The sequence below is a fragment of the Malania oleifera genome, chromosome 10 (genome assembly GCF_029873635.1).
Source record: "Malania oleifera isolate guangnan ecotype guangnan chromosome 10, ASM2987363v1, whole genome shotgun sequence".
Taxonomy (NCBI): domain Eukaryota; kingdom Viridiplantae; phylum Streptophyta; class Magnoliopsida; order Santalales; family Ximeniaceae; genus Malania; species Malania oleifera.
Genome location: NC_080426.1, coordinates 42921649 through 42993737, shown reverse-complemented (window position 1 = coordinate 42993737; position 72089 = coordinate 42921649). Strand labels below are relative to the sequence as shown.

The 72089-nt window shown below is 35.4% G+C and overlaps 1 pseudogene; it reads right to left on the bottom strand.

Moving 5' to 3' along the window:
• Positions 1–53287: 53287 nt before the first annotated feature.
• LOC131166647 (uncharacterized) lies at positions 53288–54855 on the bottom strand (annotated as a pseudogene).
• Between the last annotated feature and the right edge of the window lie 17234 nt (positions 54856–72089).

The window sequence follows — 72089 nt, the reverse complement described above, 5'->3', positions numbered from 1 at the left end:
GATTCCAAGCTAATACCATATCAGGAGTACATTCAAGAGATGATAAAGGAATTTGATAGTATCAGTTTTTCCCATTTACCAAGAGAAAATAATCTAGTCCCTGATGCATTGGCAACATCAGCAGCTTTGTTCAAAGTTGAACCCGAGGTAGAGATTGAACCCATTTGAATAAGGTTACAAACGGAGCCAGCTTACTGTGTAATGATGGAAGAAGCTGACGGGAAGCCATGGTTTCATGATATCAAGACATACATTCAATGGAAGGAGTACCCCGTAGGAGACTCCAATAACAATCGAAAGACAATTAGGAGGCCAGCTTTGAGATTCTTCTTAGACATAGAAGTGTTGTTGTTGACCTTATGGGTCACACCCAGTTTTGATAATGACAAATACTCAGGCATTTGATGGCTTTCAAGTGTATGTGCAGGTTCATTGTAGCAGATCAAGTAATGGCACATGAAAGTAAAGCATGAAGACCCAGAAGATTATTTCTTGTTGTAATTTATATTATATGGGTTTGTAATAGTAATATAGGAATGGCTTGTAATAATTAATGTATGGCATGCATGTAGGAACTAAAGCTCAAAGACCGTAGAGACCTTAGGGAACACCCTTCGGTCGACTGACGCCAGGCTTTTGGCGTACTATAAAAGGCCTTAGAAAAGACCCTAGGTCTCAGCACTTGCACATAAGAAAGTCCCCAACATCACTTACTAGACAAAGGGAATCAAGTCAGGCTAAAAATGAACTTAATAGAAAACATTGAGAGGGTTCGGGCGATTGAACCTATGCCGTGTAAAACGGCTCGAGCGATTGAACCAGTTAACATGTTGACTTGGTGTTTAGGCACCCGAACCTATTTTCAACGTATCTTCCTCGGGCACCCGAAGCTATGTTAGAGCACTTTTCAACTACTCGAGCGACCGAATGATTACGTTCAAAAATGGGCTCGGGTGATCGAATTAAGCAATTCGGTTAACCGAACTATGAACCGGGCACATGAACCGCGCGACAAAGGCTACTGTCTTTTAATCAGCCACCTGAGCATAATTTCAGGTGACCGAACTGTTTTAAAATGAATATTTAACTGTGTTTATCCGGGCACCCGAACCTCTGGTCAGGCACCCGAACCTCGCAAGTTAAAATATTTTTACGGATTATTTTAAAGAGGTAAATGGGGTTAATTTTTGTAAACCAGTTTTAAACTTTTTTAATTACACCCATTATGTCCCCAACGGTCAAAAAATCCTCCTTACCTATATATACCCATTCATTTGTCATAATTAGGGGGGATTAGCAAATTTGATTAGGGCAAAACTCTCTCAAAATCCAAAACCCTATTTTAGCCTATACTACTCAAAAGCACCCATACACTTCATTTTCTTAGATCTTTCAAGTGTTATGAGTATTTCTAAAGTTCTTGTGTCCAATCTAGCCTACTCATACTCTCATTATATTATATTGTTTGTTTGATTTTACTGAGAGTAGAAGCATCAAGTTCTTCAACTGATTTAACTTGATAAATCTTGAGTGGGAAGACTTGGAAGGTTGTGGTTCCTGCATTGTCATTGCAAGTAACCTAAGCCTATACTTTTGTGTGCAAAAATCATTTTCAAAGCTTGTTTTCAAACAACTCTTGTGCTTGCTACATTGAAGAAAATATCTTTGAGTTTGTTTGAATATTATTGCTAACGTCTTTGAAACCCTAATCTGACATTGAGATTTAGTTTATCTGGTTTTCAAAGAATAGCTTGTTTGATATACACTCTTGTGCTTGATTAGATAAAGTCAATATTCTGAGTGTAGATTGCACATGTAGAGCACCGAGCTTATAGTTCATACATCATTGAGGTGCATTGATTATATTGCGTGCATTTGGGTACATATCTACTTTACATGAAAGCATAATCACTGTACCGATTACTTTGTGAAAAAATACTGTTGTATTTCAAAGCACAAGCCTGAAGAGGGAGACTAGCCCTGTGAAATAGTCCCGGATTGGCTTAGACCTGGTTAGGAAAGGTAGGTGCGCCATCCTGTTAAGGCGTGTTGGTTGAGGTGAGCCCCTTAAATTGATCTGGTTGTAATCGGTGCCGCTCCATCCATTTAGTGAGCATTAGTGTAATCCTCGGGCTTGCGAGTTAGAGGCGGAGACGTAAGCACAGTTGGCCGAACCCCGATAACATATCGTGTGTCTGTTTATATTTCTGCACTTTATATTTACCGCATGTGTATGTTATTGTGTGAATGACGCACATGATTTAAATTCTGAATATTATACTTATCTGCGCATTTAGGTAGATAAACCTAGGTTGTGAATGTACTGTTGATAAAACTAGTTAACCTAGGAGAAAAAGTTTTAAATTCCAATTCACCCCCCCTCTTAGGAATACACCAAAGCTAACAGTTCTATAAAAGGAACCAAGATATGACCCTTCTACGATATGTAGAGTTGCAAGAGGCAAGACAAATCATGCAGGAAGTACACGAAGGTGTTTGTGGTACACACGTAGAAGGTTATTCGCTGGCCCAAAAAATCTTAAAAAGTGGATACTATTGGATAACCATGGAACGTGATTGCATAGAATATGCTCGAAAATGCCATAAGTGTCAAATTTATGAAGATCATACACAGGTTCCACCAACCCAACTCCAAGTTTTATCCATGCCTTGGCCTTTCTCAACCTGAGGCATGGATGTGATTGGGCCAATAACCCCAAAGGCTAGTAATGGGCATCGATTCATTTTCGTGGCCATTAACTACTTCACTAAATGGGTAGAAGCTGCATCATACTCCAGTGTCACTCAAAATGTGATCAACCTCTTCATCAGAAGAGAGATAATCTGTAGGTATGGGATCCTGAAGAGGATAATCTCGAATAATGCCAAAAACTTGAACAACGAGGTCATGGCGAAGTTGAGTAGTCAGTTCAAGATCAAACATCATAATTTAGCCCCTTATAGACCGTAAATGAATGAAGCCATGGAGGCGGCTAACAAAAATATCAAGAGCATCCTGGAAAAGATGATAGAGACCTACTGAGACTGGCATGACAAGTTACCCTTCACTTTGTTAACTTACAGGACCACTGTTCGGACTTCTATAAGAGCCACCCCTTTCTTTTTGGTGTACGGGATGGAGGCTATAGTTTTGATAGAAGTTGAGATCCCATCATTACGAGTCCTAAAAGAGGCAGAGTTGACTGAGGCAGAATGGCTGCAATCTCAGTATGACCAGTTGAATCTAATTGAAGAGGAAAGAATGACAGCTATAGTTCACGGACAGTTATACCAAAGGAGAATGATGAGGGTTTTTAATAAAAAAGTGTGTCCTCAATAGTTCTAAGAAGGAGACTTAGTGTTGAAAAAGATCTTACCAATTCATAGCGACCCTCAAGGAAAGTGGACCTCAAACTATGAAGGACCTTATGTGGTAAAGAAAGTATTTTCAGGAGGAGCTTTGTTACTAGCTGATATGGATGGAACAGATTTGCTACACCCTATAAATTCGAATGCTGTGAAGAAATATTTTTCTTAAGGATATTGTATTGATTAATGGAATTCAATAAAATCATTTTATTCTTCATTTACAGATTGTGATTTATCTTTGTGCTCATGTTTTGATTGAATGATAAATGGCCCTTCTTGGCCGATCAGTTTTTCCAAAATGAACCAAGTAGTGATTTATCATTTGTTAACTTGTTTGAGCCTAAACTCTTAAACCAAATTCTTCTCTAATGTCAGTTTACTAAAATTTAACCTGGGGGGTTTGACAAGTCATTTAAGGCAATAATAACTAACAAAAGAATGGTAGACCATTTTTCTGCTACCCAAAAGAAAGTCAAAAGAAGAAATCCCTTGCTACCCTTTTTGAGCCTAAAAATGCAATCCTTGTATAACTCGTCAAAGGATCACACCCCATACTAGGGCAGTTTTAAAAGGATCAATCCCGAAATGGAGTTCAAATGAAAATGAAGTTAAGATTCCTTCATAAAAGGAAAAGCAAAAGTTGTCATAAAAAGAATAAGAAAAAATATAAAGAAAAAGAAGGAAGAAGAAAGAAAGAAATAAGGGACGTACTTCATATGTGATCTTTGACTAATAATTACCCTTGATAAGATCGACGATTTTGAGCCTTATTTAACCGTTTTCTTCTTTAACCTATATCCCCCAACCTACATAATGGTCCAAAGAAAAGTCCTAACCAGATTGGTGCACATTATTGTCTTAAATGAATTGTCAGACTGAAAATTGAACTATGTAATGACCTGATCCTAAAAAGGGTACGTAGGCATCTTGTTTAAATGACAAGTTCGGTCAATATCTTACAAAAGACGTTACAATAACTAGGGTAGAGAGTATCATTTGGGAAGGGATTTTTAAGCCCAAGTTTCCTTATTCTTAATAACACCCAAACCTAAGGCTTACGTTTCGTCCCGAGTCTTAGAGACCATCTTGAAATAGAACATGAGAATGACCTTTAACACAACTCTGGAAAAGGAATTGAGGGCAACATTTGAGAAAAAAGGAATTTCATTGAACTTGTAGCAGAGTAGGATAGAAAAAGTGAGAGTTCTTCCATAAAAACGTGGGCAGACATCACACAAGTGGAGGTTATTCACTTTGGGGAGTTAGTTTAACAAGTTAACATCAACACCATACAACATCATAATATTGGTACAAAATTTTCCTTTGAAATAGCATGTAGACCTAGTAAAACATCTGTTGAGTGCATTTGATTCCAAGTTTTAGCAAGTGTATATCTTGAATATGTGATCATTCTTAAAAAAAAAAAAAAAAACTTACTCTACAAAACTTCAAAAGAGGATGGATAGTGGAAGGGTTTTAGAATCACTAGTATGCTTCCTGAAAAGAAGGTCCCCATTGGAAGATACAGATAGAATCAATCACAGAATAATCTAATCGGGGCAAATATCATGTCGAGTCTCAGGAAAAGCTAATTCATAGATTTGCTTATTCAAGGGGAAATTAACTATATGGAAGTAAGCGGTTACGGATGCATTTAACTGGGGTAGATTCCATGTTCAGGTACCCTTATATCAGTAAAAATTGAAAACATGACAGATAAAAGTAACTGGGGGAGATGTCAGGCCAAGTTTGAAGAGAGCCAATTCAGGGGCATTCATATTGGATTTGGAATTCAAAAACCGGGTCAAGATTAGAGATTGGGTTGTTGATTACAGGCATTTTAGATAAAAAAAATCAAAATGTCTGAGATAGTGTTCGGAATAATGGAAAGGTAAAAATAAGGCAGGAGTCCAAGCAAGACAGGAAGATCAGTAGGCACGCATCCTATGCTGCATTTTCTAGAGTCCTAAATAGTCACGTGCATGCACATCATGCCACATGCATGCATTTTCTAGAGTCATAAATAATTACATGCATATACATCATGCCACATGCATGCATTTTCAGGTCACATACATACCGTTTCTAGAGTAATGAACATAACACATCATGGTATCATACCTTTGGCCACCCTAAGACTGGGGCACCTACCCCTAAGTCCAAATCATGTTGTCAACTCTGACACTAGGGCATCAGCCTTCCATCTCAAAATCAAGATACATCTCTTTGTCAATGCTAACCCTTCGCGAGTCTTTTCAATGTCAACCCTTTGCGGGTCTTGTCAATGGTAACCTTCGCAGGTCTTTGCAATGGTAACCCTTCACGGGTCTCTTCAATGGTAACCCTTCGCGGGTCTTTTCAATGGTAACCCTTTGCGGATCTTTTCAGTGGTAACCCTTTGAGGGTCTCTTTTCAATGGTAACCCTTTGCGGGTCTCTTCAATGGTAACCCTTTGCGGGTCTTTTCAATGGTAACCCTTTGTGGGCCTCTTCAATAGTAACCTTTCGTGGGTCTTTTCAATGGTAATCCTTTATGGGTCTCTTCAATGGTAACCCTTCGCAGGTATTTTCAATGATAACACTTTGCGGGTCTTTTTAACCGTAATTCTTTGCGGGTCTTGTCAATGGTAACCCTTCGCGGGTCTATTTTCAATGGTAACCCTTTGGGGGTCTCTTCAATGGTAACCCTTCACGGGTCATTTTGTGGGGTCACACTTTGGTCTCTTTTGATTGCTTTTAGCCCAGTCCAAAATCGGCATTTTTATAAATTTGTTGTTGAAAGATGACTCTTTTATAATCTTAAGCAACAAACCTATAAAGAGGGACAGCTGTAGACACCCTATTTTGTCCAGAGCAAATATGACACAAAAGTTATTATTATTATTATTATTATTATTTTATACATATATATATATATATATATATATATATATATATATATATATATATATATAAGGTTAAAAAGAAGAAGGAAAGAAAGAAAGAAAAAAGCCCATGAGCCATGCAAGAAGGGAGGCGGCTAATCCACACTCCTTTAGGGTTTTCAAAACTTTTATAAAAAGGGGAGGGGGCCATCTCTTGGGGGCATCCACAGCGGCTACACACATCCATGGCCGCGAAGAACACAACCCTAGCCATCATTCCTCACGCACACACAACCCCTCATACCAGCAGCTCCCTCTTGACCCTTTCCTTCTCACAACTTTTCTCTCACCATCTTCCATCTCCTTCATTCTCTCCATCCCACTCGCCCAACTTCCATCCTTACAGAGCTCTACACAGCAACCGCAACTAGCCCCGGCCACCACGCACTCTTTTCTGATAGAGGGGTTGTTGCACTGCCCTAGTTGTGGGGTAAGTATAGCTTTATGTTTTTCGTTGCATAACTATGCAAAATGAACAGGGTTCCTTCAGTACTCATTTGGGGTCTGAGATGTTATAGTAGATAATTCAAGGGTATCAGAGTAAATTATGCTTCAGTATATACTTACCCTGAAATTGGGATGGTGGCCAAATTGCTCAAACCAACAATCTACTTTGACAAACTTGTAGAGAATCTCCCTAGGATCATCATGGAAGCTTCTAATTGTCGAAACGGGAAGAAATGGAGCGAAAATTTTGGAGAAAAGGGGAGGGAACTGAACTAGAGAGAGAAAGAAAACAAAAAAATTAATTTCTCTCACTGAAAATGAATTTTTGGCTATATATGGGTGGCTGACCACGTGGCCTCGTTGATGAACCACGACACCTCGTCAACGAGTCCAAGAAAGAGGTTTGTCGACAAACACATAACCCTCGTCGACGAATCTCAGGCCTTGAAATTTACCCTTTCGGTAAGTTCTCGTCGACGAGACACGTGTCCTTGTTGACGTGCCCAAGAAGATTACTCATCGACGAACGCTCTGCGCTCATTGACGAGACCCTACTGAGCCCCCCTTTGAAAATTTCCTTTTCTCTTCTTCCTTTTGTTGTTTAATTGAAATAATTCTTTGGGTCTCTATAGTTCTAACCACACTAAAAGGTTAGTGGTGACTCCATTCTTATTTTTCCTGAAAAATAAAATTATAATTTTTATTTCGCTGCCCCGAGGCACCTGTATTCCGTGACGTCGGGACAAGGTTACTTCTAGTTTGTCCCAAATGTCCTTTGAAGTCTTACATCCCATTATTATGTTAAACTCATTTGCATTTAATGTACAATATAAGACATTCATAACACTAGAGTTTATTTGCAATTGTTTCATATCAATCTCACTTAATTCGTTTTCTTTTTGGGAACTTCCTTGTTCTCTATAGTCTCGGAGGGAACATAGTCACCTTGGGTTATTAATCTCCAGACTCTCCTGTCCATGATTTAAAAAAATATTCTCATTTTTTATTTCTAGAAGGTGTAATTTAACTGCAGAAAATAGCGGGTCTAGATGAGGATTGCCCTTCACCTAATGGGGATACACCTACGTTAGCCTTTAAGATCCTTGTGTAACTACCTATTAGGATCTTATGTGGCCTATGCTCAGTCGATTGAACAACTATTGACTTGTGTATTTTTAAAGTCCAGGCACTTTAGGCTACTAAACCACCATCATCAGTTGATTGAACAATTACTGGCTTGTGCTTTTTAAAAGCCTAGGTAGTTTAGGTTAGGCGTCTGAATCGCGCAGATATATATACTTACGGTTTGCAAAAACCCTAGATTTTTGCACCCTTAGTCACCTAAACCTTGTTCCTTTCTCCTCTGTAACTTCGTATTTCACTCTTTGGAGCTCTCCTACTAAGCTTTAGCTCCTAAACCTCCATCTAAGCTCCAAATCTTGCTTTATTCTCTTGGTTTTGTAGATTTATCTAAACCATTTCTTCCAAATCATGCCTAGGAAGAAAGTTAGGGCAAAATGAAGCCAAACCTTAGGAAAGGATGATTCTGAGGCTATTCAATGGTGGCTTATCTCTCCTGCGGCCAAGAGAATGTACAACGAGCGTATTCGATCTATCGAACCGATTCTTGGTAAGATCGTGGATATTCCTTTTATATAAGAGAGTTTCCCAAACATTCTTCGTATGTTCATTGTCTTAGGATGGAATAGATTTATTTCTTATCAATGAAGAGGCATTTACCCAAACTTGGTTCCATTATTTTATGCAAACTTGGAAAGGGCCGAAAACATGTATACCACCACAGTCATGGACAAAGAATTTGCACTCAGCCCACAGACCATTGCAACTAGACTTAGAATTCAGGTTGGTGAGTTTGAATGTCCTAATTTGGGACAATCATGGATAATGGACCATGACTTTACCCCACAAGAGTTCTTACCACTTATCATGACTGAGCAACCTATATATTTTGGTCACCCACCTTTATATAGGCAACTGACCCTTGAGGCAAAAAGAATTCATTTGCTCATCACTTACAATATTCTACTTAGGGTTGGGTCTCGTGACCATCTGTCCTACTTAGATTGTTTTGTAATGTGGTGTTTATACAAATGCAAATGCCTTGATCTTCCCTCCTTGATCCTAAGATGGATGATTTCAAAAGAGGATATGAAGTGAGTTATTCTTCCATATGGAGGAATCCTAAACCTCATTTTTTATCATCTTAGGGTTGCAAACTCATCCACCTTATTCATAAAATGCACATCCTATGATCACTTTATCATCCATTACTGTGAAACTCATGGGATACGACTTGGGCTAAGCATATGGATGGGTACCGAAGCCAAATAGAGCTCAGCAAGGCAATGTAGGCTTATAGGAAGATTGGCCTTGTGGTCAAGATCTAAATCATGATGCACCACTTGCTCCAGCTAGTTCAGACACTGATGCTTCTTCATGGTTCATGGATTATCGTCGACACATGGACTCACGATTGAGTGCTTTTCATGGCAACATGGATACAAAATATAATGCACTCCAGTCCAGTTTTAGCTCGTTCGATCAAAGACTCGCACGCATTGAGAGCCATATGGGCAGTGCTTCCTCTTCAAAAGGAAAAGCTCCTGTGGAGACAAGTTCAAGTGATGAGGATGACGATGATGGTGAGGAGGAAGAGACTTTATCTGGTGGTGATGACGTTAAGGAGGATTAGATATTTGTTTGAATTTACTTGATGAAAACAATTTGTGTTGAATATGGTTGTAATATTGTGATACTTTATCTTTTATTTGCTCTTTAAACTCTTACTCATTTTCTTGTCAGGAATGCTAAATACTAATGATATTCTCTCCTGATTAACATATTTTGAACATTATGAAATGCATGCTGGAAAAGGTTCTTAATTATAGTTTGCATGCTAGTTGATGGCCATACTGCTGGATATATTGTTTGAGAATTGCATGTTGACTATTGGACCTATTGTTTGTGAACTAAATGATGGTTAGCAGTCCTATTGAGAATTGCATGCTGGATTTTCTGTTTTATTCCTTTTTGTTGATGTCAAAAGAGGGAGAAGATAAAGCAAAATGATAAGTCAAAAATGATAAGTTATGCTGAATGTTGTTTATGTTGAATGTTGCTTATGGAAAATGATAAGTCATGCTGAATGTTGCTTATGCTGAATGTTGCTTATGGAAATAAGATATTCAGGGGGAGAGATACACGTGATTTGCTGAAGCTATATTGATATATGTTAAAAGTTTGAATACATGCATAATGGGGATTAAGATTGTGATTGAAATTGTTATAATGGTTTAAAAAAAGTCAAGATTTAGCATAATAAATTTTAAATACCCAATTCACCCCCCTCTTGTTATTATACTGTACTTTCACTTTTAACACCCTTTCTTTCTTTAGCCAATACATCCATCCTACATTACAGTCCAAAGGTGAAGTCCTGACCTAATTGGCATGAGACTTCTAACCTCAAATGAATTACAATGCTCCATCTGAGCTTGAACTTTGATATGACCTGATCCTAAAAAGGTATGTTGTGAAAACCTAAATAAAAGTGGAATTTAAATAATAAAGAAGAAAGGAAATACCCAGATGACTCGTCGACGAAGAAATACCGAGAGATTTTCAAGCCGACTGAATTTCGTCGACGAGGACTGAATTTCGTCGACGAAATTATTGAAAGATTCGTCGATGAATGACGTGGCTCATTGACGAATCCAGTTCTATATATATAAATCCGAATTTTACTTCACAGTTAAGCAAACTTTCATTTCCTCTCTCCTCCCTTCGATTTTCTCTCTCTCTCTCTCTCTCTCTCTCTCTCTCATCGATTTTGGGCTGGATTTACCCCAGATCGACAATCCGAAGTCACCACGACGCTCCTGGGGAAGTTCTCTCCAAATCTGCTGGAGCGGATCGTTGGTGAAAGCAAGTTAGAAATCATCCCTGAGTTGAGGTAAGACTTTTTAAGCCAAATTTGGTCATGTGGTAGTTATAGGAAATGATGAACACATAGAAATACTGAAGTTTAGTACTGTGAGTTTTCATTTTTAGGGTCTTGATCAGGAAATCCTACGTGTGTTAGGCTAGGATATTATAGGGGCTTTCTCAGTAGTCAGATAAGGGAATAAACTAAAGCAGTTACTTTCACTCAAATTACTATTATTTATGAGCAAACTGATTTCTTGAAAATATGTATGATATTTGAATATTATGGGATTAATTCATGTTTGGGAAAAATACTGTTATTACATTGAAACGTGTATATATGTATGAGATGCCAGAAACCATGATTTTCAGAGTATAATGTATAGTTTTATACAGCAAATGTGTGACATGAATATTATTTTATGTGGAGAAATATTATGATATGATAATGATGTAAATGCAGTATGATTTGAGAAGTTATGAAAGTATACAGTACAATATGATTTTTGATAAATGCATGATAAAATGATTATTTTTAGAATGATGTATATGTGTATGATATGTTCGGCACGAGGCTATAATTATGATATATTCGACACGAGGCCGTAATTATGATATGTTCGGCACGAGGTCGTAATTATGATATATTCGGCACAAGGCCGTGATTATGATATGTTTGCCACAAGGCTGTAATTATAATATGTTCGGAACAAGGCCGTAATTATGAAAATGCTATATAATCATGTACTATATGTTATCAGAACCCGGATGTTAGTTTAGTTTAGTTCAGGAGCTCGGTACCGTAGCTATATAGATAAGATATCTATGTTCAGATTAGTGCTAACCACCCCACGAGGGGGTGGGAGATGGATAGTCGATGTGGCTTTTAGTAGAGTGTGGACGTCTACTTGGAAGTTCAGACCAGGGTGTAGTGGGCCCATCGTATTTACAGACATATTTGACTCGGCAGTGGTCAGCTAGCCATTGTCGGGTCCCGCCTTCGGGCTGCACAACCCGTCATGGGGGGTAATACATGACATTAGCTAGCTATTCATCCTGGGTATGTTTTCAGTATTATCAGTTATAACAGATGTTTTATGAACGACATGATTTATTAGTAAATATGAAAGTATATGATGATTCAGTATATTATGATGAATATTTACTAAAATATGAAATGTACTATATATGTATAATTGCATTAAATGTTCATGTTACCACACAGCTGTATTTAGTTTATTTTTCCTGATTGAGAAGTGTCTCACCCCCAAACTAAATATATTTTTTAGGAGACCCTGAGTGAGCGGCGGGTCGTAGTCGCCATGGAGTCAGTGGTATTACCCCGCTAGGAGGGTGAGAATTTGTACTAGGATCAGAATTATTTTGTGTTTGATCCTAGAGTTATTTTGACTTTTATGAGGATGTATATAAAATACAATATTATGATATTGTAGTTAACTCTGGTATTATGTTTTATAGATGTATGATTTTGATTTTATGCTTACTGTTGCTTAAGTTTCCGCTGTGATTGATAGGTGTCCCCGTTACGCACGGGTTCGGGTTGACCATTTTATTTATTATGTTTCATTTTATATTAAGATTTTGAGGTCGTTACATAAGCCAGCTTGTTCATTTTGATTAGTTCGGTCAACCCAAAACATTAGGGGCAAAATATCATATTTGAGAAGGGAATTTTGAGCCGTAGTTTTGACTTTTTAAGTCCAATCCCTATTTTGATGCTAACAAAACACTAGGAACTTATGTGTGTACTTAGTGCATAAGCAGGTTTGGTTGACCTTATAGGTCAGATGCCGTTTTGATTATGAAAAATACCTTGGTACTTAATGTTTGATGAGTTTGTGTGCAAGATCAATTGGATGTTTCTATATGATGCACATGGACTTGAAGAAAATAAAGACCCAGAATATTTATCTATTGTATTTTTATTTTAATTGGGTCTGTAATATTTAAGGCATTATGGTCTGTAATAATAAATACATATCATGCATGATAGGGTTTAAGCTCAAAAAGACCTAGACTGACCCTAGGTCCCCCATGCATGCATAAAAGAGTGCCCTACTAAAATTAAGTTAATCATCATATGAATAGGAACAACTTTTTAAAGAGAAAATGATCAAAAATGCACAAATTGGCATGTTCGATCGACTGAACTGAGTTACACTGAGATCTTCGGTCAACCGAACCCCCACCGGGTCAACATGTTGACCGCTCAGTTGACCAACCAGAAGTATATAGGTAAGCCTTGGTTGACCGAATATCCCTAGGTAAACATGTTGACCGCTCGGTCAACTAACCAGAAATATATAGGCAATGCCCTAGTCAACTGAACCCCTATGTGGGAATTTCCAACCGCTCGGTCGACCAAACCTCCTAGTTCAAAATGACACAGTCGACCAAACCGTGCAGATTTATATAATAGCCTCTGAAAACCTCAAAATGGTCAACCGTCTACTCAGTTCAATTTTTACCTAGTCGACCGAACTGAACACTACGGTCAACCGAACCTCAAGTACGGTCGACTGAGCCTCTCGAGTTGATGAATTTTTACCAAGGTTTAAACTGGGTTAACTTTAATTAAACTTACTTAATCTTTTTTAAAAATACCCAGTGTGTCCTCAACGACTATATTTTCTCCAAATTCTATATATAACCCTTCATTTGCAAAAATTAAGGATGGATTAGGATTTGAGATTAGGAAAAATTCTCTAAAAATATCTTTGTCCAAAATCTCTATATCGTCATATCTCTTCAATCCTATTGCAAAAACCTACCTCCTATACTCATCTAGTCATTAATCTTGAGAGAAGGTAGTGTTCTTCATACTCTTTGTATATGCTAAACTCTCCCTTGTTTATATTTGATTATGTGTTGATTTTTGGAGAGTTACTTAAGGTTTTTCCCATAATATTTCATTCATAAATATTTGATTGGGAAAAACCCTTACGTGGCTTAAGATCTTGCATCCTTATTGCAAGTTTTCATAAACTTGATTTGTGTTTTGATGAAAATATTTTTAGAAAGATTGAAAACCCTATTATCTACTGTGCATGATATTTGAGAAATACTATTTGAGATATCTATTAGGGTTATAGAAAACTTATGATTAATCACATTACAAGCATATTGACTTGACATCAAAAGTCTCACTCTCACATACACACATTGATTTACATCTTGTTTGAGAGTTACCACATTGGTTAAAAAAATCTCACTTGAGCTTGATATCCTATCATATGTGAGTGCATTATTTGGTTGAGTGTATTGGTACACATTTGCTTACTTTAAGAAGCATATTTGGTTGTACACAAAAATTTATATTTCATTATTGTATTCCAGGTAAGGGCTTGAAGAGGGAGACTAGCTCTATCAAATAGTTCCGGATTGACTTTGACCCGGTTAGGAAAGTTTGTTGCACCATCCTATTAAAGCGTGTTTAGGTTGAGGTCAGCCTCGCTAATTGACCTAATTGTAAGCGGTTCTGCTCTACGCGTTAAGTGAGCAATAGTGGCAATCCTTGTACTTGTGAGCCAAGGTAGGGATATACATAGTATTGGCCGAACCCCGATAATATATCGTGTGTGCATTTTATTTTTTTTGCAAATTTATTTATTGCACGTGTATGTTATATTGTGAATGCTAAGCAGGATTTACTTTCGGCATATTAATCTTGTTTGCGCATTTGGGATTCCTTAGGAAGACCCTAGGTTGCGAAATAATATTGATATCTTACTTGACCTAGGAGAAAAGGTTTAAAATTCCAATTCACCCCCCTATTAAGAATACACCAATTCTAACAATTGGTATCAGAGTTTTGTTGCACTATGCTTAACAACTTTTGTAAAAGATCATAATGGCTTTTATTGGTGTATTCCCATTCAGAGAGGGACGATCACCTTTCAGTCCTCCATTATTTGCAGTGTAAATTACACCTAGTGGAAAATTCAAATGAGCATATCTATTAAATTCGTGAACTAGAGGGTCTAGCAGGTGATTGATAAAGGAATTTGTATACCTGCAGTTGAAAATGATAATAATTTTATGCATGCAAATTCATATGCCATGGACTTATTATATTGCTCTTTAGATTTTGATATCTTGCTTAAGTTTGTGGCCTGTAAAAGTGCATAGGAAATTTAGGTTGAGCTCGAAAGGAAGTATGGAGTGACCCAGGAAATGGAGACTGCCACTCCAAATGTTACGAGCCACAATCATGATCAAATTGCATTAGTAGACGATGAGGTATATGTTTCTGACTCTACCTCATTCATTGATTTGTGCAATAATGCATGTGATGTTTCTTATGCTGAAGCTTGTGATATATCATATGTTGAATCAGCAGTTGCCTCTAATGATTGCTTTGATGGTAATGCATATACTGATGATTCTTGTGTTGAATTTCGTATTGTATCATGTGTTGAATCATTTGTTGAATCTTGTGATGATACTGTAAATGCCACATGCAATGATTCATGTAACGATTGTGTTAAATTTTGTAACGAATCATGTGTTGAATTTGATGATAGAAGCATGCTTTTGAATGATAAACTAGAAAATGTTTTATGTAAAATGCATAAGCTTCTAGCTAAGGTATCTAAATAGAAATATCTTTGAAAAATGAAAATAGAAGGTTGGCAAAACAATTAAAAGATCTAAGAAAATATCATGCTACCTTAGAAAAGAAAAAGATCAAGAAAATATTGAAAATTATCTGTTTAAAGGAAGAAATAGAGAATGATAAACCCTTAGCGATCAAAAGAAATAAATCTTTGAAAAAGAGTTCATATTCCAAATCTCACAGTTATAAAAACTTAAACGTCTCTCCTGAACAAAATAGAACAAATAAGCAAATACATTTGTATGCACATAATTGGTACCTAGGACACATTGGCTCTGCTTATTTGTGTAAAAGTGCAAGAGACTTAAATAAGGAAATGATGTGGGTAATGTATCTAGTTCCTTAGAGCGAGAGGGAGGAGGAAATCAAACTGAACCACAGGATAAAACTTAGTGGGGTAGATGTAACCGACAGCCTGGGAGGTAGTTAAACATAGAAGACCTCAAAATTGATCCCCCCCCCCCCTAAGTGGAAAAGTCATGTGTTACCCTTAAAGAAGAGTCTAGGTCAAAATTTGGTGAAAATTGAAAGAGTTGACTGCGTTCGATCGACCATCCACAAATGAACTAGCCTCTTCGATTGATTGTACAACTGACTTTGACTCTTTGGTCAACTGACCACTTTTGAACTGATGAACTTCGGTCAACCAAACCCACTTCGGTCTACCCCTTGGTCAACCGGACTCGAAACCGAACTCCTTTTCAGTCGACCATCCATTTTAGGTCAAAATTCTCCTAGTCAACTGAACATAAGCGTTTTGTGAAGAATATGAAATTTCCGTTGACCGAAATTTTCCCTAGTCTTTTGAACCTCGTGGGTCTATATATATTTCCCACGTGAAAAGGTTCATTTTCACCGAAAAAAATTTAGAGTTCCTCCGTTACTTCTTTGAATATTACCTTATATTCTCAATCCAGCACCAAAACCACTTCCATCAGCATCCATGGCACGACCAGATGAGCGTATTGATGCTCAGGATGTCGCCTACACCGAGGACAACTGGTTTTTTTCAGAGCATGCTAAGATCAGATATGTGAGGGAGTTTCGCCCAAGGAAGTTATACTAGGTAAGATTCTCGATCTTCAATATATGGAACAACATTTTAGCAACATTATGGACATGTTTCGATATCAGGGGTGAAGATCTTTTATCACATATCAGCCTAGAGGACACTATCTCACATATGTTAGATTATTTTACGCCAACTTAGGCAATGATGAGAATATATATTATTCTAGGGTTTTGCAGACTGATATTAGATTCGACGCTGAAAATTTGTCAGATACTCTAGATATAGGACGAGGTGATTTTAAGTGCCCTAACTCAGTGACCTCCTGGATAAATGAACATGAGTTTACTATTGGAACTTTTGCAAACCTGACTATGACTGATCCACTTGTTGCTAGTCCAAATCACCCGCCGAACTATAGATCCTTTACCTTAGAGGCCAAAATAGTTCACCACCTGATCATATACAATATCTTGCCTAAGGCAAGACCAAGGGCGCATGTTTCTTTCCTCGATTGTTTTGTTATATGGTGTCTATTTGTGAGAAAGAAACTTGATCTGCCTAGTTTGATTATATGTTGGATGATGGCTAAGACAATTTGGCGAAAGATTATTATGCCATATGGGGGAATTTTGAATAGGCTATTTCTTGCAATGGGAGTCACCCGATCAAATGTGGCCATGCTAAAGAGAATGAGGGGTGCAGATATGTTCTCCTCAGTTACCCTGAGGTTGATGGGGTATGAGCTGGCCGACAACATATGGTTGCCTGCAGGTGCTAGGGGAGTAGCACCTCAGGAGGAGGCCCCACAGGAGATGCCTCCACAGCCTACGCAGCGGACGAATATTGATCTGATGACTACCATCACCGATTTTACGGACTCATTTGCATAGTACAAAGATTCGCAGCATCAGGTTACTCAGTCCATTCCGTCTGACATCAGGGGGCTGAGGGACATGGCTTCATCATCCAGTGCTCAACACTCAGCTCTTCGGGATGAGATCTCTTTAGAGAACATGTATAAGGAGTTAGAGAGGGCCATTGCTGTTAATTTTAGTGAGGTAAATGGCCGCATCCATGAGTTGCAGGATGATAGAGATTGGATGACGATGGAATTTGACCTGGATATGGACGATGGCGATGATGATGGAGGTGACATATAGACACTAGGAGAGCACCCTGCAAGATCGGAGATCACTATTATTATTATTATTATTCTTATTATTCTCTGGTCTATATCTATAATCTGTTTACATTACTTTCATTTCTCTTTCACTAACTACACCATACTTACACCCACTATCCATTTTGGTTTCTGCTGATAGTTGGGTCATTTGCAGTTATTTATATTTATCAGTAGTTATTGGCTGAGGGGGAGCATTGGTTGTTCATTACCAATGTGTTTTGTATGTTCCCATGATCATGTGATTATATATATCCGGTTGATATTCTCTGTTCTTTTCATGAATATTTTATGATGTATGGTATATCTATAGAAATTGTTGACCACCTAGTTGCATGTTTAGTTTAGAATGCCTCTTGCATGATGGATGTAGTGGATGTGAAATTGCATACTGGTAGATAATTAGGTTCTCGCATGCTTTAAACTTGTGATATACTGTTTGTTTGAGAATCTTCTTGTGCAAGTTAATTTGGGAAATGTCCTATTTACAGACGGCATGCTGTCGGATTTTTGGTAGACATTTTCCTAAAAGCATTAAAATGTTTTCTAAAATGACATTAGATGTGCATGAAAAATCTATTTTTGGATTTTAAAATGTCTGCACTTGGCTCATTTTTAATTTGAATCATCTGGAGCTGCTTGTGCATACATATTTAAATGTTTTGAAAATGGCAAGTTCTTTATGGGATAAATCACATTTTTAGATAAAATACTGCTGAAATTTTGAAAAATGTTTTTTTCCAAAATAAAACCAGTACATTGATGATTATAATGAAATATAAGTGAAAACATTTTGAAAGGATGAGTGAAAGCTAAATGAAAATTAATCTCCATCCTGACAAAATCATCAGGCATTTAGAGGAGTTTAGCTGGTCCATGATCGCATAAATTGGAGGAAAAGGATTCATATAGCCGACCCCACTTAGTGGGACTAAGGCTTGGTTTTGTTTTGTTTTTGTTTTATTTAGAGGAGTTTAGCTCCATCCATGGGAAAAAAGCTTAATGGATTTGTTCTAGGTTATGAGTATCATTCCATGCCTTAATATATCTTTTCTCTTGCATGTGTAATCCATAGGGATAGCTATACTGGTTGCATAGAAGAGTAAATTAATCCTTACCAGTATACTTATTTGAAGAGATTTAAAATAAATGACTTATACTCTTTGTAGACACCCTATTTTTGCCTAAGCCAAAGATAACAAAGGCGCCATTTTATTATTATTATTATTATTATTATTATTATTATTAGTGTTATTATTATTATTAGGATATTTTTACTATTATTAGTATTATTATTATTAGATTTAGTATTACTACTATTATTTTTATTAGTATTATTATCATTAGTTTATTATTATTAATATTATTCTTATTACTATTATTATTTTAAGATATTATCATTAGGCTATTATTATTATTATTATTATTATTATTATTATTATTATTATTACTTTTATTATTTTTTAAATTTTTTCTTTATTATTTTTAATATTATCATTATTCCTAATATTATTATTATTATTATTATTAGGGTTTGGGAACACAAGCCTATAAATAGGTCCACACTCACAGGCTACAAGCGCCGGGAGAGAGGCGGGGGCCCGGGGGGTGGTGGGCGTGGGTGTGGAGAACAAAAGAAAAAAATAAAAAAAACCCTAAGCTCTCCCTCAATCTCCTACGCCAGCCCCCTCATTCTCCTCTTTGCCCTCTCGCACAGACCACCCACACCTGGCATCTCCCTCATTCTCACGCAGCCAACAGCCCCTCTCCCATCTCTCTCGTTGGTCCACAATTTTTTTTTTTACACAGCCGTAAGCTCCCTCACGCAAACCCCTACACCCAGTCCGTCTCTCCACTACTGTGTCACCGCTGCCAGCCCAAGAACATGGCATCTGCTGCTGCCCAAAGCCCCAGCCGCTGCTACTACTGCAAGCCATAGCCACCACTGCTGCTGTCTTCTCCCTTGCTGCCCGTGAACTCCCTCAGCCACAGCCTCTGCACTGCTGCCGTCTTCCACTGCTGCTGCAGCTCCTTGTGCCGCTGCCCTGCTGCTCCTCAACTCCAACACGGCCACCCCCTTCTTCCTTCTTTCTCTCTTCCTCTTTCGTTCTCTTTTTCTTTCTTCCTCGTTTCTTTAGTTCATTTTGTGATTACTTTTAAAGATTTGAATACTTTTTTTTTGGGTAGAAATCTACTTAAAGTTTTAATTTTTAAAATTTTGTTTGGGTGTTATCATTAAATATTATTCCTTTCCATTCTCTCTTATTTATTCTCAGATGCCGTCGCCGTTGCTCAAGCCACACCTACCCAGCCGTATCCCACCTTGTCGCAGCAGTCTGGTCATGATCCCAGCAGTCGCCGGAATCACAGCACTCCCCGGCTGTAGCAGACGAGACACCCACCACTCGCCGTCGCCCTCCACCACCTTCGCGAAAAAGAACGCACCCTGCACACACTAACTCACACACATTAACTCACACACACACTAACTCACGCACACTGCAGCACACGAACACACAACATGCACACATAGCAAAACACACACTGCAAAAACACACACAGCACACACAGCAAAACACACACTGCACACACATACACAGCACACACAGCAAAACACACATTGCACACACACAGCACACACACTGCAAACACACACAGCACACACAGCAAAACACACACAACACACAGCAAAACACACACTGTACGCACACAGCACACTGTGCAAAACACACACTGCACACACACACACGGCACACACACTGCAAACACACATAGCACACACAACAAAACACACACTGCACACACACACAGAGCACACACAACAAAACACACACCGAACATACACAGGCATTCACATATGCATTCACTTTGTATATATTTAAAGATCATTTTTATTTATTATTTTTTATTCATGTGTATATTGTAGGTTAGTTTTAATTTTTTTTTATTATATTTATATTTATGTGATGTGATCGTATATTGTTATTATCATTGGTTCATACTTAGGTGAATTTATTGTTATGCTTATATGGTTTTTTTTTTTTTTAATTTTATGTTTATATTATTATTTGCGTGATATTATTATTATTAGTATTGTATATCAATTATTATGATGGTTTATCATTACAGGTATTATTATTATTATTATTATTATTATTATTATTATTATTATGTTTATATTTAATACTACTTATTTGGGTTTTTTTTTTTTGGTATTCTAATATATATGGTATTACCTTTTATGATATCTTTAGTATCTTAACACATATAGTATTATGGTATTTTGTTGCTTATTTTGGTATATATTTGTAATATTCTAGTAGATATGTACTCTTATTATTATTATTATTATTATTATTATTATTATTATTATTATTGTGGTAGTTTAATATCTTAGTTTATTATCCTATTATCATGTATTGAAACCTCTCAGAAATTTTGAAAATATTATAAAATTATTTAGAAAATCATTCAAAATTTTGAAACCAATATGGGAGTTATTTTCCTAAAACATTTTCTTGATTTTTATCCCTATGATTGCAATAAAAAGGGTACAAGCTTTTTAAACTTCACGTGCCTCGGACCTGAGGGAATATATATATATATATATATATATATGTATATATATATATATATTGTATAATTCGTTTAATTAATTATTTATTTATTTTGCATGTGTATTTGTAAATTCATAAAAGGAGTAACCTAAAAGGTTTTTAAAATTAACTTTAGGATAATTTCATAATTAATTAGGTACCGTTCGTAAGAACGGATGCCTAGGGGGTGCTCGTACATTCCCTTCACATAACTGAACTTTCGATTCCGACTTTGGTAACACAGACCCATTCTACCCTTAACCAGGTAGCAATTAAGTGTTCTAACCACACTAAAAAGTTAGTGGTGACTCCATTCCTATTTTTTCCCTGAAAATATAAAACTACCATTTTTATTTCGCCACCCCCGGGCACACGCGCTCTTAGATGTCGCGACAGTTTGGTGACTATGTTGGGGATTATAGAGAGTCGAGCTAGTAATTAATTGGAAATTATCCCGAGCTCAAATTTAATAAATCTTTTAGTTGTTCCTCATTTTGTGAATATTAATTGTAAATATTTTCTTTCCAATTTTTTTAGAGATAAGATTATTAATTGTAAATATTTTCTTTCTAAAATTTTGTAGATAAGCATATTGATTGCAAATATTTTATTTTCAATTTTTTTATTGCAAATATCTTCTTTCCAAATTTTTAGATAAGAATATTAATTGTAAATATTTTCTTTCCAAATTTTTTTAGATAAGAATATTAAGTGTAAATATTTTCTTTCCAAATTTTAGATAAAATAATAATTGTAAATTTCTTCTTTCCAAATTTTTTAGATAAGAATATTAATTGTAATTATTTTATTTCCAAAATTTTAAATTAAGTGTGTTAATTGTAAATATCTTGTTTTCATAAGCATGTGATTGATTGTAAACACTTTATTTCCTTTGTTGTTTGAATAAAAATGTGATTAATTGTGAATAAGCATATGACATGCATGTGGGGGAGTGAGATTAAGCTAAACTAGGATTCACACACTCCCACGTGCATTTTGCATCCATTTGGGACATGCATACTACTTAGTCATTATTCTGAAAAAGCCTAATAATGAGATCATGACTCATTCTTCCAAAAAATATAGCACTTGGCCTAAGTATTTTAAAATTTGGGTCGACCTAATCCTTTTCAAATAACTTGGATTCAATTTTTTAAAACAAACCTAGGCCCGACCTTTTTCTAAGCAAAAACTCTATTTAGGTCTGATTTTCAAAAAGGGCCAAACCTAGATTTCAAAAGTGGACCTCGGCCCTATTACTTAAAAATCTAGGCCAACATTTTTTAAGTAATCCAAACCCATATATTGAAACACCCGAGGTCCAAGTGCACATTAAAGTCCACAAGCCCACATTGAACCAACCCAATGGATTGACTCGCCCGATTTAATTCCAAACCCAGATCATAACCTGAACCTTCATAGGATCTAAGGTACGTGGACTATTATCAAGGAAAAGAATGGTCAAGGAAGGAATTGAATTGAATCAGTGGTCCATCAATGGTTGAATGAATTATGAAACCTTTTATTAGTGTAATTTTTCTAGAATTCTAGCAAAGTAGTTATTTAGCATTCATGCACGTCATGCATAATTTCATGTATAGCCATGCACGATAGGCTGCATGCATGTTCATGTCCTTGTTTGTATGTATGTTTGCACTAGTTACATCCATGCATAAAAATTCATTGCATAACATAATCATGTATTTCATGCTCAATTTCATGACCGTGCATGCATAATCATTTCCAATGAGTCGGTAATTACATTCCAATTTTTTGTAAAATCAGTGTGCCAAGGTGGCAAAGTTAAAGATTCAGGGTTCCATCATTGAGCATAACAAAAACGATCTCTCTATTATAGGCAAAAGGTTAGAATCATGGGAACCCGTTGCCCGATCACAGTTGAAATGTCGCAAATGCCATCAGGTTGAAGGATTAATTGGTATTCAATTTCAGAAGTGAGCTCACGTGATACAAAAATGATGTATTTGATCACCTAAGGGTGATAACAAGAGGAATGCATCAATGCTTTTTATTTAAATCATTTTGAAATTGAATGAAATAAGAATGTTTTTTAGTCTCATCTCATTCCATCCCCCCTGAATCATCATCTTGAGCCAAAATTTGTCTATTTTTGCTTGTATTTTGTGTAAAGTGACATAGGAAATAGTTTTGTAGGTACAAAGGACTTGGAGCCAATAGTTGGATTTGGGAATCTATTTAATGAGGCAAAAAAAAAAAAAAAAAAAGGAAAAATCTCCAAGTTAGAAGACCCCAACTTTAAGATGTTGTCAAGAGCCTGGTTGGGATGTGGATTTCAAAATGATGAAGAGTCGTAGGAGAAGTATATAGAAATGACTTATCAAACTTTGTCCTACATTTGTTTGATGAAATATTCTCTTGTCTTTATTATTTAAGTTATGATTGATGTCTTAAAAGTATAATGATTATATTCTAATCAAATGAGGGGTGACCATCTTTGGTCGACTAGTATTCCTAAAAGGAACAAAATATTGATTTATCATTTGCTAACCCATTTTGAGCTTGAATGTCAAACCGACTTTTTCTTAAAAGTCAGTATACCAAAAATTTAACCTGAGTTTAGGTCTCTTAGCGTTTGACAAGTCATTTAAGGCAATAGTCACTACCGAAATGATGGCAGACTATTTTTCGGCTACCCAAAAGAAAGTCAAAGAAGAAATCCCTTGCAAATCCTTTTGAGCCTAAAAATTCATTTCTTAATTAACTTGTCAAAGAATCACACCCCACACTGGGTTAGTTTTAAAAAGATTATTTTTAAATGGAATTCAAATGAAAATGAAGTTAAGATTCCTTCATAAAAAGAAAAACAAAAGTTGCGATAAAAAAAGAAGAAAAAGATGAAAAAATGAAAATATTTACAATTAGTATCTAAAAATTTGGAAAGAAAATATTTACAATTAATATTCTTATCTAAAAAATTTGGGAAGAAAATATTTACAATTAATATTCTTATCTAAAAATTTGGAAAGTAAACATTTACAATTAATATTAAAAATTTGGAAAGAAAATGTTTACAATTAATATTCTTATCTAAAAATTTGGAAAGAAAATATTTACAATTAATATTTTTATCTAAAAATTTGGAAAGAAAATATTTAATATTAATATTCTTATCTAAAAAAAATTGGAAAAAAATATTTACAATTAATATTTTTATCTCAAAATTTGGAAAGAAAATATTTACAATTAATATTCACAAAATGAGGAGCAACTAAAAGATTTATTAAATTTGAGTTTGGAAAAATTTCTATTAATTGCTGGCTCGACTCTCTATGGTCCCCAGCGGAGTCGCCAAGCTGTCACGACGTCCTGGAGCGCATGTGCCAGGGGTGGCGAAATAAAAATTATTTTAGATTTTCAGAAAAAAAATAGGAATATTGGAGTCGCCACTAACCTTTTAGTGTGGTTAGAACACTTAATTACTACCCAGTTAAGGGTAGCATTGGTCTGCGTTACCAAAGTTGGGATCGGTAGTTCAGTTACCCGAGAGAAAGGTACGAGCACCCCCTATGCGCCCGTTCTTACGAACGGACCTAATTAATTATGAAATTATCCCAAAGTAAATTTAAAAAGTCTTTAGAATTACTCCTTTTTGTGAATTTACAAAATATACAAGCAAAAATAAAAAATAAAAAAAATAAACCAATTACACAAAAATATACGTAATATATACATATATTCCCTCAAAACTAAAGGTACGTGAAGTTCAAAAGCTCGTACCCCCCTTTTGAAATCATAGGGATACAAATCAAATGAAAATAGATAATAGGAAAATATTACAATAATGATAAATATATGAATCTAATATGCTAAACATATATATAATATTGCTAAAATACCAAAATACTGAATATATAATATAATTTAAAATCTAATACACTAAATTACTAAAGATAATTACTTAAAATACCATGTTAATATATAATTTTTTAAGATACTATATTACTAAATATATAATGTTACTTAAAATATTTAAGTTACTAAATATATAATTACTTAAAACCCTAAATTACTAAATATATATATCATTACTTAAAATATTAAATTACTAAGTATATAATGTTACTAAATTACTAAATATGTAACGTTACTTAAAATACTAAATTACTAAATGTATATAAATACTTAAAATTCTAACTTACTAAATATATAATTACTTCGCGTGCTAAATTACTAAATACATAATATTACTTAAAAATACTATATGATTGAATACATATAACATACTAAATTACTTAATATATAAGATTACTTAAAATACTAAACTACTAAATATATAATTACTTAAAATACTAAATTTCTAAATATGTAATGTTACTTAAATACTAAATTATTAAATATGTAAGGTTACCTAAAGTACTAAATTACTAAATTTATACATTTACTTAAAATACTAAATTACTAAATATGTAACGTTTCTTAAAATACTAACTTACTAAATATATAATTACTTAGACTACTAAATTACTAAATATATAATATTACTTAAAAATACTATATGACTAAATACATATAACATACTAAATTACTTAATATATAGAATATTAAACCTAAACATAACAACCATAATAAAAACCTGCAAGATGACCGTTAATCATTTAATTTACAGGCAAAATACAACAAAAACCTAAACATAAATATAAGATATTAAAATAAATACTACAACAATAATACAAATAAAATATTAAAAAAAAAAAATCATTCGTGCATGTGTGTGTAATGTGCATGCCGGGAGTGTTTAGTGTGGGTTGTGTGTGCGTGTGTTTAAGTGTAGGCAGAGTAGTGTGTGTTTTGCAGGGAACCCACACAGGGGAGTATCGTGGTGCTGGCCGGCGAGTGGGAGGACGGCCGGAGATGGAGGTTACCAGCGCGGCTGTCGCAATGGAGCCGAGATTCGGAGAAGGTGACAGTAGTGGTGGGCTGCTGCTGCAAGCTTGGCCGCTGGGGCAGAGGGTTGTACCGCGGCTCGTCTCCGTATGAACTCTGGCGACGGCGATGGTGAGGATGGTGCGACGACTGCGATGGTGGAGGAGAGGCCGTGAGCAAAAGGTGGGTCGGGGACTCGCGAGTCGGCAACTACGCCGCCAAGTGCGAGGACCGAACGAGGGAGTGAAGGCTGGAGGTCGCAGATATCTTGATCTTTTTATAGATCTACAGATTTGCAGGCCGGCGCCGCCGCTTGGTGTAGGCGTCACCATCGCCGTCGCCGCTCGGCGTGGGGCTGCAAGCCGTGTTTTGGAGAGTGAAGAGAGTGGAGAGTGGAGAGTGGACTATGGAGAGATGGGAGAGTGGAGATGAGCAGCGAGAGAGAGGCGGGAGGCGACTAGGTTTTTTTGCTTCTTTTCTTTTTGTGCGTCTCTTATCCCCTTGTCCATTAGTATGAGCCCCTTTTATAATAATAATAATAATAGTGATAATAATGAAAAAAAAATAATAATAGTGGTAATAATGAAAAATAATAATGATAATAATACTAATAATAATAATTAAAAATAACAAATATATTAATAATAATAATAGCATTACCAAGAATAATAAATCATAATAAAAAAATAATAATAATGATAATAAAAATACTAATAATAATAATAAAATAATAATAAGGTAATAATAATAATAATATTAAAAATAATGAAAATATCCTAATAATAATAATAGTAAATACGGTGCCTTTGAAGAGATTTAAAATGAATTACTTATTCTCTTGACATACTTTGTAAAATCGATCTTGGTGAGTATAAGTAGCTTATTTCATCTAAGCTATAATTCAAATTGAAAGGGAAAATATCTAAACGTAAAATTCCTATCATGCTATACTTTCCAATATTCTCAGCTTAGATGTATGTTGAACGTTACTGTGGCATATGCTTAAATGAAATGTTTTCCCGAACATCTTAAATTAATATATGACTATTTTGCCACTATCATCTGTTTGCCATATGATCCTTGTGTTTATATTTATGAGATCCTTAGGTTTTATATGGTTGTTTTTGTCTGGTTATATTATGAATATGCTTAAAATGTTAAATTAGAAAATTATATTATGAATAGGCTTTCTGTTTCAGCAAGTACCCCCAATATTTCTTAATAATATCATAAAGGGAAAATATATTCATAAATTTGTTATATATACATATATATATATATATATATATATATATATATATATATAGCTATCTATTTATATATATTTTTGGTAATTGACAAGAAATTCTTTCAAATCAAAAACCCTTTATATCTTGCCTTATTATTATATATATGTTTCTGAATTGCATAACTTGTTCAATAACTTCACATGAAAATGCATGCCACTTAGACTATGTTTGTACTCAAACCCTCTACTTGCTATCATATGCCGTGTGTATTAAACTCAAATCTTTCACGGGTCTTATGATTTGTTTTCAACTGCAATGGTTTGCGTATATTTATGGTCTAAACAATGTTTTCATGTCATTTAAATTATTTAAATGATTAGTTACATTGTTTGTGTGCTTAATTGCTTTATACTTTATGAGCTTCCCGTTTTGATCCATATTGGACTGTTTGAGTTAGCTGTTGTGGATAACTGTAAATTTGAACTCAATCAAGCCATTTTTATACAGATTGTTTTGGAAATTGATCTATGTTCAAACGGCATGCTGCCAAAATTTCTAAAAATACTTTCCCAACCATATCTTGTATTTAAATGCTTCATACTCCATGCCTTGCCTATCTGTTTTGAACTTATTATAGCCCTTTTTGTTGTTACCAAAAGGAGGAGAATACTATAAAAAAACTGGTTTTTAGTGACGAAAGTATTAGTGACAAATTCAATTTCGTCACTAAAAGTTGGTATTAGTGTCGGTTTTTAAGAACCGTCACTAATAGTCTAAGCATTAGTGACGGTTTTAGCAACCGTCACTAATACTACACTATTAGTGACGGCTTTAAAACTGTCACTAATACTTTTGTCACTAAAAAGAGCACGGTAAACAATTCCCAGGCGAAAATTTTTTCAGGAAAATATTAGCGACGATTGTAGGGTATTAGTGACGGTTCTGAAACCATCACTACTAGTATTTTATTTAAAAAATTTTAAAAAAGAAATAGTTAAGAGTATTAGTGATGGTTTGGGAGAACCGTCACTAATAAGGAGGTATTAGTGACAGTTTTGAAACCGTCACTACTAGTGTTTTTTATTTAAAAAATATTAGAAAAGAAATAGTTAAGGGTATTAGTGACGGTCTGGGAGAACCGTCACTAATAAGGGGGGTATTAGTGACGGTTTTGAAACTGTCACTACTAGTGTTTTCATTTAAAAAATTTAAAAAAAGAAATAGTTAAAGGTATCAGTGACGGTTTGGGAGAACCGTCACTAATAAGGGGGTATTAGTGATGGTTTTGAAACCGTCACTACTAGTGTTTTCATTTAAAAAATTTAAAAAAAGAAATAGTTAAGAGTATTAGTGACGGTTTTGAAACCGTCATTACTAGTGTTTTCATTTTAAAATTTTTTTAAAAAGAAATAGTTAAAGGTATTAGTGACGGTTTGGGAGAACCGTCACTAATAAGGGGGTATTAGTGACGGTTTTAAAACCTTCACTACTAGTGTTTTTATTTAAAAATTTATTTTAAAAAATTAGTTAAGGGTATTAGTGATGGTTTGGGAGAATCGTCACTAATAAGGGGGTATTAGTGACGGTTTTGAAACCGTCACTACTAGTGTTTTTGTCTAAAAAATTATTTTAAAAAATTAGTTAAGGGTATTTGTGATGGTTTGGGAGAACCGTCACTAATAATAAGGTATTAGTGACGGTTTTGAAACCGTCACTACTACTTTAGACTTCAGTTAACACAAAAAAACCCTAAGGGCCCCTAACCCACGCTGCGACTCTTACCCTTTCCTCATCTCTGACCTCTCAGCTCTCACTCTCTCAAATCTCAATCCTCTCCTCTCCTATCCTAAGTCGCCTCTCCTCTCCTCTAGTGCGCTGCTATGTGCCGGACCTACCGGTGTTGCGAGCTTGTGAAGTGCGAACGATCCCCAGCTCGAGTCGTCGTCTCCTCCAGGCTCCACGGACCACAGCCACAGGCATTAGTCATCTCCAGCTCCACAGATGACTTAACTCCACACCTCTAGCCTCCAGCTGCTCCACGGTAAGATTAAGCTCCCTCAGGCCTCATGGATCAAGCTCCTTCACGATCCACAGATACAAAGGACCAAAGGTGGAGCCGTGGAGGTGAGTTGCAAATTTTTATTTTATTTTTTAGGTTCTCTGTTACTGGTAGCTTGTTGGGTTTCATTATAATTGAGCCCTACTAATGCATGTTTTTGGGATACAATGAGATGCTATTGTTGTTTCTTGATAGGTTTGTGTTGATATGTCAATGTTGCAATTTTAGGATGCAAAGTAAAACTATTGATACATTCAATAAAATATTATGGTATAAAAAGCAAAGTTACTAACTAAATGGATATAAATTTTATGATATAAGCACGTGAAATTATTGCAAAATGATTGACATTGCTATTGTTTTAGGTGTTAATATACATATGTTTGTGTTTGTGTTTGTGTGTGTGTGTGTATAATGAGTCCCCCCCCTTGAATTTTTGGTGATATCTGCTTTATTAATTACATTTAGTTTGTTATTAGAAGCAGATGGGAATCTAGGAACCCTTTTCGAGTGTGTCAAACAATCAAATTATGATTTCGGACACAAGCGGACTTTCTTTTAAGGATTGGCTAGTTGAGTTGTTTTCTATACTAGTTTTGCTTGATTTTAAAGACTATCCATATTGGTGGTTCATATATGTTTAGGGTGGGTTGTTTTCTATATTAGTTTTGCTTGATTTTAGAGATTCCAATCCATATTGGTGGTTCACATATGTTTAGGGTCTAAATTTTTCCTCGTCATGGGACATTTTTTTTTTTTTTCAAAAAGTGACTATTTCAGTTCATACAGACCGTCGTATAAAATACCACATCTAGCTAGGAAGTCAGCTACACAATCCGTTCAGAGCTAAGCTAACTGACCCAACACCACTCTTTTTTTTTTGCCACAGACCTAAAAAATTTGAAGAATTGTGAGGATGTTAAAAAATGTGTTAACATGCCATCAAGTAAAATAATTGTATCATGAGTGAACTGCAAATGAGACAGTACCACCGTCTCTCTGCTCACCATGATCCCCCTCACAACTCCCTATCAGCAACCCTTTCTATCATTTTGCTCAAAACATCCTCCATAAGAAACAAATAAAATGGGGAAAGAGAATCTCCTTGCTTAAACCCCCTGGAAGATCTATAACCACTATTGTATCCATTAATAATCACAAAAAATAAGCATTAGCCATTAGATAAACAGCCCCCTATCCAATTCCTCCAAGTAACACCTGACCCCTTTCTCAGAGGCACTCTATCCAAGAACTCCCAACTAGCTCAATCACATGCCTTCTCAAAATTAGAAAATCTAATTTGAACACAATGCTCTTTTTCTTTGTACGAAGAACATCATACCACTTCAATGTGTTGGCCTAACAAGGTCTTTCAATTAGTTTTGGTGATAACAAATAAAGGACAATTTAACTTGGAAAGGTTGAGTTTTTGTGTTTCAAGTAATATGGATCAAATATGGACCAAGTGAAGATTAAGTATGAATCAAGTGAAGATCAAGTATAGATCAAGTGTGGGTCATCAAGGAAGATGAACTAACAAATGATCCGAAGAGAAACTAAGGCATTTGCAGATAAAGCTAGCTTAAGCAAATATTCAAAGAACTTCAAGAGCAAAGAATGTGAATTGTCGCGACGTCCCGGGAGCGCGTGTGTCCCGGGCGGCGGAATTAAAATCAATTTTAATTTTCAGGGAAAAATATTGGAATGTCGGAGTACCCACTAACCTTTAGTGTGGTTAGAACATGTCATGACTACCCCGTCAGGGGTAAAATAGGTCTACATTACCAGAGTTAGGTTCGGGAGTTCGGTTACGCGAGGGGAAGGTACAAGCACCCCCTACGCGCCCGTTCTTACGAACGGTACCTAATTAATTTGAAATTATCCCTAAGTAAATCTAATAAGTCTTTAAATTACTCCTTTTTATGAATTTATAAATACATAAATAAATAAATAAATATAATATATATACATATATTCCCTCAGAGCTTAAAGTACGTGATGCCCGAAGGCTCATACCCCCGCAATAAAATCATAGGGATTAAAAATCAATAAAATATCTAAGAAAATACGCTCCCAAATTTTGATATTGTATATAAAATTTTTATAAGTAAATACTAATATGGGAGGTTTTACTATATATTGATAAGATAATAAGTTAAAATATTAAATTATCACAATACATATGAAAATAGTAATGATAATAAGCATATCTGTTAAAATATTACAACTTTCAGAATAGGCAATAAAATACCATATGTATGTATATATTAAAACACTCAAGATACTATACAAGGTAATACCATCTATAAAAAAAATGCTTAATAAGTGAAGTTAAATAATAATTATACCATAATATTATATACAATATTATACTAAATATAATAGCAAAATATATACCAAAACACTAAACTTACCATAATGATTGATACCTTTATATGTAAACATGATAAAATATTAGAATACGAATACTAAACATTAGAAAATATTAATATCAGGATACATACAATAAAGAAAACCCTAAGTAATTAAAATTGAACATACATCAAAAATGAAAACCCTAAATAGCCCTAAACATATGGATTAAGTAAATAATTACAATAACTATTCTAGTTACGTATTAAACATGCAATAATAATATTAACAATCGAATGAATAAAATGAAAATAAACTTTAAATATCTAGACAAATTCCAACTATAAAGATTCCGCAATGAAGACAATTAACTTATATGAATAATACAATCAAAACTTACCCTGAATACCAAAAATTAAAATAACCATAAAAATCATAAAAACCTATATACCTGCATACGCAAAAATCAAGATATTAGATATTAGGACAAACCAAAACTAACAAAATAATAATAATAATAATAATAATAATAATAATATTAACTAAATTCTACAACAAATATTATATCAACATACACACATACATAGTCTAGATATAAACATTAACTAAATATTACAGCAAATAATGTATTAATATACATACATACACATAGCCTATATGCAAATATTTAACTAAAAGCTACAACAAGTATTATATTAATATACACACACAAAATACCACAATAGATATTATTTTAATACATACCCACATGCAAATAAGAGAAAAAGAAAAAAAAAATAAAAATAAAAACTTGAGCTTTAAGACTTAAAATAAAACCAATATACGTATATATATAAACCCAATTAAATGTATATAAAAAAAATTAAGCTTTACATGTATATGTATATATATATAGACATGTATATGTGCCTGCAAAAGTAAGCAACAATGTTAGTGTCTCAAATATTCCAAAACAAATAAAGATGTAAAATAAATAAATAAACAAGTAAATAAAAATAAAACAAAATTCATGTGTGTGACAGTGTGTGTGCTGTGTGTGTGCGTTTCTGTGTGTGCTGTGTGTGTGTGCGTTGTGTGTGTGCAGTATGTGTGTGCTGTGTGTGTGTGTGCAGTGTGTGTGTGTGCTGTGTGTGTGCGTGCAGTGTGTGTGTGCTGTGTGTGTGTGTGCTGTGTGTGTGCGTTTCTGTGTGTGCGTGTTGTGTGTGTGGCTTGCGTGCTGTGTGTGTGTGTGCAGTGAAGAGGGACAGCAGTGGGTACTTACCGAGGGGGGCCAGAGATGGGAGTCGTGGCTGGAGGGGGCTAGGTTTGCCTGTGAGATGGCCGGATACAGCCGTGGTTGGGACTGGTGCTGGAGTGGTCGCCGGAGAGAGTTGCAGAGGCTGCAGGGTGGTCTGTGATGAGGACGAGTGACAGCCGGAGTTGGAAGGAGTTGCCGCTGCTGCTGTGCAGTTCTCGGATGGTTGCAGCGGCAGTAGTTGCAGACATGGCGACAGTGATGAGGCTGTGAGTGGCCAGAGGGAAGCTGGCCTGGGCTGTTGTGGTTTTGGCCGTGAGGTAGCCTCTTGGCTGTATTTTCGGGACGTGAGGGTGAGTTGCGAAGAGGATGGATGGCCGGGGGTTGGGTGTGCGAGAGAGAGAGAGAGAGAGAGAGAGAGAGAGAAGAAAGGTTAGGTTTTTTTTTTTTGTTTTGGTTCCTTTGGCCGTGCCCGGCTGTGCGCTGCCTGTGCGCTGGGCCTCTCCTCTTATAAAAGAATTTTTTTGAAAACCCTAGAAAGAATTTCCTTTTTTGATTTTATTTTTCTTTTTCTCTTTTTTTATGCTTTTATTCTTATGGTAATAATGAAAAACGAAATAATAATAATAATAATTATCATAATAATATAAGTATCCATAAGATAATAATAATAATAATACTACTACTAATAGTAAATAATAATAAATAATTATAGTAAAAATAAAAATTAAGATACTATTGGTAAAATAATAATAATAATAATAATAATAATAATAATAATAATAATATTAATAAAGTAATAATACTGATATTAAAAGTAATAAATAATAATAATGATAACATTACTAAAAATAATAAGAATAATAATAGCCAAAATAAGATACTCATGCTAATAATAATAATAATAATAATAATAATAATAATAATAATAATAATAATAATAATATATCAAAAACAATAAAATAAATAAAAAATAAAAATAATTATAGTAAAGTAAAAATAAAATAAAGATAATAAAAGTACTAGTAATAATAATAAAAATGAAAAATAATAATAATAATAATGATAATACAAATACTAGCAAAATAATAGTAAAGTACTAATAATATAGGAAAATAATAATAATAAAATAATAATAATAATAATAATGATAAAAATAAGAAAATAATAAGAGGGGACCACTTGTTCTATTTGGCTAGGGCAAAAATAGGGTGTCTACAAGAATGATCTCAAGCATGACATATAAAGTCTTAGGAAACATATTGTAAGTATTTCAAAGCTAAATATCGTTTGAAATATGTTTTGAAGCTTTTCCAAGAGATTATGAGGACCTAAAGATTTATTTAGGATTATTGAAACAAGTCTTGTAAAAATCAGAAAAAGAGAGCAAATCATTTTTAATGGAAAATATTTTTAAAAAACAGTTTTTTGTCTGCTAAGATGACTGAACTTTTAAGTTCAGATAGCTGAAGTGGTAACTTCAGATGGCTGAACTTCATGTTCAGATGTCTGAAGAATTACTTCAGACGTCTGAAGAATAAGCCCAGAAGTCTGAAGATTTTCTAGGACAAAACTGAAATAGGCAGTAGCTGTTCAGACGTCTGAACTCGACACTTCAGATATCTAAACTCGACACTTTAGATGTCTGAACCCACTCTTCAGTTATCTGACCCTGTGTCTAGTTCATTTTTTAAAGGGTTTCAGGAACTTCAGATGATTGAACTCGAATCTTTAGTCATCTGAACACTGTTCAACGGGCAAATTTTTTAAAATCTAATATTTTATAAAAATAGTCATTTTGAGCTCCAAATTTTCTAACAACTTGGGAAACTCTCTAAGAAAACTTTTGTAACAAGGAAACTTGTTTGAATGTCTATAAATACATGGTATTTGTAAATCAAAATAAACCAAGCATTGAAAATCTCTTATAAGCTCTCTTGCTCTCAAAGTCTCACCTTGATCAATCTTTTGCAAGCTGAAAGTGCTGTAATTCTGATATTCTAATTCATCAATTCCTGACGTTAGATTACTGATTTCTCACCTGGAAAAAAGGAATTTGGTGAAATCATTGTTGAGCTTCAAAAGTATATTTCTTTCTTGATATTATCTTTTGAAGTACATAGTTTCAATTTGTACTAACCTTCTCTTTGTGTGAGCATCTCTTGTACACCAGCTTCTTGTTATTTCTCTTATAGATTTTGGACGATTCCAGGTTGTTGGATCGTTGACCAAACAAGGGTATATTGTTTGGAGAAGGCGGACTCTAGCCTTGGCCAAGGAGTGATTGTAAACAGGCGTTGTTCCATCTGGTAATGGAACTGTTATAGTGGAACCCTTCGATTTTTTGCCAAAGGCGAGGACGTAGGCTGTGTTAAAGCCGAACCTCGTAAAAACCTTGTGTCTTTCTGTCTTCTTTACTTCCTATTTTCTGTACAAGCTGTTGTTGTGTGATTTAAAGTGCAGGTTGCAGGTTCTAAAGTGAGAAATAAACAAAGACTCTTGATATTTAGAAAGTACATTTTAATTAATCATTTGCGGAAACCCAAAAGGGAGTACGTTGATTAATCTGCGGAAATCTTGATCAAAAGAAGTGCATATGATGAGGTTATCTAAAGAAGATTGTGAACATCTACAGGGAAATTGATAAAAGTACTAAGATTCTTGCTTGAGTGATTGAATTGTTTAAAGTTTAATTGATTGGCATGTGAATTTAAATTTCAGTATTTTTAAGTGTGATTATTAGTTATTTATTGTGTTTTTCTTGGTGTCATAAGCAAAGCTTAAAAAATATATATTAAAATTAAAAAGAATGCAATTCACCCCCCTCTTGGGAAGCTATTCCTAATTTCAATTGGTATCAGAGCCTAGTTATAGAAATTCCTAACATAAAACTATAAAAAGATCAAATGACAAACATTAGAGTAGCACCCTTTGGTGAAGGCCAATCCTCAACACGTCCACCAATCTTTTGTGAACACAATTATACCTTTTGGAAAAAGAGAATAGAAATATATCTCGAACACATGGATTGGAAAGCATGAGAAGTTGTTATGGATGGAAACCTTATTCCCACTAAGATAGTTGATGGAAAACAAATTCCAAAAGAAAAGAAAGATATGACCGACTTAGATTATAAAATGCTTCAAATAAATGCAAGCGCTATAAATGCGTTATACTGTGCATTAGATGCTAATGAGTTTAACAGAGTCATGGCTTGCAAAACAGCTAAGGAGATTTGAGACAAATTAGAAGTAACTTGTGAAGGAACAATTGATGTTAGAGATAATAGGATAGACATGTTAACAAGCGAATAGGAAGCATTCAAGATGAATTCTGATGAAACGATATCAAGCATGTACACCAGATTTACTCACATAATAAATTCCTTAAGCACCTTAGGAAAAACCTATACTACCTATGAAATGATTAGAAAAATTCTAAGAGGACTTTCCTCTATATGGGAACCAAAGGCTACAATTATCACGGAAGGTAGAAACCTTAAGACTACCTCTTTAGATGAACTTATAGGCTCACTTCTCACCTATGAAATGACTTTAAAAAAAAGGAATCCTGAACCAAAGCATAAAAGATCTATAGCACTAAAAGCATCTAGTTACAACACTAGTGAAGAAGAAAGTGAAACAAGTGACTTAGATCAAGACGAATTAGTATTCATTACTAAGAGACTAGGAAAATTCTATAGAAGAAATAAAAGGTTTCCTAGAAAGTTTAATAAAAAGAAACCCGAAAAAGGAGAGACAAGTAGGAAAGAAAATAAAGGTAAGAATGAACCACCAATTTGTTATCATTGCAAAAAACTAGGGCATATCAAACCGGACTGTCCGTTGCTCAAGAAAGACAAGAAGAAAAGAAAGGAAGCTATGAAAGCTACTTGGGATGACTCAAGCTCCAGCGAAATAGAAATCGAAACAAGTGAATAAAAGATGACAAATATATGCTTCATGGCTAATGACGAAGAGGTAAATTCTTACTACTCTTCAACCGAATCTCAAAATGAGTCTTGTGATGAGTCGTGTGATAGTTTGCCATCTTATAAGGAATTACAAGCTGAGTTATTCTCACTACATAAAAGATTCATAAAAATTTCTAAGAGAAATATAACTTTGAAAGATCAAAATAAAGAACTTGTGAAACAACTTGAATCATTCAAAGCTATTAAAGAAGAAGAAAAATTCTCATATTAAGAAGTTGGAAGAAGAAATAAATATAGTAAAACAAGAGTTAGATAAAACTCATAATGATAACTTGAATAAAAAGGATCTAGAAATAAATGAACTCAAAAAAGTACTTGAGGATAAAGAAAAGATTATCTATAATTTTACCAAAGGTAAAGAAAACTTTGAAAAGATGATTGGACAGCAAAGGATTCATGAGAACAAAGAAGGAATAGGCTACAACGGTAAAGCTAATAAAAGGAATAAAAAGTTATACATGTGATACTTTGTTAAGGAAGCTAAGTACTATGCTAGCACTTCATCAAATAATAAATATGAACACACCACTTGCTATATATTCAAGACTAAAGGTCATGTAATGTTTAATTGCCCATTAAAAAGAAAGTATGTTAAAGTTCAAGGAGAATGGAAAGCCAATAGTGGAACTAATAACAAAACAAAGAAAGTCAAAAGAATTTGGGTTCCAAAAACTTACACATAGTATCCCTCATTGTTGGTTTGCCTTAGGACAACAACGTCAACGAACAAATGGTACTTGGACAGCGGGTGCTCAAGGCACATAACCGGTGACAAGACCAAGTTCACTACATTAAAACAAAAGGATGGGGGATACGTCACCTTTGGCGACACTGTCAAAGGTAAAATCATTGGCATAAGAAGAATTGGTAAAGAACTTTCACTCACAATAGATAATGTGCTATTGGTAGAAAGATTAAAACATAATTTTTTAAGCATTAGTCAATTAAGTGACAAAGGGTTTGAAATAATTTTTATGAAGGAAAAATGTGTTATCCAAAATCCTAAAAACAAAGAAACTCTGTTTATTGCCCATAGAATAAATAAAGTCTATTGCATAAATCTTAAGAAATTAGCTAATCAAAACATAACTTGTTTGACAGCAATGAATGAAGTAAGTTGGTTATGGCATAGGAAACTGGGACATGGAAGCATGGACCTACTATCCAAACTATTAAAGAAAAATCTTGTAAAAGGACTACCAAATACTAAATTCATAAAAGACAAGATGTGTGATGCATGTCAAAAGGGAAAACAAGTAAAAACAAGCTTCAAAAAGAAAAAATACATATCCACCAAAAGACCCCTAGAACTCTTGTACCTAGACTTATTTGGTCCTACTAGAACCTTAAGTTTAGGAGGAAAACAATATGCTTTTGTAATAGTAGATGATTATTCAAGATTTACTTGGGTAATATTTCTAGCAAACAAAGATGAAGCTTGTAACCTATTAATAACCTTATGCAAGAAATTACAAAATGAGAAGGGCTATAATGTAACAAGCTTTAGAAGAAACTAAGGAAGAGAATTTAAAAACAAGGAAGTTGATAAATTTTGTAATGAACATGGAATAACTCATAATTTTTCAGCACCTAGAACTCCACAACAAAATGGAATTGTAGAAAGAAAAAATAGAACTCTATAAGAAATGGTAAGAACAATGTTGAATGAGAATAATCTACCTAAATACTTTTGGGCAGAAGCTATAAATACAACATGCTACATTGTAAATAGGGTATCAATAAGATCAAAAATAGACAAAACACCTTATGAACTTTGGAAAGGTAGAAAACCTAATATTTCATACTTTCATGTATTCAGATGCAAATGTTTTATCCTTAATACTAAAGATGATTTAGGAAAGTTTGAAGCAAAGTTGGATGAAGGTATCTTCCTAAGTTACTCTACAAATAGTAAAGCTTATAGAGTTTATAATAAAAGAACTTTTTCCATAATGGAATCAATACACATAACTTTTGATGAATCAAATAATCATGACATTAAAATAGGAATGATGAAAAAGAAGATACTCCACGAAAAGAAGAAGACCTTGAAATAAAAAAAGAAATTAATAATGATGCTCCAAATGAAAACCTTACAGAAAATTTGAAACTTCATAAAGAATGGAAATATGATAAAAATCACCCAAAAGAACAAATTCTTGGTGAAACATCAAAAGGAATAACCACTAGAGCCTCACTAAAGAATATTTGCAATCATTATGCCTTTTTATCTCAAGATGAACCCAAAAATATTAAAGAAGCCTTAAATGATGATTCTTGGATTATAGCTATGCAGGAGGAACTAAATCAATTTGAAAGGAGTCAAGTATGGGAACTTATACCTAAACCCAAAGATAAATCAATCATAGGAACTAAATGGGTGTTTAGAAATAAAAAGGATGAAAATAGAGTAGTTGTAACAAATAAAGTTAGGCTAGTAGCACAAGGGTATAATCAAGAAGAAGGAATTGATTACGATGAGACCTTTGCCCCTGTCGCAAGAATGGAAGCAATTAGGATGCTTCTAGCTTATGCAGCCCATAAGGATTTTAAGTTATATCAAATGGATGTAAAAAGTTCATTCTTAAATGGATATATAAATGAAGAAGTGTATGTCAAACAACCTTCAGGTTTTGAAAATTCTAAAAATCCAAACCATGTATTCAAATTGAAAAAAGCTCTTTATGGTTTGAAACAAGCTCCAAGAGCTTGGTATAAGAAGTTAAGTAAATTTCTACTTAAAAATGAATTCACAAGAGGAATGGTTGATAGTACTTTATTCATTAAATCCCAAAACAAAGATATGCTAATAGTTCAAACATATGTGGACGATATTATATTTGGAGCTACAAATGAAGATCTATGCAAAGACTTTGCCACATGTATGCAAAAAGAATTTGAAATGAGTATGATGGGGGAATTAAATTATTTTCTAGGATTAAAAATTAAACAAGTTAAAAATGGAACATTCATAAATCAAACTAAGTTAATCAAGGATATGCTTAAAAAGTTTGATATGGAACAAAGTAAACCCATAGGAACTCCAATGAGTACATCCACAAGCCTTGATAGAGATGAAAAAGGAAAACAAGTAGACATAACACACTATAGAGGAATTATTGGTAGTTTACTATATTTAACTGCTAGTAGGCCTGATATTATGTTTAGTGTATATATGTGTGCTAGATTTCAATTAGCACCCAAGGAATCCCATCTAACAGTTGTTAAGAGAATTCTTAGGTACTTGGTAGGATCACTTGATCTAGGTTTATGGTATCCAAAGGACACTGATTTTAATATGATAAGTTACTCCGATGCTGAATATGCCGGATGTAAGATTGATAGAAAAAGTACAAGTGACACATGTCACTTTCTAGGACAATCCTTAGTATCATGATTCTCAAAGAAACAAAATTCTATAGCCTTATCAACAGTCGAAGCTGAATATATGGTAGCCGGAAGTTGTTGTGCACAAATCTTCTAAGGTAAGTGATCCCATGGATATTCGCTCAGCTCCTCAAAGTGGAGATGATGATTCTAATAATGATGCTACTGAAAATGAAGGAGATTCTGAAGGAGAAGGTAACCAGGAAGATGAAGGCAATACTGAAGAGGAAGGAACCCAAGAAGAAGAAGAAGAAGAAGAGCAAGGAGATGGCTCTGAAGAAAAAGATTAGGATAGTTAGAAACTACCTAGCTTAGGTCACTATGAAACTTTTTGTCTGTAATAAAGTATCAAGACTTATGTACCTCAGATGTCTGTAATCATGATGCAATGCAACTTTTTGTGTTACATTTCTGTTTTTGTAAGGGTACACATGCAACTTCTATGTATTGATAATTTGAGTTGATCTATAGATGCTTCTTTGTATTGACTACATCTTACTATAAGAATGACTTCTTAATGGTTTTTCATAATCTTGTTACTCTTTTTGACTAATGACAAAGGGGGAGAGAGTGCTTAGTAAAGATAAAATAAATAAAGAATAGATGAACTTTCACATGTGAAATAACATGGATATATAATGAATGGATGGATATATGATGAACATAACATATATGGACACATGTGAACTTAAACTGACATGGATATATGATGAACTTTCTATGGCTTGCTTATTAATGCTTATAGTAAGGGGGAGTACTTCATCTACATGGCTATTTACATGACCTTCTTATTAATGCTTATAGTAAAAGGGAGTACTTCATTTCACATAAAACCTTTATCCTTACTCTTTGTTTGTCATCATCAAAAAGGGGGAGATTGTTGGCCTAACAAGGTCTTTCAATTAGTTTTGGTGATAACAAACAAAGGACAATTTAACTTGGAAAGGTTGAGTTTTTGTGTTTCAGGTAATATGGATCAAGTGAAGATTAAGTATGAATCAAGTGAAGATCAAGTATGGATCAAGTGTGGGTCATCAAGGAGGATAAACTAACAAATGATCCGAAGAGAAACTAAGGCATTTGCAGATAAAGCTAGCTCAAGCAAATATTCAAAGAACTTCAAGAGCAAAGAATGAGAATTATCTCAAGCATGGCATATAAAGTCTTAGGAAACATATTGTAAGTATTTCAAAGCTAAATATCATTTGAAATATGTTTTGAAGCTTTTCCAAGAGATTATGAGGACCTAAAGATTTATTTAGGATTATTGAAACAAGTCTTGTAAAAATCAGAATAAGAGAGCAAATCATTTTTAATGGAAAATATTTTTAAAAAGCAGTTTTTTGTCTGCTCAGAAGACTAACTTTTAAGTTCAGATGGCTGAAATGGTAACTTCAGATGGCTGAACTTCATGTTCAGATGTCTGAAGAATTACTTTAGACGTCTGAAGATTTTTTTGGGACAAAACTGAAGTAGACGGTAGCTGTTCAAACGTCTGAACTCGACACTTCAGACATCTGAACTCAACAATTCAGATGTCTGAACCCACTCTTTCGTCATTTGACCCTATCTCCAGTTCATTTTTTAAAGGGTTTCAGGAACTTCAGATGACTGAACTCGACTCTTCAGTCATTTGAACACTGTTCAACGGGCAAATTTTTTACAATCTAATATTTTATAAAATAGCCATTTTGAGCTCCAAATTTTCTAACAACTTGGGAAACTCTCTAAGGAAACTTTTGCAACAAGGAAACTTGTTTGAATGTCTATAAATACATGGTATTTGTAAATCAAAATAAACCAAGCATTGAAAATCTCTCATAAGTTCTCTTGCTTTCAAAGTCTTACCTTGATCAATCTCTTGCAAGCTGAAAGTGCTGTAATTCTGATATTCTAGTTCATCGTTAGATTACTGATTTCTCATATGGAGAAAAGGAATTTGGTGAAATCATTGTTGATCTTCAAAAGTGTATTTCTTTCTTAATATTTATCTTTTGAAGTACATAGTTTCAATTTGTACTAACTTGCTCTTTGTGTGAGCATCTCTTGTACACCAACTTCTTGTCATTTCTCTTGTAGATTTTGGATGATTCCAAGCTGTTGGATCGTTGACCAAACAAGGGTATATTGTTTGGAGAAGGCGGACTCGAGCCTTGGCCAAGGAGTGATTGTAAACAGGCGTTGTTTCACCCGGTAACGGAACTGCTATAGTGGAACCCTTTGATTTTTTGCTAAGGGCGAGGACGTAGGCTGTGTTGAAGCCGAACCTCGTAAAAACCTTGTGTCTTTCTCTCTTATTTACTTCCTATTTTCTGTGCAAGCTGTTGTTGTGTGATTTAAAGTGCAGGTTGCAGGTTCTAAAGTGAGAAATAAACAAAAACTCTTGATATTTAGAAATTACGTTTTGATTAACCATTTGAGGAAACCCAAAAGGGAGTACGTTGGTTAATTTGCGGAAATCTTGATCAAGAGAAGTGCATACGAAGAGGTTATCTAAAGAAGGTTGTGAACATCTACAGGGAAATTGATAAAAGTATTAAGATTCTTGCTTGAGTGGTTGAATTGTTTAAAGTTTAATTGATAGGCATGTGAATTTAAATTTCAGTATTTTTAAGTATGATTATTAGTTATTTATTGTATTTTTCTTGGTGTCATAAGCAAATCTTTAAAAAAAAAATATTAAAATTAAAAAGAATCGAATTCACCCCCCTCTTGGGAAGTTATTCCTAATTTCACAGTGTCTACTAAAAATAGCATACACAATCTGCCTCTCTCATACAAAAAAACACTTTGTGCAAAAGAAATAGTATTACTAAGGAGGTGGATAGACTTCACGTTCAGAGTCCAGTACTCCAAACTTCAAATCGTGCTGATCGAACTCTGGTACATGTCCAGAATATTAATAGTTTGTAGCTACAAGTGTTTGAAAAATGGGGAGGTAAGATGCAAAAACCGAGGAGCAACTATGGGGGGGATTGATGATATCTTGTGTCTGAATTTTGACAGATTTGACTGTGGTGGGAGGTTGCTGTTGGATGAGATTCTTCTATGAAGAAGGAGGTTGGGTGCATCAATGTGGAAAGGAAAGAAGAGGAGGTTAAAAAATGGGGAGATATATTGCATCAAAAAGTGATGATTTGAGTTTTGACTGAGGTGGAGGTTTATTGTTGGATGAGATTTGGAAACAATATACGAATGATTGAGAGTTGTATCATAAATCTTGAAAGTAATATGAACTTTGCAATTTTATAACTTTCTGTTGGCTTGATTTACTTAATGAATTTAAGTTAGTATTTTGAATGACTAAAAAATAATTTAAAACGTATATTTATTTTTTACATTGCATTTATAATTATGTAGTTTTTTCCTTATTTTTAATGTACATGTAATTTATTTATGTATTTTTATCTAAAAATTGAAATTCTCAAATGGTTTACACCTCAATGCCATAAGGCTTATGCCTTACCTACTTATCACGGGCTCCTTATGCAAAATTAATTATTGTCATTTCATGTGTGCATCGAAGCTTAGGCCCGTTCAAGAATGGTTACTATACATTCATGCCTCATCGTACATGTGGGAAAAATCAATTGTTAAAATTCAATTGATTATTAGTCATATTATGTAGACTAATAATCAATTGAACATGTTGATTATTCGTTTCATTTACGATTAGTGATGTTTTGTATTTCAACCATTATTGAATTGTCCAATGTGGATAGTTTAGGAAGTTGTATTTACATTCTTGTCATCATTCACGCTTTCGTCATTGTCATTATATATTTCGATCGCGTCTCTACTTGTGTTCTCTGGGTGCATAGTGGGGTGTGGTGACAATTTTTTAGTGATGGAAAACTAGCAGGTGATGTGCACTTCCCCCATCTCATGTACTTGGAGAGCCATGGGGAGATGCTGCTGAAATTTATAATGACTACGACGAAGGAATTTGAGCGATTGATCGCAATGTAATTGCAACATTCCTGAATGGGATAGGATCTGTACCCTTTAGATGGAAGGTGGTTGATTATAGGATTCACAATGCATGTGTCATAAACATTCTGACAATGTACTCAACACCATTTACTTGAACATGTTATAGGGAATTAATGAACATGGATAAGAGTTGATGAACGCTCGGGGTAGTTTTTTTCCATAATACGTGAAAGAGGTACATGATTTCATAGAGTTCGCGCGTCCTCGTGCTGACGGTGCTTGTAGAATAAGGTGTCCTTGCAAGAAATTCCAAAACATAACATTCAATCACATTGATCTGGTCCATTACATTTATTAGACTTTGGAATGGAGAAAAGGTACACAAGATGGGTGTTCCACGATGAAGATTACGCAGTTTAGAGCGATGATGATGATGATGAAGATGAGGGGGCAAATATAGTAGGTGGTGATACACGTTCGGAAGGGTTAATCGAAATGTTAGGTGACTTACAAAGGGGGATTGCAGTGGACACAGAAGATGTTAGTGTGTCGCGTACTGGTGATGAATCTACTTCAGTAGGTACCATACCTTGTGATCCTAGTACGTTAAATTGACTTGGTAAACCATTTGCTAATCTCGTGAGGGATGCACAGGTGCCCCTATATCTAAACTATACAAAGTTCTTAAAATTAGAGTTCCTGAGAAACGTCTTCAAGATGGAAACACCCTTAGCCATCCAGTGGACTCCGAAGCTTGGGCCGAATTTGATAAAATGCATCCGTGGTTTGCTAGTGATCCTCGCAACATTAGACTTGGCCTTGCTTCAAATGGGTTCAATCCTTTCGATAACATGAACAACCCGTGTAACATGTGGCCAGTTATGATGATGCCATACAATATGCCGCCATGGCGATGTATGAAAGAACCCTTCATTTATATGTCTCTGCTTATTCCTAGATCAAGGGCACCTGGTAATGATATCGATGTTTACTTGAGGCCATTAATTGATGAGTTGAAAGAACTATGGGAAAAAGGAGTGGAGACATTTGATGTGAAAACTGGGACAACATTTTGGATGCATGCTGTACTTTTGTAGACAATTAATGATTTCCCCGCCTATGGCAATCTATTAGGTTGGAGCACAAAAGGTTACTTAGCATGCCCAGTGTGTAATAAGGATGTTGAGTCTTTATCCTTAAAGCATATATGCAAGTTATGTTTTATGTATCATCGTCATGTTTTACGACCTGGACATCCTTGGAGGACTCGTGGTGTCAGAAGCTTTAATGGAAAACCTGAATGAAGGTTGCAACCAAACCGACTAAGTGGGGAACAGATATTAAACCAGCTCAGGTTGATCAGAGATATGAAATTTGGGAAATCACCAAGAAATAGAAAAAAGAAACGTGCTGAGTGGGAGTTAAATTGGACAAAGAGAAGCATCTTCTTCAAGTTGTCATACTGGAAAGATTTTCCACTATGCCACAACCTGGATGTCATGCACATCGAGATGAACATTTGTGAGAATGTCATTTGTACATTGCTGGATATAAATGGGAAGACAAAGGACAACACAAATGCTCGTCAGGATATGGAAGATATGAAAATACAACCTGAGTTGCATCTGATTCGTGATGGGGACAAACTTCTCATGCCATCAGCCTGTTACACATTTTTGAAAGATGAGAAGAATAATTTCTTTGAATGGTTGAAATCAGTGAAGTTCCCTGATGGATATGCATCGAACATATCTCGATGCATAAACACGAAGGAAGGGAAGATGTTAGGAATGAAAAGTCATGACTATCACATCCTTTTGCAACGAGTTCTGCCCGTTTTCCTTCGTGGACACTTGACCAAAGATGTTCACTCAGTGCTGATTGAATGGAGAATCTTATTTCGACAGTTGTGCTCCAAGAAATTGAGCGTTAACATACTTGAACGGTTAGCGGAGGACATTGTGATCATACTATGCAAGCTGGAGAAAATATTTCCACCAACATTCTTCGATGTGATGGTCCATCTAGCCGTCCATTTACCAATGGAGGCTATAATTGGAGGACCGGTCCAATATTGTTGGATGTATCATATTGAGAGGTAAATTATAAATTCCTACAATGTTCTCATGATTTCCTTGCTTTTTTTTTTGTGTGTGTGTACAAGTCACTAATGCTGTGTAAAATGCATAGGTTTTTATCCACTTTGAAGGGGTATGTGCGCAATAAGGCATGACCGGAAGTTTTAATCATTGAGACATACATTGACAGTGAATGTCTTGCATTTTGCTCAATGTATCTACATGATATTGAAACAAGGTTCACTCGTGAGGAGCGAAATGCAGATGTTCATGCTATTAATGCCGAAGATGAAGAACCAAGAAGCTCTATTTTTCAAGGAAGTGTTCGGCCATTCGGTGCACGAGTTTACGATTTCATTGATATGGACAACCTATGAAAGAAACATTTTTACGTCCTCAATAATTGTGATGAAATTATTCCATATATCGAGTACGTGGTTCAAAACTCCTTACTTTGCATTATTTTTACATATGCATATATACTTAGTTGACATTAACATGTACTATTGTTGCATATAGAGAACATAAAGCTGAACTTTTGGCTCAAAATGAAAGGAATGTTAACGAAAGACATACGAAGGAATTTATCAATTGGTTTGGGTGCTGTGTAAGTAACAACTACTGCCTGAGTTCGCTACAATGTACATTTTCAATATTGATGGTTAACTCATCTAAAGTCCTTTGTAATTAATAGATGAAAGTCATGTATTATAATAAAGAACCAACAGTAAGTAAAGATTTGTACACATTCGCATGTGGCCCTGATCAACAAGTTAACCGCTACAACAGTTGCATTGTCAATGGCTTACGATTTCATACGAAGTCCCTTGAACTGCATAGAATAACCCAAAATTGTGGAGTTGCGGTGCTAGGCATAGAAGGAGATGAGGAAATTGACTATTTTGGTGTGTTGGATGGCATTATAGAGCTTCACTATGGAGTTAACAGATTTGTCCACATCTTCAAGTGTACCTGGTGGGACATTAGCAATAAAAAGAGTGGGATAAATACGGATGCCTACTTTACTAGTGTCAATTTTAGTAAAACACGGTATCAAAATGACCTCTTTGTGCTTGCGATGTAGGCAGAACAAATGTTATACCTTAAGGACAAAAAATTAAAGGGTGAATGGCATGCGGCCCAAAAAATTCCTCCTCGAAGTTTGTATGATATTACAGAAGTTGCAGATGGGGAGAAGAGTGTCAGTGATGATGCTTTCCAAGAAGATCAGCCATCTGTTAGTGTAGCAACGCAATCTGCTATCAATGTTGCTGAGGAAGGAGCCAATCCTATACCATTAAATAGGGTTGGTGCCACGACAAAACACGTAGGAACTGCTGACATTAGAATTGAACCCTTTGTACACGTTGACTTCATCGACAGTGATGAAATTGATGGGGAAGATGAAACTATGTTGAGTACTGCAGTGAAGAGGAAGACACTCTAGAAAGTGAGGATTATACTGATATTGAGGACGTATAGGGGGTAAACGTGTTATGTTGTCACCGTGTATTTGACATGTGAAAATAAGTGAAAATATATTTACTATGCATCCATCTAATATCCAATCTTCTTATATTTACTTGTGAATTATTTTGCAGACGTGGCACCAGGAGGTCGTCGTTGCTTACTTCAGTCTAGGCTATCGACAACATCATCCCGTGAAGATGATTGGTCATCCTTGAGAGCGACTGAGCACGTTGGTGCTGATGCGGCACCATATAAGCCCTCGGGACCCCAGCTCAACATGGATCCATCAGTTGGGGATCAAGCCTAGGGTGAGTTGCCGACCATAATGAGCAGGGTTGGTAAGGTTACGAGTATTTGATTTAGAACTGCATTTTTACTGTCATTTCATGTGTATGATTATCTTATTGTTCTTTAACTCTTCTTTCAGCATCGACCTCTATGACGTAGACGAGTTCAAGCCGTGATGCAGCGAAGAACGTTGCGCTAAAGAAGCACCTGAAGAGGACTGGGTGGAGGATCCATATCAACATTCCTCCAGGCTTTACGGCCCCGCTTGACGATTGGTGCACAGCCTAGTCACAGGAGCTTGGCATTATATGTCGCCAATATCCTCTAGTCACCTGCTTCACCTGGCTAAAGGTGACAGAGGCTCAGTGCTTGGTTCTATATGAACGCATCTTGGTAAGTAACCCTAAAACATTTCTTTCACTTTTAATATATTACCCAAAAGATTCTTTAACCTTCAATATATATTTCATATGCAGAAAGAGTTTGACATGGACATTTTCATCGTAGACTATGTCAAAAAGGTGGTGAACACGCAATTGTGCTCTCATTTTAAGACCTATCGTAGCAAAATGAACAACCATTTTAGGGAGATGGGAGATGAGGCAGAAGCGCACCCATACGATAAGATCTCCCTAAAGGATTGGCGGGTGGTGTGTCACCATTTTCGTGACCCTAACTATCAGGTGATGTGTTTCTATTAATGACAATAACTACTTTTTCATATTTATGTGAATAATAAAAAGTCATTATATCTATTTTGTAGGCTATCTGTGAAAAAAAATGTTGCGAATCGCAGCAAACTAGATACGATGCATTGTTTTGGCTCGAAATTATTCATTAATCATCGAAAGGTAATTGCTACAAAACTATCTGACCATTACCTGACAAGTGTTATTTATATTGACACCATTGAATTAATATTAAAGAACTTTTATATGATAATGTAGCATGATCCCATCACTGGTGACCTAGAGTCGAGGCCGGATCTTTATCAGAGAACACATCAGAGGCCATTGGGGGAGTGGTGTCAGGGTGCGCAGAGGAAACATGTAAGTCAAGTAGATTATTTAGTTCTTTATCTTATTCAAAATGTAAGTTGTATTCTTATTTCTTCATTTTCATCATTTTCATGACTGAAAATAGGCAAAGATGCTTGAGTTGAGGGATACACCCATTGCAGAGGGTAGTCAGCCGATGACGGATGACGAGATCTACACTCAGGTGCTTGGGCAACGAACGGGTGGCTGGTTGAATGGTCTTGGGAGTGGATACGTCACCCCAACATCATCATCTTGTTTCATTGTGGCGTCTCATGCTAAGATTGACCGAGAGTGTCGAGCCGCCAAGGCTCGAGCGGAGGAGATGGTTATCCGGATGCAAATGGTGGAAGAGGAGAATTAGAAATTGAAAGAAAAGATGTCGAACTGGGAAGCGGAGATGCAAGCCATGAAGAATTGGAAAATGCAGATTGAACAAATGATGCGCTAATCCCATCCAGATGATGCAGGTGACTCCTCTCATTAGAAGGTATGTAAAAGGTAGTTTATCATCCCTCTTTTATGGTTGTCTGAAACTCTTTGGATACTCAACTAATTTACCGGACTAATGAATCTGTCATCTTCCTTTCTCCACTTAAATATCAAGATATTATCTCAAATAATAAGTTAAAACTCTCAAAATTTAAACCATGATAATTTAAAAAAGAGAGACCGAAATAAATGAATTCTTTTAACATATAATTATTTCTAGGAATTAGTATTGGACCCAATCTTCATCACCACTAAACCTAGGAGCCCCCATTCAAAGCCACTTCGGTATCAATTTATTCAACAATACATGGATTTAGTTTGCTTATATGCTTTTACGGAGTCCTGCATTTAAGCCAGATCAAACTTCTCTCCTGTGTATCACCAACACTGGGAGCAGCTTCTTCCTCTCTAGCCTAGGTGAAGAAGACCATAACAAAAAGGACAATAAACAAACTACCAGGAACAATATCATCATTATCTGACCCTTGGCACCAGCCTTCTTCATGACCATGGCTGCCTTTTTCTGCAAGAGCCCAAAGGAAAAAGACATCCTCCTATTGTTAGCTAATAACTCCATTTAACACACCAAAAAAACTCACTACTATGTTTTTTCTGCTAGAGTTAAGACTTCAAAAATATTTGTCTCACCTGAACAAAAATATCTTGACTTCTACTTCCACATGAAATGTTCAGTTATAACAACTTATTTTTCCACTGAACTTATTTGGCATCAATGCATATAGAAACTGTGATGCCTCTGAATGAAGCAGAATATACCTTTCTTTCATCTTTATATGTAATCACTGTGAAGGTGTCGTGTCTTATAAATGGTGAGAATACACGTCGTGCTGATATTACTTTCTATTATTAATTAATAGATAGTGATAATTTTGGTAATCACTTGCTGTTCATTCTACTTTATGCTATAATAGAAAATACTCAAAATTGATTTGGGTCTGGAGAGTAATGCATTTTCTTATGTCATGGCGCCAAACACCCTTATAGATGTTGGCCTTACAAAGGGGTGTCTTTTGGTCTGTACTGTTGATGTCACCTTTCGGTTGCAGCTATTCGTGATGCATGATTATTGTTGTGTGGCTACCGTTAACAATTATTATATCGGTTGCATTTAAAGGTTTTATTCATTTACTAGCATTTAAAGTTTTATAGGTATTGGTTCCTACTTGAAAAAAAATTACAATTTTAAGCTTTTGGAAATTAATTTTTGGGATTTGAAATGCATTTGACAGCCCCTGCAAAAGCTGAATTATTATTGCCAAGAATTAAAAAAGTCAAGAAGAGTATTTATTATTTGTCTAAGGGTGTGTTTTTTTTGTATGATTAATTTATATGATTGATCGAATAGAATATAATTGGACTGAATGGATTTTAAACTTGTGATAGTTATTTTATCATGGATTTTAAACGCACCTTACAATCATCCAATCATGACAATTATTTGGGCTCAAGTTCAACAAGAGTACTATGTTGGATTCATACAATGTTAATGGGTGGTCATATACCACCATGTGTCATTTTGCGGTGGTCAAATTAGGATCACCAGTTAGGTTGCTAACATGGTGGTTTGAGACCACCCAGTATTTTCCTATGAATGGCTATGTTTGACAATAGTGGCAAGTGCCTTGAGCACCCATTATAGTGCTTTCACTGCTTTGCTGGGAAATGTTTGCCAACATGTATACCACTATACCTAGACCCTACAAAACACCTCACATAAAGCTCACTTTTTAGAAAAAAAGTGAGAAATGGGTCTATACCACTTTTTTTTCACATCACTGCCAAACCCACTTTGATTTTTTTACAACTGATTTTTTTCTTGTATGTTACTCAGACTGTATGTTCAATTTTCTAAAGATTCGAAATCTGCAACAATGTGATTTCTTTTCTTTTTATTCTTTTCCCCCCTTTTACTCCTACATGTTATCTGTATTGCGTGATTATCATTTGTTCCATATTCCCTAAAAGATCCTATGATTTAGAATATGCTTATTATTCTGCTGTAACATCAAATTTAGGATGCACTTGAGTTTAATTCCAACCCATGTCTATATTATGAAAATCTAGAACTTGGATATCTAACCATATTTAGCTAAGAATGAGCAGACCTTAGAGTAAATGATTTAAGAAAATTTGCAGCTGAAGATAAGGTGATTTCTTGCCTCACTTTATAGTTAATTATCTCTTGCCTCAAATTTCCTGTCTGATACTCCTGTAACTTCCCTTAGTTTGTTGTTTAAGTAGTAGAATAGATTTACTATGAAAAGGGATAACTACAAAGAAAGGTAGATAGGGCATCCTCCCTCAAAGGGAAAGAAAACTACAGAAGTACTGCCTTCAAGTCTCTTTGAGTATCAGAGAACCAAAACCCAATCCTGAGGGAATGAACCCAAAAAGAAGCAAAAAAAATAGCTTACCCCCAAAGGAGAATGAAAAAATTTCTCCAATCTTTGAAAATTCTTGCCTGCATTTCGAGCCAAAGAATCCATAAGATAGAAAATCTTGCGCAGTTAAAAAATATATATATATATTAATGGGCTAATTAATTAGAGAGTCAATTAGAGAGTTGAGGGCCCAATTACTAAGGTATTTGTATCTCAATTAGAGAGTCAATTAGACAGTTGAGGGCCTAATTAATTTTTCCTAATACTTTAATTGATTTAGGTTTCCTAAATTCATTCCCTTTAGTTTCCTTATCTTCCAAGCATTTAAGCCTATAAAAAAATGCTCCTATGCATCTTCTCTTATTAAGAATTGAGAATTAAGCTGTTGGGATGTTGGTCTTGCATTGAAGGGCCCCAAACTTCGGAATCCTTCATGTTTGGGGATCCCTAAACCTGTAGTGTTGTCGTTCCTGCATCAAGTGGCTCCTAACCATGGAAAATTTTAGTTTGGGGATCCCTAACAGAATTCAGAATCCCTCCACATGTTCATGGTTTAGTTTCTTTAGCCCCCGTTTATCCTCTATGACCCTCCCTAGAATATTTATTATTTGTGTTATAAGCTCTCCTCTTCCCCTAATCCCAAAATTCATAATCTCAATAGATTGGTTTTAATAAATTGGTCACAATTAATTATATAAAAAATTATTATTTAATATAAAACAAATAACAATGTGAAACATTTTCTAAGTCCATAATAAAAAATATACAAAGAATAACTATTCCCAAATTTTGAGAATATCTATTTCTTTCTTATTACATGTTAAATAAAATAATTAAATATATACCAGGAATAACTATTCCTTTAATTTCCAAAATTTAACTATTTTCCATCTTATTTGAAGGAATAACTATTCCCTCAAACCAAGCAAACCATAAGAATATTATTATCATAGGAATACTCCTACAATACCGAATACCCACAATTTTAAGTTAACAGGTAGGATCCAACAGTATATCTATGGAATTCAAGAGAGGATGGAAGTAATACAAAATTAATACAAGGATAGAAAATTAAGTCAGAGAGGAAGTACATGAAAACTATCAAATTCCCAACAATAAAGTATACATTTCATAACAATGTTCCTAAATTAGCAAACTACTAAAGAAGTTAACAAATAGCAAGCAGTTCATCAATCCAGCTTAATAAACATGCACATCTAAACAAATTGCAGTAGCCACAGAAAGAACCCTAGGATAGGTCCTAGCCTGTCCAAGAGCCTCTTGTAGATTCGCCTGAAGCATGAAGAACAAACTAAACCTTATATAAACATCACCAACTCAGGCCTACTGTATATGTTGCTCACCTCATCCTCCAGCACAAGATAAGCAGCCACTAGTGCATCTTGAGCTCCAATATACAGTGAGTTATAAATCTTCTAGTAAACTTCCCTAACCTTTCTTGCAAGATGGAAGAGCCCCTGCAAACAATAGTTCAGGACTGCAGTTGCACCCAAGGCAACCCTCATCCCTTCTATGGCTTCCATGACAGCATTAATGACATGCGGAGAAGTCTCAAATATGTTTGCCTATACATAATTCAGCAAGTGTACTAAAGCATCCTCACAACCTAAACCAGCCACTCCCAAAGCCATGTGCTAAACAACAGATGCAGCAGTTTGCCTATGTACCAAATCTCTATCCATAAGAGCATCCTCAAGTAGTGGAGTGACTGCATAAATATAATTTTTACCCATTTCACCAATGTACTCAAAAAGAAAAGAGAGTGATTTTAAAACACCATTCTACACATTGAGTTCTGGTACACGATACTCATTCATTAATGCTGGTAGTACTGTAAAAGGAGAACATGTTTATGCAACTATTGCAATTGCCACAGTAGTACACACTCCGTTCTGACGCTTCTGCACTTTGAGATTGTTCAATAATGTTGCCAGGACATCTTGTGGTCCAATGGCTTTTGCAATGTAGCCAAACGTGTTCACAATTGCTCGTCGGATACTTTTTTTATGGGCTTTAAGCATCTCAAGAAACTCAAAATAAATCCTCATCCATTCTCTTGCTAGGACAAATTCAGCCCCACGGTCAGCAATTCGACCAACAAGATCAATACAATTTTCCTGCACCTTCTCATGCCGATTCTTCAAGATTGGGGTCAGTCGAGGAAGAAAATCCTTTATTGGAGGAGTCATTTTTGTCATACCAATAACATTGACAATAGCTTTGAGAGCCCCTAGTATTGATCCCAAAACTTCCGAATACTCTTCTCCCAGATATTCATACAAGACAACCCCAAGATGACCCATCAATTGTTCTTCTTAGCACTGTTTCATAACAATAGCAATCCTTGAAATAAGATTAGCAGCTTGCTGACTCACCTTAGCACTCTTGTTATTCAAGCGCCACTTAATGGTTCCGCAATCTGGGGAATATATGGTTTCACCCTCTGCCCAAGAGCATTTACAACTGCACCAAAACCATTAAGAATTACATTGGCATCATCTCTAGTCTGCTCTTGGAAGGCATACGAAATGCCATCAATTAAAAGCTCTTCCAAGCGAGCATCAATATCAGATGCACCCAAATTTGCAACCACCTTCTCAATTGTTTCCATGACCATTTGTCTGTATGGCTCACTCTCATCCTTGAGATCCTCCACAATTCTCCCTATTATGTCAGCAACACCTACTTTGTTTGCTATTTCCACTGTCGTATCCACAAGTTGCTTATAATTTCTGCAATCCAAAGCCATCCTCTTGACCCAGAAATTTTTGAAGAACTCTAGGAGGATATCATTTCGTATGTATTCTTTCAATAACTCTTTCTCCAGATGTTTGTGTGCTTTGCCACACGAATTTTGAGACATCATCTCATCTGTTTTTGCATTCTGATTTTGCTTTAAGGATTTGGAACAAGTTATTTGGTGTTTTGGGAGAAAGTTGGGTTTGTCCTGTATCAATGAAGGAATTTTTGGCTATTTCATTTGTGGGGGCTTTGAAGGAAGAAGGATAGGTATGCGTCATGGAATTGTGGTGTTTTGTACAGAGAAACAAAAGAATATAAATAAATAAATAAATAAACAAGAAATACTTACAAGTAATGAAAATTTTGAAAACTCCTATGATTGGAAATCCATGAATCTGAGAAAAAGAACCAAATCCATAATAGTGTCAAAATCCTGTATCCAACAAGTTTTTTTTTTTTTTTAATCAAAGATAGAAATAAAATAGTTGCTCAATTCACTTTTTTTGATGATAATTGACAAGAGAATGAGCGAATCAAGCTGTTTTTATTCTTATTGAGTCTCTTAATTTTAAATCCTTTTTTCTGTGTGGGTGGTTAAACAAAACTTGGGAATCAGCTGCATGTAATATTAGATCGAGCTTGTATTATATAGGAAAATTATATATTATGTCATAAAGTTCAAACTTCAGTTGAATATATGATTTAACTTTTGGACTGCATGTTTGGATTGATATATCTTGTGAGCTGCATGCTAGTAGTGGACATTAGGACTGTATGCTTGATTGGAAAGCCACCTGCATGGCTGATGCAGTTATGTGTATTGCTTGCTGGTAGATACTTTTAGGTTGTTGCATGTCTTAATCTAAATGACATTTGTATGATGCAAAAATATTGTGAATTGCATGCTTTTGTGACTTGCAGATTTGGGAAATGTTCTATTTATAGACAGTATGCTGCCGAAAATTTGTTGAAAATTTTAGGGAAAGGAAAGAAAAATTCAAAAGAGACCAATTTTGGACTGTGATATAATTTTTCTTTGATTTCTTGCTTGCTTGGTGTTTATGCCAATTTTGGTTGGAGTCTATTATTTATGTTTGAAGGTTTAAGTTTAATTTATGTAAAACCAAAAATTAATTGTTAATTGCCAAGAAAGGAGATTAAAAGTAATATGGGGGCCATCAGAATGGATGGAACACTAGAGGAAGTGACATTGTTTCCCATGTAAGTCTGTAGAAATTTGTTTTCCATTTTTCTTATTTGTTCCTTCCTCCCAATCATTTTATAGTAGCTAATGGCAATATGGTTTGATTTTGGGAGGATGCTTGGCCTGGTTACAGTCGTTGGAGTAGATGATGCTTCATCTTCTTAAAATTTCCACTCTTCACAATGCACGTATCATCTCTTTCTTTTCTTTGGAGAGGAGCTCTCTTTCTTGGAATTTTCATTTTATAGTGAATCTCATACCAATTGTGTCTACTCTATGAAATATGTTGTTTATGGGATAATTCACTATATTTTGATATATGTGTTTTATGGCATGCATGAACACGTTACATTATTTAATGCTTATTATATGAAGCTCCTGTGCACTCACAAAATTCATTACTAGTTGGATTATTGTGAACTGTTTATTATAAACACCTAGTTTTAGAGCATATCTCGATGGAAAATGTCATATTTACAAGAGAAATGCTGCCAAAATTTTTCAAAAACCGTATACTAATTTTTTTAACTTTCTTAATTTGTATGGTTTGCAATTGTGACAACGTTAGGACGATGTCATGCACTACGGATGCAACTTTTCACTTTTTTTGTTATCTGAACAGATGAAATGTATTTGAATTTGAATTTGTATAATGTATTTGTATTTAAATTTGAATTTGTATAATATATTTGTATTTGAATTTGAATTTGTATAATATATTTGTATTTAAATTTGAATCAGAATTTTGAATAATTTATGAATTTTATTGCAATTATGGTTTAATGTTATGTATAAGAAAATGTAATTTAATTACATATTTTTACAGGAATTAATAATTGGAAAAAAAATTAACTTCACTACTAATTGTCCAATTTAAGTATTAGTGACGGTTTCAAAATCGTCACTAATAGCCTTTTAAAAAAGTTTTAGTGAAGGTTCTCAAACTGTCACTAATACTATGGCTTTAGTGACAGTTTTAAAACTATCACTAAATCCATAAGTGACGATTCTGCAATAGTAACGGTTCTAAAACAGTCACCAATAATAGAGTAATAGTGACGATTTTAAAATTGTCACTAATAATAGAGTAATAGTAACGGTTTTAAAACTGTTACTAATAATAGAACATTAGTGACAGTTTTACAACTGTCACTAATAATAGAGCAATAGTGACAGTTTTAAAATCGTCACTATTAATTAAGCATTAGTGACAGTTTTAAAACCTTCACTAATAATATAGCAATAGTGACGATTTTAAAACCGTCACTAATACTATGACTTTAGTGATGATTTTTGGTCAATCCGGTATGGAATCTATAGTGATGGACTTAGGTTTTTAGTGACGATTTTAATCCGTCACTAATACTCTATTATTACGGTTTGAAAAATTCGTCACTAATAAGTATTAGTAACGGTAGGTATACTGACTAATACTCATAAAACCGTCACTAATACTCATAAAACCGTCACTAATACTAGTAGTGACGATTTTTTGAGGATTAGTGACGGTTTAAAACCGTTACTAATAATCTTATTTTTTGTAGTGGAAGTTAGGCAAAATTGGGTACCTTAGGAAAATGTATTTTAATTTTTTGAACTTTTAAAATTTTTACATTTCCCTTGTGCATAGGTTCAGGAGGAGTCTTTCTTGGTTGTACCCACTTTTACATAAGATATTTGTCATCATAAAAAAGGGGGAGATTGTTGACCTTATAGGTCAGATACCATTTTGATTATGACAAATATGTTGGTACTTAATGTTTGATGAGTTTGTGTACAGGATCAATTGGAGGTTTCTATATGATGCATATGGACTTGAAGAAAATAAAGATCTGAAATATTTATCTATTGTATTTTTATTTTAATTGGGTCTATAATATTTAAGACATTACGGTCTGTAATAATTAATGCATATCATGCATGATAGGGTTTAAACTCAAAAAGACCTAGACTGACCCTAGGTGCCCCATGCATGCATAAAAGAGTGCCCTACTAAAATTAAGTTAATCATCATATGAATAGGGACAACTTTTTAAAGAGAAAAGGATCGAAAATGCCTAAATTGGCATATTTGGTCGACCAAACTTAGTTACACTGAGATCTTTGGTCTACCAAACCCCCACCGGGTCAATATGTTGACCGCTCGACCGACCAGAAGTATATAGGCAAACCTTGGTCAACCGAATCTCCCTGGATCAACATGTTGACCACTCGGTCGACTAACTAGAAATATATAGGCAACACCTTGGTCAACCGAACCCCCATGTGGGAATTTCAAACCGCCCGGTCAACCGAACCTCTTAGTTCAAAATGACCTAGTCGACCGAACCGCGCGGATTTGGAAAATCACCTTTGAAAACCTCAAAATGGTTGACCGTCTTCTTAGTTCAATTTTTACCTGGAAGACCGAACTGAACACTACGATCAAACAAACCTTAAGTACAGTCGACCAAGCCTCTCAGGTTGATGAATTTTTTTCAAGGTTTAAACTGGGTTAACTTTAATTAAACTTACTTAATCTTTTTAAAAAATACTCAGCGTGTCCTCAACAACTATATTTTCTCCAAATTCTATACATAGCCCTTCATTTGTAAAAATTAAGGATGGATTAGGATTTGAGATTAGGAAAAATTCTCTAAAAATATCTTTGTCCAAAATCTCTATATCTTCATATCTCTTCAATCCTATTGCAAAAATCTACCTCCTATACTCATCTAGTCATTAATCTTGAGAGAATGTAATGTTCTTCATACTCCTTGTATAAGCTAAACTCTCCCTTGTTTATATTTGATTATGTGTTGATTTTTGGAGAGTTAGCTAGGGTTTTTCCCATAATATTTCATTCATAAATATTTGACTGGAAAAAGCCCTTACATGGCTTAAGATCTTGCATCCTCATTACAAGTTTTCATAAGCTTGATTTGTGCTTTGATGAAAACATTTTTAGCAAGATTGAAAACCCTATTATCTACCGTGCATGATATTTGAGAAATACTGTTTGAGATATCTGTTAGGGTTATAGAAAGCTTATGATTAATCACAAAATCTCACTTGAGCTTGATATCCTATCATATGTGAGTGCATTATTTGATTGAGCATATTGGTACACATCTGCTTAGTTTTAAAAGCATATTTGGTTGTACACAAAAATTTTGTTAACTCAGGTGTAATCCCAAGAGGGGGGAGGGGTGAATTGGATATTTTTAAAATCCTTTAATATTACTTACCACTTAATCCCTATTTCTATATTTAACAAATCAAATGCAAGGATTTAAAACTGATTTTAATTATTATATCAATGAATTCTTTTCACCCAATTAATTGTTAAGTGCGTGTGGGGTTATTTAACATACACATGCAAGATCGATATTGAAATGTATTGCGGAAAATAAAAGGAGTAAAGGAAGAGAAAAGACAAACACAATTTTTACAAGGTTTAGCCAACCCGGCCTACGTCCTCGCCTTGAGCAACCCACTCAAGGATTCCACTAAATCCTTGCTCCTTTAACCGGGATGGGGCTTTCCTTACATCCACTGCTTACAAGAGGCATAACTTCCTCCTCACCCGGTTCACAACCCGAACCATAATTACAATATATAATGTCAAATCTGCAAAAAAACAAGATTCGTTTCTAACAAAGCTAGTGAGTATAATTGAAACCTAACACATATCCATATGATGAAACTTGAAGCTCAGTATGTATGTAATGACACAATCATTGTATGAATGATATGCTTTAACCAATTTCCCTTTTATCAAATCTCCCAAGTAATGATATAAGTGAAAGCTTTGGAGAAATTAGAATTCTAGTTCAACTTGCTAAATGCACGAATATCAAATGTGAACTTATCAAAAGATTTGTCTTGAATATTATAACAATCAAAATCAATAAGCTTTCTTCCAAATATTCAACCACAATATGATCTTTGTAATATGCATATATATATATATATATATGATTTCCAAGGATCAAAAATCTAATATAATATTTTTTTATAAGATATGCATTAATAATATATATAGTTATGAATACTAAGGATATTTAATCAAGAGGATTTGTAATAGAGAAAATATCAAGTCTTTAACTGAAAACACACTTGAATAAAAAATCGTATAACCAATGGCAAAAACTTTTCTCAAGTAGTGATCTTGTCAAAACAATCGATATGTAAGCACACTCAAGATCAATCACTCAACTTATATTCAATAATGGATTTTGAGATGAAAAGTTATGTGAGAATAAATATTAACAAGCAAATCAGTTTAGATGAAAAACTCTATAAGAATAACTATTAACAAGAAGATCAATTTACCAAAATTCGGTACCAAGTTGATTGCACAACAATCACAAGAAAGTCTTTTGAAGATCAACGTAGCTTTAGCTCAGATTTGAAGTATAATATTTGAAATCCCAATCAAGAACTTAGCAGTGTATTCTCCTAAGTTGTGCTAATCGTAAAATATGCTCAATCGTATGCTAAAAATTCTCTCTTCTTTTTCTCGTGGGGCACTAGAGTTTAGATGTCGATTATATAGGTAACCTTGCCCTTAGAATGAATCTTAACCATTGGATCAAAAAATAACTTGCGTGTTCTCTCATTAAAAATCAAAATTTTTAATCTTCCTGTAAGTTTAGAGACTGAGGGTTAAGGCTCAGATGACTGAAATTCTTAAGAGCTTTGAAAAATTAACCTGGACACAGGGTCAGACGACTGAAGTTGGGGTTCAGGCTTCTAAAGTGTCGAGTTCAGACGACTGAAGTCTGAGTTCAGTATTCTAATGTGCTTCTGCTAGGTTCTGTGTTTCACTATTAATTCTTCAGATGATTGAACTTAATTTTCGGTCTTTTGAAGAAAATTTTTAGACGACTGAGCTTAACTTTGGTCTTCTGAAGTTAAATCTCCAGACGATTGAACATGGAGTTCGGTCTTCTGAACTGTTTATTTTCTGGATTTTTCCTTTTTAGTTCCAAAAATCTGCTTTGCTATCTTTCTTTGCTCTTTTATAAAATATTTTTCGAGGTTTTAAAAATATCTCTAAGTTTATAAATATCCCCTAATGATGTTCATAAGATGCATAAGTCCTAAGGTCAGTCTAGGGTATATTTTGAGTTTTGAATTAAATCATATGAAATATGTGAATACATTAGTTCTAAATACCCATTCTCATGACGATCTTGAACTTATCGCTTGCATCTTCATTCTTCAACTCTTTTAGTTCCATGGATTGTGCCAAGTTGTGTATGCTTACTTCATGGCTTCCATGACTTGTTATACTTCCGTGCATGCTAAATATTGTTCGTGTTCATGATCTCAATGCATAGATCAAATACTAAGTGATTTGTTATTATCAAAACAGGATTGGACTCACAGAGTCAACAAATTTGTATTTTATAATTGTATTCTAGGCAAGGGCCCGAAGAGGGCGACTAGCCCTGTCAAATAGTATTGGATTGGCTTTGACCCGGTTAGGAAAGTTAGGTGCACCATCCTGTTAAGGTGTGTTTAGGTTGAGGTCAGCCCCGCTAATTGACCTGGTTGTAACCAATGCCGCTCCACCCGTTAAGTGAGCAATAGTGGTAATCCTTGTGCTTGTGAGCCAAGGCGGGGACATATGCTGTATTGGCCGAACCCTGATAACATATCGTGTTTGCATTTTATTTTTTCAAAAATTTATTTTCTACACGTGTATGTTATATTGTGAATGTTGCGCAGGATTTACTTTCCGCATATTAATCTTGTCTGTGCATTTTGGATTGCTTAGAAAGACCCTAAGTTGCGAAATAATACTGATATCTTACTTAACCTAGGAGAAAAGGTTTAAAATTCCAATTCACCCTCCTCTTGGGAATACACTAATTCTAACAGGTTTACATTCTAGCATACACAAAAGGTACAGGGGAAGTGGAAGCCAGGACAGAACTTAAAGCTCACACAACTTGGCAAATTCCATGTCATATCCGAGGAGTGAAAGACGAAGAAGAAGAAGAGTATTTTTAATTGTAAATGCATTTTGTTTTTGTATTTGGTCTGTAATAATGCATGGTATGCACAATGTGGATGTGAGCTTAAATATTCGTAGACAGACCTTAGGGACCAATGTTTTTCACAGAAAACCTTTTCTAAAAATGCTAAAATCATACATGGTTTTCAAAATGAATTTAGGGTCAAAAATAGGACCAAAATAATTTTACAAAGACTTTAGTCAATTGACATTGGATTTTTTGGCTTAATTAAAAAGCCTCGGTAAATTTAACTCTTCTAGTTCAAATCTGCTTAGTTGACCGACCACACTTAAGGCCAAAAGTCAAATGTTTGACTAAGCCTTGGGCGACCGACCTAAATTGAACGTATCTTCCACGGTCGACCGACCTTCAAACTTGACTTTTTCTACCTGCCCCAGCCGACCAATCTTTCAATTCAAAAATACCCTCGGCCAACCGAACCTCATGAACCAGTAGACCGAACTTAAGGCTAGGTGACCAAACTTAGGAAGGTTTGGAATATCACCTTGGCTCGGTCTACCGACCCTTTAAGTTGGTCAACCAAACCTCTCGGGTTCCAACATTTTTAAGCGCTTAAACATGGTTAATTTTTGTTTAAAAAAATTTTAAAATGACCTCTGTGTCCCTAACGGTCATAAATTGAGAGTTTTCTATAAATACCCCCTCATAACTCAATTTTTAACTAAGAGATTAGAGAGAAAATCATCCCAAATTATTTTTGTTCCTTATTCTTTTTTTTTTACTCTCTTTTCTTCATTCTTTTAATAAATCTTTATTGAAAGAGAGCATTTATATTTATTTGGGCATTTGTTATTCAAAGCACTCACTCTCTCCATTTGGCTTTAATTTTGAAAAATATTTTTTGAAAGTTTATTTTTAGTTTCTCCCACATATTTCCTTTGATAAATATCCTTGGGAGATAACTTTATTTAGCTTGTGAATCTTTGCATCTTGGTTGCAAGATTTAAAGGCTTGCTTTTGTGCTTATTGAAAAAATATTTTTTAAGAAGCAAATCTTCATTATCTCCTATACTTTTATTACTGAAAAATCATTTTTGTGGAGATAATATTATTTGAGGTTTAGATCCTTGAAAATCACTGATTGAATATTTTTCATTAAAGATCATACATTTGATTCAGGTAAAAATTATTTGAAAGTAAAACCTTAGGTTCTCCTATACTTTATTTGAAAAATATTTTTGGGAGGTAAGTTTAATTAGGGTTAGAATCTTTGAAGTGCATTATCATAAATATCATTTTCAAAGATTACTAAATCATATTACGAAATACACATACTCACATTGAGCTTTTATATTCATATTATCTGTGAGTGCATTTGTACTTCATTGTGTACATCCTGCTTGTTATAGAAGCATTTATTTGTACGCATAAATTTTTATATCTGTTTTATTCCCAGCGTGTGGTCGGAAGAGGATTGTATTGGCTTGTAACGTGCACCGGATTGCTTAGACCCAGTTAAGAAAGCACCAGATGGTTTAAACCCGGTTAAGAAAACCAGGTACATCTTTCTAAGGTGTTGTAGTAAAGGTTGGGGTCAACCCTATGAATTTGACCTGGGGTATTCCCTTGCCAAGTAAGGAAAATATATTGTAATAGATGTCTCTCCACCCATAAACGAGCAATTAGTGGAATCCTTTTGCTTGTGAGCTTGAGGTGGGGACGTAGACAGTATTGGCCGAACCCCGATAACATATCGTGTATCATTCTCTCTCTTTTCTTGCACTATTTTATTTTCCACACTTAAATTTATGCACATGTATGCTTCTATTTAAATTTATTATTTATATGTGTATGTATTAAATGTTGTGAATGATTAGGAGAAACTGAGTCTGCTTTATCTGGTTTTAATATCTGCTTAGTTATATTGTATTGAGTTTTGGAATTACATAAAAAGACTTTAGGTTGTATATTACTGTTTGTGATTTGGATTCAACCTAGGAAGAATTTTTAAAATACCCAATTCACCCCCTCTTGGGATTACATCAATTTCAACACGTAGTTTCCATTTTCTTCTCAACCCTTATCTTGGCCTATGTTTCGTTCCGTGTCTAGAAAGACCACTTTGAGATTAGGACTCCAGCGCTAAAACGCAAAGTGATTTAGATCACAATAAAAAATTGATGGGATAAAGCATGTCAAGGTCACAAACATAAAGAAATGCATTATAAGGAAGTGCAAAAATTCCCCTAGTAGAGGCACCAATAGGCACCAATACTGAGTTAGACATTAAAAACCCAAGAGGGCAATATCTAAACAGTGCCAATTTTAATGAAAACCATAAACGATGTCAAAAGGGATTCAAGTTGAAAAAAAAAAAAAAAAGAATAAAAAAAGACCCCATTTGATAAAAACAGGGGAGGGTATGCAACATTCACTGGGTGAGTAGAATTGGAGCATTTTAATTTAGAAGCTGCTTGTAGCATTGACTTAATTGGTCGAGTTTCAAGCTAACACCGTAGCTGACAAATTAAGGGACAAGCACTGGTAAAGCCATAGTCCAAATGCCAATGTTGAAACTTCACAGACTAGCACATGTTTGGTTCTCAATAACTTACCCAAATTTGGGAAATATTTTGTTATTTGCATCCTTGTTCATTTAAGTCTGAAATGAGGCAAGATAAAAGAAAAAGACTATGTGGCATCATTCCAAAAAAAATTGGATGACGTGGTGGGAAGCAAAGCATCACAGTGTAGCAAAGGGAGATTTAAGCTAAGCAAGAATGTAAGAAAGACCAACTGGATCCTTGCTAACAAGAAGTTGTATCAAACTTTTTGGAATTGAAGTTAGAATGCATAACATGTGTAGATTAGCAGATCATGCATCCCCATATAGGCATATATATCATACAACATCACATATTCAAGCATAAATTGGTAGATAATTATGCATATATAGCATATCACCCATCCATACATTGCATTATAAATTATTTGCAGGTGATGTTAAAGTATAGAGCTAAAAAGAAATTTTTGGTCTTATTAAGCTTAAAATCTTATCTTGATAATAACAAATCAAAGAAACTTAACATTTTTGGTTAAGTGAAATTTCAGGACTCAAGTGTGTTGATAAAAAGATTAAGATCAAGTGCTTGAAAAGTCTATTGAAAACTTGTACTTAAAGTTAGAAGAACTTAATGAAATATGTACTTAAGTAAATGAGCTATGAAGGAAGCCAAAGCAAATACATGAAGACATTGGAAGCAAAGAAAATCCATGAAGACATTGAGAGCAAAAAAAATACATGAAGACTTAGTGATTAGAAAGTCATAGTCCTTAAGAAGTTTCATGTGTAAGTACTTCAAACGATTCAATATTAATGCATGAAGCTCTTAGGAATTAATATTGACTTACATATCTATGTTTGAAAAGCTTGGAAAATATTTTTAAAAGTCTCAATTCAATATGACAAGTATAAAAGTTAAAAAGAGTTTTGAAAACAAAGTTTTTAAAAGCATATATTTTGTACGATCAGGTGACTGATGCTTCACCATCAGGCGATTGACATTTTATACTGATGAAAATTAAACAAGACGGAATAGAATTAGGCAACTGACCACTCAGGATTAGGCAACTGACCCCATTCTGTGTTTGAAAATACGCTGTACTTAAAAGGCACAAGCGACTGCCCCTGATATTTCAGTCGACTAACTTTCGTGATTTTAAATTTAGAACAGCGAGGGAAAGTTTTCAAATTTGATTACTTGACCCCAAACTTTGTGAAAATGTAGGAAACACACCAAGAAACTTGGGGAATATGAAAATTTACTTTATTACTCTATAAATACATGTTATTCACATGAATTAATTACAACTAGCAAGCACATACGAATTGAAAATTTCTGCTGAAGCATTGTTGTGCTATTGCTGACAAAGCCACAGTTTTTCTGATTATTTTCTACTGAGAAATTCAAAACTAAATCAATATTCTGTTAATAATCATCTGAGCTTTATCTTTCTATATCGATTATTGATTGAAGTATATTGTTCTTAAGTTGTACTAATATGCTATTGTTGAGAGTTTTACTTGTACACAAGTTGTTTCTTGTTTCTCTTATTGTTTGACGATTCAGGATTATTGAATCATTGCCTAATGAGATGGGGTATTCTTGTTAAAGAGAAATTTATTTTTATTTGACAATTCAGGGTTATTGGATCATTGGCTAATGAGAAGTGGTATTCTTATTAGAGAGGGATCTCCACTTGATAAGGAGAGGTTGTAACTTTGCCCGGTAAGAAAGTTGGATAGGAAAATCCTCACAGCAGTTGCTTGGGGCAAGGACGTAGGCCGCTGGCCGAACCTTGTAAAAAATATGGTATTCAGGTCTTCTCCCTACTCTTTTTAATTTACTGCAAGCATATAACCTGCATGTATGATTATTTAACACTTGCTAAACATTGGGAGTTGTTGAATTTTTTATCCATATTTGATATTAGAAAAACTATTTTTTTTGGTTGTTGATTGGATATTGAGAGCTTACCAATATCCTAATCTTAATTGGTATTTGAATCAAGGAATTAATCGATAGGTAATATTTTGAATATTGAAGTTCTTGAAATATAACTAAGACATATCTTGAGAATCTGAATATCTCATTAAAGTTATATTACAGGGAAATTGAGATCAATCTTTGTTTAATACGTAGATGATAGAAATCTTATGTGATTACTTCATCTACTTTACAAAACACTTCAAATTGGTTTATTGGGACTATTCATTGAAGTTATTGTTATTGTTTAGAAGAAAAATTGATTCTGAAATTTGGTTATGTATTGAAGTTGTCACCCCCCAAACCTGGAAATGGGACCCAGGGGTGAATTAGTAACCTAACCTATCCTTGTATCATAAAATCATCAATGACACAGTACAATGAATGAGGGTCCGACCCCGTGGGGTTCCCGTACTACCTATACCCATTCATATACATTACAGATACACAACGGAAAAAGGTCTTTCTATACATATTCTGTACCATACCAGAGTCTATACAAAAGGTATCCAGGTTCCATAATACAAAACATAAACCCGGGTGTTTGCCAAAACCACAAAAGACAACTCAGTACAGTCCTAATACTTACCCAAGTACCTCTTACAGTACACTGACCACTACGCTCCCAACACAAGGACGCTAGTTTTGGTTACTCGAAGGACTTGAAAAATATGTACGTACAATAGGGGTGAGACACCTCTCAGTAAGGCAGATCTAGATTATATCGGTGTGTGGCATTTGAGTGTTGTCATGACACAAAACATACATAGTTCAATGCAATTCCAGTATTTTCACAAAACAGTCCCAGTACAGTGCATTCACGCACACACATATGATCAAGTAACCCGGTTTCATCACACCCTTCAGCCCAAAGCTGACCCGCATTACATTGCGTCCCCAGCATATGGCATAGCCTCAGGCTCCCATGGCATCATACCGGTACAACTGGTGGATCCACACCCTTTCGGTGATTAGTTGGTAAGGCTCACACCCTTGGATATAGAGCCGGACACTCTTGCCAAACATGGCAGGTGATATTTCACACCCTCAGATATTGAGTCGGACATTCTTTCAGTACCTAGAACAATTCGGAACCCCGTTCCTATTACATTTCAACTAAACACAACCATGCATGCTCATATAACCAAACAAACCACACCTGTTTCGTAATCTAAAATCATGATTTTCCAAGCATATACAATTTAAACAAGTCAAGACATGACCATCCCTATAACATAATATATATCACAATATATTTATAGTTTTCCAACAAAACCAGAGATGCAACCCAATGCCCCATTTTCCCCAAAACTGTAACATGAAAAACCCATAGTTTTACCTGTTAGATTTCCCCAAATGAGTAACCAAAACATACACAGGATCGTGAACCATAATTCTACCTAGTTCGATTTCAAAAATAATCGACATAAACAGAATCCCCTTACCTTTCCCCAAAAATCCAATCCTGAACTCTACGGCCCCCTAAACAGCGAACCGAGTTCCCAATACCTATAAACCACAGTACAAAATATACTCACAATCCTATTCCCTACATAACTATTGAAACAAAATTAAAAATCGAGCCTTACCTTAATTTCAAGCCAAAACCCGAAAATGCCCATAACGAAGATCTGACCCGCAAATCTTGTAGAGAATCCTTCCCTGATCCTCGTGGTAACGTTGGATCTACAATTCCAGCAACGTACGACAAAGAAATCTAGAGAGAGAAAAAATGGAGTTCAAGTTGAGAGAGAGAGAGAGAGAGAGAGAGAGAGAGAGAGAGAGAGAGAGAGAGAGAGAGAGAATATTTGATTTCTTAGTGATTAACCAATGGAAACTGATATTTATAACCCTTTGACTCGGCCAACCTTGTCGATGAGATGGTGTCTTCGTCAACGAGTCACTGAAGACAGTTCCTCGATGAGACGGTGGCCTAGTCGACGAGTCTTAGATTCCCAGTTTCTTGAAACCTCTCGGCTTCTCCTCGTCGACGAGCCTCTGAAATTTGTCGCCGAACCTCACAGGGCCTTCATCAACAAACTCTAGCTTTGTCGACGAAGCCTGCTCAATTTACAATTCTCCCATTTTCTTTTTAATTTATTTCATATATCACGGCTCGGGTTCTTACAACCTCTCCTCCTTACAAAAATTTTGTCCTTGAAATTTGTAATCTCTCATTTATGAACTCATTCACACAATCAAATACACCCTCAACTCTAGAAAGAATCGGCAGCCACTACAATGCAGCCTCGTCACAATGCATACACACCCTCACTTATGGCGGAGGAATACCGTGGTTATATACATAAACCATCTCAGGCATTCACAATAATACACACTCCCAACGACTAACCACCTATCCCAATACCGTAGTAGGGTATTACACACATACTCAGAACAACTGTGGATACTTGCGTCGTATCTCTGCTTCTAATTCCCAAGAAACTTCCTCAAACTCGTGATTCTGCCACAATACCTTCGCCAATGGTATGTCCTTGGTACGTAGCTTCTGAACTTTACGGTCCAGAATTTGAATAGGTACTTCCTCGTATGCTAAAGTATCCCCAATTTCTAAGTTCTCGTAACTAATAACATGAAGGATCTGACACGTACCTCCTCAACATGGATACGTGAAACACATCATCGATCCTCAAAGAGCGCTGGGGGTAGTACAATCCTGTAGGCTACCAGACCCACTCGCTCAAGAATCTCGAATGGTCCAACAAAACTCGGACTTAGCTTGCCTTTATTCCCAAATCGCATCACCCCTTTCATCAGAGCGATCCTCAGAAATACCTTACCCCCCACATCGAATTCCAACTCACAACGGCGAACATCCGCGTGACTTTTCTGCAGACTCTAAGCCGATTTAATCCTATTCTGGATCAAACCCACCTTCTTAGATGCTTGCTACATGAGTTCAAGTCCTAACACCTGACGTTCACAAACCTAATCTAATATAGAGGAGATCAACACCTATGACCATACAGAGCCTTGAACGGTGCCATCCTGATACTAGCCTGGAAGCTATTGTTATAGGCAAACTCTACTAGTGGCATAAACTGTACCCAGCTACCACCGAAGTCTAACACACAAGCCTGTAACATATCCTCCAAGATTTGTATTGTTCTCTTCGACTATCCATCAGTTTAGGGGTGGAACGCTGTACTGAAAGTAAGCTTCGTCCCTAGTGCTTCTTGCAAGCTCTTCCAGAAACGAGAGGTAAACCTTGGGTCTCGATCTGACACAATGTACACCGTGCATTCAACTATTTCATGCACGTACAAGTCTGCTAGCCTACTCAAAGGGCATCTAACCTTCATCAATAAAAAGTGAGCATATTTTGTTAACTTGTCCATGATCACCCAAATGGCATTCTGCCCGTGAAGTGCTGGCGGCAATCCGATCACAAAATCCATGAAAATATGCTCCCATTTCCACTTCGGAATAGCTAAGGGCTGTAATGGCCCTGTCGACCTCTGATGTTCAGCTTTCACCTTCTGACACGTCAGACACTGTTCCATGAACTAAGCAATTTGCCTTTCATACCACCCCACCAGAAGGTCTCACGCAAATCCCGTTCATTTTCGTACTGCCAGGATGTATCGTATACAAAGAATGATGCGCTTCCTCTAGTATCGTCCTTCTAATATTGTCGTCGTTTGGAATACACAACCTGGTCCCAAACCTCAACACACCTCTCTTAGAGATGTTAAATTCTGCAGCCAACCCCTGCTATACTTTCTCAATAGTCTCAGTCAACTCCGCATCACTAGCCTGCGCGGCTTTAATATGCTTAAATAAAGTCGGTTGGATCACCAACCTAGCAATAAAAGCCTGATGATCACCAGAAACCAACTCTATACCAAGGCTTTTTAGATCCTATCTGATATGATGCCGAGCTACAACTGCAGATACTGTCGCATGTTCTGACTTCCGACTCAACGCATCAGCCACCACATTGGCTTTCCCCGGGTGATAGCTGATGGTTCAATCGTAGTACTTGATCAGCTCAAGCCACCCCCGCTGCCTCATGTTCAACTCCTTCTGCGTGAAAAGTACCCGAGGCTTTTGTGATCAGTGAAAATCTCGCACCGCACACCATACAAGTAGTGTCGCCAGATCTTCAGTGCATAAACAAAAGAAGCTAATTCCAAATCATGCGTAGGGTAATTCTTCTCGTATTCCTTCAGTTGCCGAGAAACATACACTATTACCTTACCCTGCTGCATAAGCTCACATCCCAAACCCTTCGATTACGCGTCGCCATAAATCACAAAACCGCCATCCATAGAAAGAATGGTCAAGACCGGAGCAGTGACCAGTCGGTGCTTCAACTCCTGAAAGCACTAATCACGAGTCCATTCAAACTTCACCCCCTTCCTGGTCAATTGAATCAGAGGCCCAGAAAACTTAGAGAACCCCTCCACGAATCAACGATAATAGCCCACCAGTCATAGAAAACTCCGAACCTCTTGCACACTCTTTGGTCTCACCCAGTTAACCACAACTTCGATCTTGCTAGGATCAACTAAGATACCGCCTTTAGACACCACATGACCTAAGAATGCAACCTAATTCAACCAGAATTCACACTTCTTCAATTTGGCATACAACTTCTTCCCCCGTAGAACCTGTAGCACCAACCTCAGATGGTTTTCATGCTCTTCCGAATTCCTCGAGTATACCAGAATATCATCAATAAACACCACTACAAATTGGTCCAGGTACTCATGGAAAACCCTGTTCATAAGATCCATGAACACTGCCAGAGCATTCGTCAACCCAAAAGGCATGACTAAGAACTCGTAGTGGCCATATCTAGTTTGGAAAGTAGTCTTTGCAACATCCTTAGATCTAACCCTCACCTGATGATACCCTGACTATAGGTCGATGTTCGAAAAGACCTGAGTCCCCTATAGCTGGTCAAAGAGATCATCGATACGAGGCAACGGGTAGTGATTCTTCGTAGTCACCTTGTTAATCTCATGATAATCAATGCACATACGCATCAACCCATCCTTCTTCTTCACAAATAAAATTGGAGCTCCCTAGGGTGAAACACTAGGTCGAATGAAGCCCCTGTCCAGTAATTCCTACAACTGCTCCTTCAACTCCTGAAGTTCTGTTGGAGCCATCCGGTATAGAGCTTTATAGATCGGTGCCTTGCCAAGCAGCAACTCTATTGCAAACTCCACCTCACGATCCTGAGGTAAATTGGGTAAATCTTTTGGAAACATATCCGAAAATTTGCTGACTACCCGAATATCCTCGACCCTCAACTTATCCCACTGCGGCTCTCTCATGTAAGCCAGGTACCCATGACATCCATCCAAGAGTAACCTCCTTGCCTATAGTGCCGATAGAACCTGTGGCGTTGAATGCACATACAATCCCACAAACTCATACTCCTGCTTCCTAGGAGGTCCGAATATTACCACCCTTCTACGACAGTCGATCACAACATAACTGGAAAATAACCCATCCATCCCTAGTATGACGTCGAACCCCGACATATCGTATACCATATGATTCGCCAGTAGCAACTTCCCCTGAATTACCACTGGGCAGTCTTCTAACATCCTCCTACAAAACGATACACTCCCAGATGGTATAGCTACAAACAATTCTTCATTCATGA